At 49.3% G+C, this 60,948-nt stretch overlaps 4 protein-coding genes across 5 annotated transcripts in view; 1 reads left to right on the top strand and 3 right to left on the bottom strand.

The window, feature by feature from the left end:
* The first annotated feature begins 1,652 nt into the window (after window positions 1–1,652).
* On the top strand, window positions 1,653–2,855 carry Ptgdr2 (prostaglandin D2 receptor 2). Its single transcript, XM_041662179.1, has one exon. The coding sequence runs from the start codon at window positions 1,653–1,655 to the stop codon at window positions 2,853–2,855; it is 1,203 nt and encodes a 400-aa protein (XP_041518113.1).
* Window positions 2,856–3,869: 1,014 nt separating this feature from the next.
* Ccdc86 (coiled-coil domain containing 86) lies at window positions 3,870–10,416 on the bottom strand. The gene is made up of 4 exons (XM_041661532.1): window positions 9,660–10,416; window positions 6,685–6,814; window positions 4,940–5,014; window positions 3,870–4,770 (listed from the first exon to the last, which is right to left on the bottom strand). The coding sequence occupies exons 1-4, from the start codon at window positions 10,373–10,375 to the stop codon at window positions 4,651–4,653; spliced, it is 1,041 nt and encodes a 346-aa protein (XP_041517466.1). The 5' UTR covers window positions 10,376–10,416; the 3' UTR covers window positions 3,870–4,650.
* Window positions 10,417–26,853: 16,437 nt separating this feature from the next.
* Ms4a15 (membrane spanning 4-domains A15) lies at window positions 26,854–36,254 on the bottom strand. Of its 2 annotated transcripts, XM_041662118.1 has the most exons (6): window positions 36,015–36,254; window positions 31,361–31,483; window positions 29,260–29,316; window positions 28,546–28,638; window positions 28,094–28,207; window positions 26,854–27,258 (listed from the first exon to the last, which is right to left on the bottom strand). In XM_041662118.1, exons 1-6 carry the CDS (start codon window positions 36,237–36,239, stop codon window positions 27,142–27,144), a joined length of 729 nt encoding a protein of 242 aa, XP_041518052.1. In that variant the 5' UTR covers window positions 36,240–36,254; the 3' UTR covers window positions 26,854–27,141. The 2 variants fall into 2 exon arrangements, with proteins under 2 accessions (XP_041518052.1, XP_041518051.1); XM_041662117.1 differs by lacking the exon at window positions 31,361–31,483 and having other exon boundaries at window positions 36,015–36,239.
* Window positions 36,255–46,000: 9,746 nt separating this feature from the next.
* Ms4a18 (membrane spanning 4-domains A18) overlaps window positions 46,001–60,948 on the bottom strand; it is a 17,013-nt gene continuing 2,065 nt past the window's right edge. Inside the window, exons 2-7 of the mRNA XM_041662101.1 lie at window positions 59,261–59,731; window positions 57,422–57,535; window positions 54,434–54,490; window positions 51,017–51,127; window positions 49,708–49,821; window positions 46,001–46,514 (exon numbers count right to left, since the gene is read on the bottom strand). Coding sequence (XP_041518035.1) covers window positions 46,182–46,514; window positions 49,708–49,821; window positions 51,017–51,127; window positions 54,434–54,490; window positions 57,422–57,535; window positions 59,261–59,719 — 1,188 coding nt within the window. The 5' untranslated portion in view covers window positions 59,720–59,731 and the 3' untranslated portion in view covers window positions 46,001–46,181. The remainder of the gene's footprint in view (window positions 46,515–49,707; window positions 49,822–51,016; window positions 51,128–54,433; window positions 54,491–57,421; window positions 57,536–59,260; window positions 59,732–60,948) is intronic.

Here is a 60,948-nt window from a genome sequence, read left to right as displayed (position 1 = left end):
TGGCTCAACCAATGCTTTAAACACTCGTGTCTCAGTTTTCTCATCTGAGGGATGGAGAGAGACCTGGCACATTTCTTCCAGAGCTACAAGAAAAAGCCTTGGTTGGAAGATCTACCACATTCCACGGAGGGTCATGGGTGCTTGGAATCACCCTGAGTTCCCACACCCTGCTTTCATTTCCTCCATTCTGCAGGGAGTATAAACCTGATTCCCTCAGCCCTCCCTGACCCAGACTTTGTCACAGGGCCCTGGGGTTCTCCATGAGGCTGTGAGCATGCATAGAACCTGGCTTTTCCAGAGCACCTGAGTTATTGCTCAATGTGACTATTGTTCCAGTGTGGGAATGAATGAATGGGGATGAGTTTTCTGGAATAGACAGGACTGTCGCTGCCCTCCCTGGGTCCCCAGAAACCCCATGTGATAGTTCCTCCTGCCAGGTCTCACGCTTGTCTCTCTTATCTTATTTCCTCTCCTTCTATCAGAGGAGGGGCCAGTTCCCCTGATCTCATTCAATCAGCACATCCAAGCAGTCACCTCTGAGATGACAGCAGCTCTCTAGGAGGAACTGCAGGGAGGTAAGGCCTGGAGTGCTGGACGGCACAGACCCCCATCCCATAGGAGGGGCCACACCCATCCCTCTGTGTTCTGGGGACCAGGAGAACGAGTCCTGTCTGGTCTGACCTTTGTGATCTTGGACAAGTTCTTAATATTAGTCACAATGGTATTGATACAGCGCCCGCTTTCCACCAGTTCCCTGTGTGTTTGTGTGTGAGTGTGTGTGTCTGTGTGAGCCAGAGGTCAACCTTCCATGCTCCTTAGCAGCGATCACCTTAAAAGATTTATTTTTAGTATTTTAAAGTACGTGTATGTGCATATGAATGTAGGTATACGTATGTGTGTGCGTCAGTCAGATGTCAACCTTGAGAGATGTCGCTTAAGGAGCAGTTCACCTTAAAACAGTTTTTATTATTTTAAAGTGTGTGTGTGTGTGTGTGTGTGTGTGTGTGTTTGTGGGTGTGTGAATGCAGGTGCCTGTAGAGGCCAGAGGAATTGGGACCCCTGGAATTAAGTTATAAAGGCAGTGTGAGCTGCCCAACATGGGCAGTGGGAATCAAACACTGGTCCCCTGGAGATGCAGTATGTGTTTTCTGTGGAGCCATCTCTCCAGTCCCCTATCTTGTCTTTTTGAGTTAAGGTCTCCGGGACCTGGGTTTCACTGATGAGTTTACTCTGGCTGGTCAGTGAGCCCCTAGGATCTACCTGTCTTTACCTCTCCAGCCCTGAGATTACACTCATATGCCACCATGCCCTTCTTTATACCTGGGTGCTGGGATCAAACTCAGGTCCTCTTCTATTTTTCCCACCCACCCCACACCCTTTTGAATAGTTCACATTTTCTTGTTCCAGTAGTCCTACAAGCTAGGGACTGTTGGGAGAGACACCATGTTAGGGGGACACAGGTTCAGGAAGGCTACACTTGGCTTGCCCAAAACTGCATTGGGGGAGAAGGGCAGCTGGAATGTTAGTTCCTTGCCTAGTTCAGCTTCACTGATTCCTAGTGTCCATCCTATTGCTAGGTATACCGGCAACTCTGAAATAGGTTCGTCTCTTGCCCAGGCTGCAGGCTCAACCCTCCTTTCTTCCACCTCGCCATGGCCAACATCACATTGAAGTCATTCTGTCCGCTCTTAGAGGAGATGATCCAGCTTCCAAGTCACAGCAACTCTAGCATCCGCTATATTGACCATGTGTCAGTGCTGCTGCATGGGCTGGCTGCGCTCCTGGGTCTGGTGGAGAACGGACTCATCCTGTTTGTGGTGGGCTGTCGCATGCGTCAGACGGTGGTCACCACCTGGGTGCTGCACCTGGCGCTGTCTGACTTGCTAGCCTCCGCCTCCCTGCCCTTCTTCACCTACTTCCTGGCGGTGGGCCACTCGTGGGAGCTGGGTACCACCTTCTGCAAGTTTCACTCCTCGATCTTCTTTCTCAACATGTTTGCCAGCGGCTTCCTGCTCAGCGCCATCAGCCTGGACCGCTGCCTGCAGGTGGTGCGGCCGGTGTGGGCACAGAATCACCGCACGGTGGCGGTTGCGCACAGAGTCTGCCTGATGCTCTGGGCTCTGGCGGTGCTCAACACAGTACCCTATTTCGTGTTCCGGGACACCATCCCGAGGCTGGACGGCCGCATCATGTGCTATTACAACATGCTGCTCTTGAACCCAGGGCCCGATCGCGACGCCACGTGTGACTACCGCCAGAAGGCCCTGGCGGTGAGCAAGTTCTTGCTGGCCTTCGTGGTGCCTCTGGCCATTATCGCCATGAGCCACGTGGCCGTGAGCCTACAACTGCGCCACCGCGGCCGCCAGAGGACAGGCCGCTTCGTGCGCCTGGTGGCAGCCATCGTGGTGGCCTTCGTGCTCTGCTGGGGGCCCTACCATGTCTTCAGTTTGTTGGAGGCGCGTGCCCATGCTGTCCCCACGTTAAGGCAGCTCGTCTCACGCGGGCTGCCCTTCGTCACCAGCCTGGCTTTCTTCAACAGCGTTGTCAATCCGCTGCTTTACGTGCTCACCTGTCCGGACATGCTGCACAAACTGAAGCGTTCGCTGCGTTCAGTGTTTGAAAGCGTGCTGGTGGAGGACAGCGACTTGAGCGGTGGGCCTGGCAGCCGCCGCCGCCGCGCCTCTTCCACTACCACAGCCTCCACGGTCCTGCTGGCTGGCCGCCTTCCCCGACTGCATCCTGCCCGGCTGATTAGCTGGATGCGGGGTAATGGTGCAGAGCCCCAGCAGAACGTTCCAGCGCAGGCCCAGAAACAAGGCTCACTGAACCTCGCCCTGAGCTCCACCTCCGATTAGACCAGCACAGCCCGGGGGGCACGCCAACACACCCCTGGCATCTCACCATACACCTTTGAAAATGTACATAGCCAATGCTAGGCCCAGCTCATCTCTCTCCCGGGCAGGGCCCAGGGAACCAGTTTGTGAACTAAAAGCGGTCTTTCTTAAACACTTTAATCTTGCAGCGTGGAGCTGGGAGAGGATCAGCAGGGTGCAGAAGTGGCCTTTGGAGGCAAGCGCTACCTGGTTCCTGACCTCCACGTTTTTACATTTTTAAGAACGGAAGTACTTGAACTGCCTAGGGATCTCGCTAGGCTAACAGGATGAGATTTTGTACTTCTAGTGCCTCCCAGGCAGCTTGCCCATGGACAACTGGAGTCACACAGGTTAAACCCACAGCCCACATCTCAGAAGGCGCTGCTTTGTGGACAAGGAGGAAACTGCCGCGAACAATGGTGTATATGGGGTTACAGTGGCGGGAGGGTTAAGCAGTTTCCGGCTTACCACCTTCACTTTCAACGACCTCCCCACTGTGGTCTGATGCTTTTATTACACTTTGTTGGTTGTGTGATAGGTGTGTCAACTCCAGCTCAGGGATCTAACTGCTTAGTTTTAGAGCTGCCGCCCCGCCAGAGGCTACATTCCATCCTTCAGCATCTCAGGTTCAACTCTACCCAGAGAGAACATCCTCCAGCTACCCTGGGTATCACAGCTGCCTCAGGACAGGGCCCAGCAGCTAAAACTTCCAATCCACAGGTGTGTGTGGGGGGGGCACTCTGCACCAGCCACGGACTTTCCACAGCACTTCTTCTAATGTCTACCATGGAGGGACAGCTCGACTCATCTCTACATTCCAGGGAAAGGGGAGTGGCTGTCAGTAGCTGGAGGATGCGAAGAGCAGACGAGACATTCTCAGGATCTCCTGAACCACCAAGGCCAGGCTGGTTGTCAGTTCTCAGTGCCAAGCAGGCCTCAAGCCCGCGGCAGGTGCACAAACTGGATGGTAAAATGTCACCCTCCACTCCCCCAGAGCACATCTGTCAGACCATGCATTTCCATTGTTTATTAGGAGAATGAAAACCCAATGGGGCAGGGACTTGTCTTTCTGGAAGCCCAGATTGTACTTGTGCAGACCATTAATAAACACTTCCGTGGAAGCCCAGGTGGGCACGGCTCAAGTCCTAAGGTTTCTACAGTCCAATGTAGGAAAGGGGTACTAGAGAGGAACCCAGTTCCCTGCAACCTCCCCATTTACAGGAAGGGGCAGGCTTCAGTCATCAGAGGGGACAGACGAGCAAAAGTCACAAGTGATCAAGGTTGTTGGCCTTTGAGAAAATGGAGGAGCTGACATCTGACATTAGGCCTCCAGGTGAGGGCTAGACTCAGGACCCCGAGGCGGAAGTTAGTTACCAGCTCACTGGGGAATAAGTCACAGTTCAAGATCTTTTGTTGTTATTGTTTGAGACAGGGCTTCTCTAGCCCTGGCTGTCCTGGAACTCATTCTGTAGACCAGGTTGGCCTCAAACTCTGAGATCTGACTGTCTCTGCTTCCCGAGTGCCGGGATTTAAGACATGTGCCACCACCCTAGCAACAGTTCAAGATCTTAAGGCACTTTGGAAAAGACCTAAAAGGAGATGGAGAGAGTTAAATCTCTCCTGAGACCCTGTGAGGTCCTGGGTTCCCTCTGGGCTTCACTCCCTGTCTTAATGCGACAGAGTTGGTGTGCTGGCCCCAGGAGAGATGTCTGACAGTGGCCTGAGAGGTGGCTTGTTGTGGCTCTTGGCTTGTGGAGGCCTCCGTGCCGTCCTGAGCTCAGACCTTGGCCACAGGCCGCTGGGGTGGCTCCTTCTGGAGCAAGGCCAGGGTGTCTCTCTTTTCAATGGAGCGCAGCTGCTTCTTCTTCGCCTTCTTGATTTTGGCAGGGTTTCGGATCTGGGGAAATAGGAGGAATCAGTATAGCTGAGGACTCTTCTCTGGGGAAAAGGAAGGCAGGGGCCCAGGACTGCAGCAGGACAGTGGATCATGTAAGGCAGGGAGCCCAAGCACCTTACTGGCCTCTTTCACCTGGCCACACCCACATCTCTTGGATGGGTGTACTCACCACTTGGACAATCTCAGCCTTTCGCTCATTCTCGAGGCGGCGTTTCAGGTTCTCTGCCCGGCGTGCCTTCTTCTCCTGTAACACACAAAAGGAATCTCAGGCCCTGGTGAGTGAGAACTGGTACAACCAGGAGACCCCTGCTTAGTCTCCAGGCTATTCTACGGGGTGAGTGGAGGCCTACGCATTTCTGGGGAAGAACAATGGTACATTACTTATCTTGTGGGCCTGGAGCTGAGCCTACTGTGGCAAGAGTGCCTGGCTCCAAATTAAAAAGGTGTGGGCAGAGATGTGGGTGCCTTCCCACCCAGAGGTCCCATGTACTAGCTGCCAGGGAGAAGGCTATATATAAGGTTCCCTCTTTCATGCAACTTTCCCAGAGTTCCTTCTGCCCAGGCTCAGGTGTACCAGAATGAGGATGCAAGGTCAGAATATAGCTGGGCTCTGCACCTGGTCCCAGGGAGGGCTGGGCAGACTGAGCTGTCAAAAGGCTCTGGAGGAACCTGGTCCAGCTTGAATTTTCATTTGGATACTCCCTAATTAGGTTATTGTGGCTGAGTCTATGTCTCCACTTCCTCACCTCACAGTAAAGTTGACCACAGGCCCCACCTCACCAGACTGACTTGAGAAGTAAGTGTGCAATCAAGGCTTGGAATAGTACCAGCTCTGGGGACATTCAGAGCCTTTTCTGGGGGTGTGAAGTCTGGGGTTTCTTAGCTATGCTGCTATTGTATCCCAGCAGGGCTAGGACAGGGATGGTGGCTCCAACATTAAATGGTATATGGTCAGGGCCTTTTGTGACCTTAACAACTTTGAGTCATCAGGGTACCCTGGGCCCTTGGAGAGGAAGTAACCTTTCCTTCTATGTATCAGGAGGCTGGGAGGATGCACATCTCCAGTTGTTCGTGAGATGGCAACTGTTTTGCCCAAGAGGAAGCCAAGGCTGCACAGGAAGGGATGACGCCTCAGTAACAGATGGGTCTGGAGAAACTCAAAGTAAGGTGGAGGGCCTAGTGGCTGGCCCATCCCTCTTCTCAGTGGCCAAGCTGGGTCTACAGATCTGAGACAAGCTGCTTGACTCTGGATCAGTGCTCCTTCTATACCTTGGGCTCACCAGACTATAAGTGACACCTGAACTTAATCCCGGGGACAGTGCTGCTGACCTTGCTTACTGAGTACTGCCTGTTGAAGTGACACTGGGACTCTCCCTAAGGCTTCCTGGAGGCGGAAGGTGTTAGAAACGAGCCTCTGTGGTGCTGGGCCCAAGACCTTGTGCGTGCCAGTCAAGTGCTCTACCACTGAGCTACGTCACAGGCACAAACCTTAACGAGGACATTTTTGGTTATGAGATGGGGGCTAGGGAAGTGAATTGAAAGGGAAGTATAGGGACCACCCATGGGCCAGTGTGTAGAAGTCTCTTCTAGAAAGAGCAGATTTGAGATAAGCTTTTCCCTCATAAGCAGGTCTCAGAGAGGGGTTGAGTTCACCAAATTGAAAACTCCTGCCACTAAGATGGTTTGCTGGCCTCCATCTTGGGCACCTCATTCTACTTCCATGTCTCCTGCATGCCCCTGAGCCAGAGATTTTAACTGGACGGCAGAGTGGGAATCTCACCACGGCCCCAGACTACACTTTGTCCCCCTGGGGCCCTCATCCCGGAGCTCTAAGTCATACTCCCACAGCCCTTGTCTGCTGAGCATACATGTATTTGGCCTCTGCAATCCCTACTTGGCCGGATGTCCTGTTACCTGCCGGCGCCTCTGTTTCTCCTCCTCTAGGTGCCGGGCGAAGTCCTTGGTCAGCTTCCTCTCCTGTCGTTCCTTCATTTTCCGCTGCCAGGAGGTACGCAGGGGCTTGTCCTGAACCATCTGGGAGAACCTTAGCAGGAGAAGAGGCACTTAGGGGACCACTGTGATGCTGCCTTCACACCCTGCTCTCACTGGGCTCTGGGTCTGCTTCCCGTCCTCTCCTGCCTGCCTGGCATTCAGCCTTCTATAGAAACTTAGGGTGGACGGGCCGTTAGGCATGTGGCTCTGAGGTCAGCCTGTGCTGTCTATTCTAGAGGAACACCAAGACCTTGAGAGTCTTCTTCCTGAGTATAGGTTGGGACTTGAACCTTTCTGTACCCATAAAGCCTCAACTGTGAAGTTTTATTGCCACCAAACATGGTAACCTGTGAAGATGAGATGCTTGCTCCCTAGAGGGGTGTGGTTTTAATTCCAAACATCAAGAACAAGGGGGCTTTTTTGTAACAATTCTGATTCTTTCTTAGATTGTGGGGTGTCAAGGTGGTGGAGTGGGATTAGGGGATTTCTGACAAGTCTGCCTTCTCTGAGAGTAAAATGTTCTAGAGCCATAGAATAGGCTGACTTCTGTAAGGACATATTTAGGGTGTGCTTAAACACTCTAGGAGGTAAAGTGCAGGGAAACGAAGCTGGGCCAGGAAATGTGAGAACTGGGAAGCTGGTGTTGAGACTCATAAAACTCAGCTCTTCCCTTTCTGTACAGTTCAAGAGTTCTGGGACAAAATTAAAATAAAATGAAAACAAGTCATGCTCAGTTTCCCCTCAGTCACTTGCCAAGCCTGCTGAGTGTCCCTTGGGCCTTCTTTTCCCCAGAACTCTAAGACTCCTCAGCAGACTGTTCCAGTGTCCTTCTGCTTCCTACACTTCAGCCTTGACTCCTGCAGGAGTTCCTATTTACCTGTCTATTACAGGGTCTCTTGAGGAAACCCTGGCTGTATGCTGGGCAGTCAGTTCCTGACCACATGAAGGTCAACACTGCTTTTCTGAGCTGTCTGCTCCCTTCCTAGGAGTCTGACACACAAAGTCTGGAACTTGGCCCCAGGCTCATTTATAAGCAGTCTGGTTCTGCCCCGCCCCACTGCACTGTTAACTTCTGATATCCTCCCCTGCCAGGTCCCTAAAAACAGAGCAGTAGGTGGCACTGTGGACTTCCTTCCTACCCTAAAAAAACGGGATTTGAGAATCCTGAAAGGACAAGATGATGGAAGCATGGAGAAGTCAGAGCCACAGACGTGGTGCTATGTCTTCTCAGAGCAGCAGTGTCAAGAGCATGCTGCATCACGGAACCGGCCCACATCTCGTCTGTCCTCAAAGGGAGTCACTATGCACAGGCTGCTGTAGCCCTTGAATTGTGGTTCATGTTAAGAAAACTCATAGGATCTTGACTTCATTTCATAAACTTAATGTAAACAGTCACACAAGGCTGGTGTACTCACTAAAGTATTGAGGCAGTGCTGATGTACAGCACCAGTTACTAGAGATGGAAGACAGGCCTGGACGTCTGGTCCTGAGCCCGTCACTCACTGCCTGTGTGACCCTCTCAGCTATAGCATCTTCCTGTGTGCAGATAATAGAGTGCAGAGGGATAACAGCTTGGGAGAGCTGGGACCACGTACCCTCCTATCCCTTACTGGTGGAATGTTCCAGGCCCGCTTCCCAGTTCTGCTGATTCCTCTCTTCTTCCCACTCACCGTATCAGAGCCACTTCATACTCACTAAACCCATCCTCCCCATCCGAGTGTGAGTGCAGGCCCCAAGGCTCTACACTGAACTCAGCTAGCTCCATCACCCGCTTCCCAGCCTGAATCTCTCTGCCTGGTTATGTGTGGCCATCAGTGGCCTAGATACTGTGACTTGCTGACACAGGGAAAAGGGTCACTTCAAAGTTTCTGATTGGTGCCTTTCTCTATAAGCTTCACTGTCTTCCGTTTAATAGGGTGTAAGATGATGTCTGTGAGGAGCCTGCACAAAGCCTAGCAGTCAACCCTCAGTCAAGGCCATTTTTCTTAATGCCCTGTTCCGAACTATGAAGGACTCTTGTCTCTGGCTGAAATTTCAACTGAACCCCATCTCTCTTTTCCTGCTGCTTTTCCACATGAGCCTCTTCATTCCTTCACCCAAAGATATGAACTGAGCATTTACGAAGCCCCAGCACTGAAAGCACAGTGAAGACTTCATGTCTTAAGAAGGCTTCAACCCGAATCAAGTCAGACCAACAGAAGCCGGTTAATGGGTTCTGATCACACCTGATTCATGCTCACATCCTGTGTCTTGTTTAGCTTCCCTGAGTCCTGGCTTCCTTGGATGTACAACATCAATAGTAGCTACACTTGCGCCAAAGGTCAGGATAAAGATTAGATGTGATTCCGTGCGCTGCTGGGAGTGGAGGACTCCCCCTTTGGTCAGTCCCTATTGAAATGGTACAAAACCAGTGTCTGGCGACACATTTTATCAAAGACAATAATATCTAGGAGACAACAGAGGAAAGGACTTCACTGTGTTCAAGTAATGGCGCCTTTCTTGCTCTGCCTCCCTCACCAGATGTGGTAAACAAAGTAAATATTCTTGGAACAAACTCTCAACTCCGGACAAGGAGGACAGAAGGGCCGGGTGTGGGGGCGCAGGCCTTTAATACCAGCGTTATGGAGGCAGACGCAGGCAGATCTCCTTGGATTCCAGGACTGCCGGTGTTGCACACTGAGATCCTGTCTCAAAATAAAAAAGGATGGGAGGGAAGCTCACAAGAACCCCGCCGAGGGCAGACAACACTAGAGAAATGGCCACTGAGGGTCTCCCTCCCCAACCTCAGGGCGTTTGACATTCTGATTATCACCATGTCTGCTAACTTCATTCGGGCGAAGGCAGGGTCCAAACACACGGAGAGCCCTACCCATGGCCCATGCTACCCCCTACTTTACCTCTTCTTGGAGCGGTCTTTCCACACGCGCCCGGATTTGGGCTTCCCCTTCGGGATTACAGGAAGCTCCTCTTTCTCCTTCAATTTCTTGGGCGCCGGGGCCTGGGGAGAAGATAGAAGTCGCTTCTTTATATCGTGGCCTCCTGCCACCGTCTTGCCAGCCGGAGGTAGCCTGCTTGGTTCCTGCTGTTGCTCTGAGGAGCTGGGTGCCTGGGATGTCAGCTCTTGTCCTGGCTGCGAGGGCTCGGGACCCGGTGCTTGCTGGCCCGGGCAAGGCTCTGGGGATCCTGGTACCAACTCCTCCTTAGCGTGGACCACCTCTGAGTCCAGTTCTCCCACTGTGGTAGAGAATTTGGATGGCTCCTCCCGTTGGGGGGTTTCCGGACTCGATTCTCTCTGTCCTGCAGGTGACTCCAGGCCCACATCTTGCTGAGATTGGAGGGATCCGGAGTCAGGCTCTGACTGCCTTTGGGGCGACCCGAAGCCTGTATCCTGTTTCGGACAGGGTGATCCGGGGCTTGTCTCTGGCTGAGGTTGGGGAGACGCAAGGCCCAGTGGCTGCACTCTCTCAGACTTCGGCTCGCTAGTTTCTTCTGGGTTCGACTGGAACTCTACAAGGGCCCGTCTCGCCCGGGAAACTGCGGGATCAGGAAGGGTCTTTCCGGACACAGGTTTCAAGCCTTCAAGCCGCCGGCTGCGCCTCAGCGGCGTATCCATGGCTCACGTGTAGCCTCTGTCGCATTCGGTACAACCGGCGCCTTCATGTGACGTCAGACGCAGTCACTTCCGTACGGGGCAGGAAGCGCACATCTCAAGACGCTGTGCTGGTGGAGGCCCGTGCTAAAACAGGGCCGCCCGCCCCTAGACTCGTACACGCGTGCGTAGCGAGCGTGAAATCGTTGTTTAGCGTTTAATGAGTCTGGTTGCTGTGTTTCCGGTGTGTATGCGTGCTTTTTTTTAAAAAAAAAATTTTTTTTAATGCTGTTTCTAGGTGCTGGAGAAGTAGGGACCTTTTTATTTTTATTTTTCTGAGAGAAGAGGTTGGCAAGAAGACCGAGGGAGTCCGTAGGCAGGGGCGAAAGATCCTATTAACTCTGTAACATTAGGGACTTGAAACGTCGCGTGTTCTTCAGACCTCAGTTTTCTCTTTTGTAACATAGAGGTTTTTGCTCTGTGTTACAAAGGAGGATGTGCTGGGTCCTCTATTGAGCGGGAACTCTAAGTCTTGAGTTGTGTTATATGTTCCCGTCTTTGCCACCTCCCTGGTCAGTCCCCTGCCTCCCTGGTCCCGCTCCGGGGGTGCTGAGAGCCCTCCTGTTCCTGATCCTAGGACAGCTCCAGGGAGTTAGTTGTTCGGCACTATTTCTCCCAGCTCTTCCAGCCTCCCAATTCTCAAAGGAATAGGTTCTGTTTGGTTACTTAAATCCCTGCCCCTGCTTGAATGGCTCAGTACTCAGAATTACACCATGGGCTGCCCGAGGGCTCCGGAGGAGCTGTGCCTCTGCGCCTGCTGCAGGCTGCCTCAGTTCACCTGGCTTCCTGTCTGGGGGGATCACTTGCAAATGATCAGATTGCATCCCAGTTCCACAGCTCAGGGCCTAATTTTATGTATTTTATGTAATTTTATGTCCAGGGTGTGTGAGAGAGGTGGCTTTTGAATAGAGGACTTTGGATATATATATATATATATATATATATATATATATATATATATATATGATTCCTCTTGAGCCCAGCCTGCCATTCTCATAGTGCAGGAGTCAGGGGAGGCTCCTGAAATTTGCCAGTACTTAACTTCCTCCCTTACTTTCATGAATCAAGCCCGAGGATAGGAAGGGGCTTCTGTGTTCCCTAGAGACCTCCGCAGGGTTCATCCCCAGGCTTTTGTGACAACAATCTGATGTTCATGAGCCCCCAAGGGCTTCTCTCCCTGGCTCACTTTCCCACCCATTTATGGTCGCTGGGGAGGGGCGCTTTGAAACAGATTCTTTTCATATAGATCCTCAACTCAAGAGTTGGCACCTGCTACTGTATCAAAGATCTCCTGCACCTTGAATCTCCTGGCAGAACAGTGAGATGCAGGGGCCTACTGAAGGTCTGTCTGCTTCTTTGTGTATGTCTGTCTGGGCTTGTCTTTCATTCAAACTTTCTTGGTTCAAGCCGGGCGGTGGTGGTGCACGCCTTTAATCCCAGCACTCGGGAGGCAGAGGCAGGTGGATCTCTGTGAGTTCGAGGCCAGCCTGGTCTACAAGAGCTAGTTCTAGAACAGGAACCAAAAGCTACGGAGAAACCCTGTCTCGAAAAAATTCAAAAAAAATTCTGTCGGGCTGGAGAGATGGCTCAGAGGGTAAGAGCATTGCCTGCTCTTCCAAAGGCCCTGAGTTCAATTCCCGGCAACCACATGGTGGCTCACAACCATCTGTAATGAGGTCTGGTGCTCTCTTCTGGCCTGCAGGCATACACACAGAAAGAATATTGTATACATAATAAATAAATAAAAAATATTTAAAAAAAATTCTGTCAACAAACCTTCTTGGTTCAAGCATGCACATTGCTGAGTGCTCCTGCCTGGAGAAATCACACGTGTCCCCGTGTGTATACACCTTTATGTGTGCATCTATCAATGCAGCAAGTGTTTAGTTAGTGCCAGGGATTTAAACTCTCACTGTGCTGCCCTGATTGGGGGGAAGATTGAAGCCTAGGAGAGTATCTGATCCATATCATGGGTCTGTCTGTGGGCACTGGTTTCCTTCAGTCAGCGGATCTCAGGTTACATAAATAAGCCATACCTTGTCCAGTCAGCGCTTCAGGGCATGTGTGACATGCCCTTCCAGTGCATAGGCCAGGGAGCAATCGGGAACAGGAATGTCTGCAGGAGGGGCAGTTGCCAGGCAGCTAAACCTTCCAGCTCAGTAACTAATCCTGGCTCACGCTGCCTGACTTTGGCCAAGTGCCTATCCTTTCTGTGCCCTGGTCACCTGGAGAACAGGGAGATTTACTATGAAGAGTTGAGACTTCGGAGTCAAACAGGCCAGGTGTGACTCCTCCCTTTATTTGTTACCTGACCTTTACCAGTGCCCAAGGATCTCTGTGCCTCAGTTTCCTTATTATTAAAATGAGAGTCTCAGGAGGCACCTGCCCCTGGGGTGGTTGTGAGGAGTAAATCAGGTTGCACACTTAATTACTTGGCAGCAGGCTCTTCTGTCTGCTACTCGGGTTGCTTACACATTCAAGGACGCATTCCCTATAGCTTTTCTAGAACCGTCTTCTAGTCAGACTGAAATCTGTCTCTCCAACGGTTCCCCAGTTCCCTTCCTTCCTACCTCCCCCAGAGCTGACTGTAGGTAGTGTTCAGGTGGAAGCTCTACTCCAAACTCCCCCTGCAACCCTGCTGCGTCTCAGAAAGCTCGCCAAATAATGACCCCTCCCCAAGAGATGCTTCCAGAGGGTATTTAAACTGCACCCCAGGGAACAGACGTGTGGTTTTTCAGGTCTTCTTTCCTGTCTCCTCTGGGGGGGGGGGGCTAGAAAATCATCCGAGAGTGTTTTATCCATTAAACCTGGGGTTTTTCTTATTTGGTTTGATTTGGTCTGACTTGGATTGCTGCACTGGGCGAGAGGCTTATCGTATGCAGCAACTTTTCACTTCGCAGTGTGGATTCATCATCTCTCTACTCCATGGTTCCTAGCAGTATGACCTTCGCCCTGCCCTCATGCTCCTTCTGGCAGTTACTGCAGTGTGGCCCTCCAGTGGAAACCCTCCATGTGGCTCCAGCTGTCTCCTGTGTTATTTTAGATACTGTAAGAGTTCCTCCGCACTCTTCCTCTCCTTCTCCTCTGTTCCCCTTTTTCCCCTTTCACCTCCCCACCCCCACTCACCCCAACCCCTTGAAGCCGTCTTGGTTGGCCTGGAACTCATACCAATCCACCTATCTCATCCTTCTCCAGAGTGCCTGATACAGACGTGAGCCACCATGCCTGGCTAGTGCATGACTTCTGTTGAGTTGTTTTGACCTCTTTGGGGTCTAGCTCCTCTCAGTAACCCTTGATCCCCCTCTGTACCGCCTGCCTGTACTACATGACAGTACGGTACTGCTCCTGTATTGTGGCGCCTGCACTACAGGACTATTCGTGAGCTGGGCAAGGGCCTGGAAATTTAAATACACGAAGACTCACAGACAGAGACACAGGTCATCCTTGAAACAGGAATGCCTCCTTTATTGTTTCCAGGGGCAGCTTATATAGGGATCCTTAACTGATAGCCATGCCCCAGCCAAATCCACCAGAAACCACTCCCCTGCCATCAGGAACTCCTGAGGGTCTCGTGCTCAGAGCAGCTGAAAGCATGATACACTATTTACAAGACATTCAGGATCTGGGGGTTCACAGCTCCCAACACTCCTCCTTTTTGGCAGGTATGAATAGGTGCTTTAGGTGTGTACCCTGAATTGGTTCCACAGAGTACATGGAGCAGGACAGGGGCCAGCTCTTACTGAAAGTGAAAGTGCTCTTCTTAGTCCCCATCCCCTTTGACTCTTGAGATGGGGGAGGAGGGCAGGAGTGGGAGGAGAGGAGGACCACTCAGCTGTACCTGCAGGGCACTCACAGAGTTCTGGGAAGCTGCTGGGATAGGGAAAGGCCACTCCAAAGATCTGGTACCTGCTGCCCAGGGTGGAGGAGAGCAAGTAGAGCTTATCTCTAGATCCTCTAGAAGCATCTGCAGGTTTTGCTGAAACAGGAAGGAGCATTGCAGCCATCCCTGGTTGGCAAAGGCTGGGGATGCTTGTTTGTGTGTATAAGTGGGCGGGTGGAGTTAGTTTCTCTCTCCTCAGTACCCTGCTAACCTTCATAGCATGCTTCCTGCCCTGAACAGGTCGAAGAAGGGGCCAGACACCTGAGCAGGTGGAAGAAGGGACCCTAAGAAGGTAGCATCTCTTACCATCCTATCCACTTCTTAGTGTATCTAAAGCACGCTTCTCCAGCTTCAGGGAGAGTCGGCCAAATGCAAGGTGTGCCTACGTCCAGATGTTAGGGCTCAGTACGTTTGGGGTGGGACTGCGGGTTTGGATTTCTAGTGAACTCTCAGGTGCTGGTGCTGGTGCTGGTGGTCATGGTGCAGCTGGTGTGGTGGTGCTGGTGGCCATTGTGCAGCTGGTGTGGTGGTGCTGGTGGCCATTGTGCAGCTGGTGTGGTGGTGCTGGTGGCCATTGTGCAGCTGGTGTGGTGGTGCTGGTGGCAGTGGTCCACACCCTGAGGAGCAATGGCCCAGGGGAAGGAATGAACGAAACCTGAAGAGCCTGCCTTTTTTGCCTTCCACACTGTGCGGAGGCTGAGTTCACCATCGTTCCATTATTCACCAAGAGCTGATTATTTCTCCTGTGCCTGATACTAGAAAAACATCGGGGGAATGGGCAGTCACGGCCCCTGCCTTGGCGGGATTAATATCACTTTAGGGGCTCCCTTGGAGAACATAATTTTGAAAGCCCTGAGGTCGTCTGAGCAGGAATGAATTTCTCTAATGAGCAGGCAAGGTAATGACATCTCAGAGAGGCCACGAGGCTCCCTGAAAGTCACTCAGTAACTCAGACTCCTCAGCCTGAGATCTGGCTCCATCACTTAAGTAGGGGCCACCACCAGAACTACTTGGGGCTGGGCTTGAATGGGACAATGACAGACCCTGTACACATTACCAGAGGGTGTCAGCTGGGCCTTGAGCATAAAAAGAGAGCTCATCAGAAAGACAGGTAAACATGTGACAGCGTTACACACGCTCAGACTCTCAGTTCCCAAGATCTGGTCAATGACAGAGTTTCAGAATAAATCACTTCCTTCCTCTCCCGCTGTGTTTATTGGCTAGCCTTCTCATTTCCTCCACATCTGGCTTCTTGCTTGAGAGCTCCATTTTCTCTTCAGTGTGATACCCTCTTCAGTTGTCCCTTTCGGTACAGTGGCCTCATCTCCATGGCAGCCTCTGCAGATGCTGTCTTTTTGTGATATTGGGGATGGAACCCAAGGTTTCACACAGGCTAAGCAAAGATTGTAACACTGAGCCATATACCCCCAGCCCTTGGAGATATTGACTTGGTGACCAAGAAAAAGCATCCCAAAGCAAAGTATGAAGTCCCCTTCCCTGAACTACAGGTTAAACTGGTCCCTAATTTAGTGGTGGAATCTCTGTTCTCCTTGCTCACACTGCAGTAGCTCACATCAGTCCCAGACCTCACTCATTTGGTGCAATTGGCCTCAGGTGGCTGAACTGTGTCCCTGAGCCAGAAAATCATTCCTGTTTTCATGGAGCCTCCAAATGTCTTATCCTATTCTAGGTACAGGGCTGCCCATGGAACTCAGGATCACAGGGCAGGGTCAGAGTTCACTATCATCCGATCTTTCACTTACCCATTGAGAACCAATTGACTGTGTACCCTGTGATCATAATTCTGCATCTCAGATTCTCTGACTCGCTCTACCAAAGGAGTGTCTTAGAAACGGATAGGTTGTTTCCTCTGCAGACACCGTTTGTCTGCAGATTGAAAGGCATGCCACTGACACGATATCAACAATACTGATAAAAATGCATCTTACTGTGGTAGATTAGAAAGTCATAACAGTGTCCCGGCTTCACCGGTAGTTTAAGACATCAAGATTCTATCTGGAGTAGCTGGCACATAAGGGTGGTGCTTGTAGGTCTTGTCTGATTCTTGAGGTAATCTTGTTTTTCAGAGGTGCAGGATAGAAGCTGGTGAGGGTTTGAATCCAGAGCTCTGCTTCTAAAACGCGTGTGATTTTACATACACCTCTTTGCCTTTGTGTCTCAGGCACTTGATCTAAAGCTAGAGCAAGTTCCTTCTGTAGCCTAGGCTGAGTCTGTTCTTTGTAAATAAGCCAGAAGTTGCAGGTCTTTGAAAGTGCTTCTCAGCTGGAAGATGGAGGTGCAAGCCTTTAATCCCAACACTCGGGAAGTGGGGGTGGGGCTGGTGGGGAAGGACTGGAGGATCAGGAGGTGGAGGCCAGCTTGGCTATTTAAATAAGTTAATTAAATTAATTGAGATAAAGTAAAAACATGCTTCTTATAGAGATAAAAACAGATTAACCAGAGTGATATTTTATTCTATTCTGTGCTTCTCAACATAACATAACACCCAGATGTTATCACTTTCTGCTGTGTGGTTTTACCTCTTTTACTTTTAAAATGATTCTGCATAGATCTAGACGGACTTTCTTGGAAAGATGGTGAGGACTGGCTTTTCCACAGCTGGCCTGGGTGGTGTCTTCCCATCCATGTGATATTTTTACTGTGCGGCCTGGACACCTCTCAGGTGCTGGAATCTGTGTCTCTCCATTCTTCAAACTCCAGGTTAGCCCCAGCTAATGGAACATAATGGGGTTGTTGTTGTGTGTTTTTGAGGTTGGAACATTGACTTCTAGGTACTTCTGCTTGGCTCCCATGGGTACTGGCTTTTGGACTCAGTCGACATGTTGTGAGGAAGTACCAGTCACCCTGTGTGGAGAGCCTAGAGCTGGCTTTGGAGCCCAGCCAGGCTGCCAACACCCTTCATGGAGTGGAGATGGCGCTGTGTGATTTCATGCCCCATTCATCAGGTTATCCCTAAATTTGAGCCTGGGACCAACAGAGGTTCCAGAAGTTATGAAACCGAGATACTTTCTCCCTTCCTATATCTGTCCAGCCAAACTCAACACAGTTATTCATCACTAGGTCTTGGGATGGGTTGTTAAGCAACAGTTGTGACTGGTGTGGAGAGTTCCTCTGTGAAATGACACTGTGGGATGAGAGCACATCCTAGTGAAAAGGTGACGGGCAGGGTGGTACCTATGCATCCCTGTGTTACTTCATCAGAGGCTGGCTGGATGGCAAGCTTTCTTGATCCTTGGCCATAATATATTAAGATATTCTACTGGCTTTCTTGGTGTGAGTGTGTGCTTGCGTGTGTATGTGTGTGTGTGTGTATGTGTGTGTGTGTGTGTGTGTGTGTGTGTGTGTGTGTGTGTGTTATAGCCCCAGCTCCTTCTCAGTGCCTGTTTTTCCCTGTTTAGAATGTCACTTCTGGGCAGTGGTGGCACATGCCTTTAATTCCAGCACTCAAGAGGCAGAGGCAGGTGGATCTAGTTCAAGACCAGCCTGGTCTACAGAGTGAGTTTCAGGGCAGTCAGGGTTACACAGAGAAACCCTGTCTTGAAAAACAAAACACAAACAAAAAGTACAGAATGTCACTTCACTGGGCATAGTTTCTCATTTCTTATTTTCTTTGTTGCTATATCCTTCAAACACAAATCAGTATTTGCTACTTAGAAAATAATCATAAATAATTGTTAATGAGTGAGCAAAGATGAACTACTACATTAGCTAGGGTGGGAATGTCTGGAGAGATGGCTCAGTAGTTAAAAGTACTTGTTGCTCTTGCAGAGGACTCGGGTTCCTAGCACCCACATTGGTGGTTCACAACTCTGCAACTCCACTCAGGGGTCTGGTGCCCTTTTCTCACCTCCGTGGACATCAGGTACACATGTGGTACACAGACATGCATGCAGGGAAACCATAAAAACAAATACATCTTAAAAAAAAATATCCTTGGGGCTGAAGACTTGGTTCAGTGGTTAAGAGCACTGGCTGCTCTTGCAGAAGACCCAGTTTCAGTTCCCAGTGCCCATGCTGGTTGACTCATAGCCATCTGTAACTAAGTTCCAGGGCATCTGGTATTCTTTTTGGGCCTCCATGGGTATTGTATGCACATATGTTCATCCAGGAACACACAAGTACACATTAAATAAACAAAAATAAACATAAAAATCTTAAAAGAGTCCTTTAAGAGAATCTTGCTAGCATCATCATGTTCTAGCTGCTGTGATTATGTAAAATCATATCCTGGGCAAAGACAAGTTCATATTGTGGTGGAATGATAACTCCATAATTAGTTCCAGGTCTCCACTTTTTTTTTTTTTGAGACTGTCTTTCTATGTAGACCAGACTGGTCGCAAACTCACGGGAATCTGCCTGCTTCTGCCTTCCAAGTGCTGAGATAAAAGGCATGGGCCACCGCACCCTGGCCCACCTTTCTTTCTTTTTTCCTTCTCTCCCCTTCTCTCTCCTTCCCTTCTATTCCCTTCCCTCTCTATTTTAAAAAAGATAGTCTGTGATGCCCAGGCTAGCTATGGAGCCCAAGGTAGATTCAAGCTCACATTAATCATCTGCCCCTCCTGGCTGCTGTGGTTATAGGCATGTGCTACCATACCTGGATTTAAATAATGAAAAAAACAAACAAGAATTGCTTTGTTAGAGATTTTTTGTATTGTTGATCTTTTGCTTATTTCTTTTGATTTCTGTTTTTGTAGGGCTCTTTTTGTGGTTTTTTTTTTTTGTGTGTGTGTGTGTTTAGAGAGAGAGAAACAAAGTTGGGTGGGTAGGTGTGGAGGATCTGGGAACAATTGGGAGTGGAGAAAAACATGATCAAAATATCCTGAATGAGCCGGGCAGTGGTGGCGCACACCTTTAATCCCAGCACTCGGGAGGCAGAGGCAGGGGATCTTGGTGAGTTCGAGACCAGCCTGGTCTACAAGATCTAGCTCCAGGACAGGCTCCAAAGCTGCAAAGAAACCTGTCTCGAAAACCCCCCCAAAAAAATGCTGAATGAAAAAATTTTAATTAAAAAGAATTGATTGTCTGGGAAAGACAGAAGATCAAGCACCTAAGAAAGGGCAGTAATGACTTTATCCCTTTGGGACGGGAGAGGTGTAAGACTAGGAGCATGTTAATGGGATGCTGGCTTGGGTCTGTCTAGGGCCCTTGGTCCTTCCCTTTCTCCTATTGGCCCTGTCTTTGCCCTCCCTGCCTACCTGAGTCCTCTAACTCCTCTTCAAATCAAGGGCATTTACAATTTCGATCTCTTCCCAGAGTTCTGAAAGGCTTGCAAGGTGGTCACTAGAGATTCTGATATACTTAGATGTTTCTCAAACCTGACCAAGCAGCCTGGAGCTCTTGTCAAATTGCAAACAGACCCAGTACTTGGGGAAGAGGCTGAGACTAAATTTCTTTCATGCTCTCGGGGATACCAAAGCCTCTGTTTCCTTGACAGGGCTTTGAGGAGGGCAAGCGCTGGACCACTGGGCAGCACTCTACCACTGGGCAGCACTCTGACCTTCTTAATGTATGAATTTTGTGCACCTGTCATGTGAATTTCGGGGGTGGATGTTTCTAATTGTAGACAATATCAAAAACACAAGAATGTCTCCGACAAGTCCAGATTGATGACTAAGGAGTTTATTAGCTGTAAGTTAACAGGGACATTGCATTCACTACAAAAAGCCAATGCTCTGCCTGTTAGCCACTATTTCACATAGCTCCAAGGCTGCTGAATAATCAATGAAACCTGGACATAGAGTGCCACCTAGTGTCAGAACATTAGAAATACGTACAAGGCTGAGAAGCTGCCCAAATCAAACTTAGAAATCCGTTCTCAAGTGCACTGGGTCCCTTCCTGGCTGAGAAAATGTTACTAATCAGTAGCCGTGCCTCCCTTGGCAAGTCATTCAAGCTGCTCTGGGTGTTCTGGAACTCACTCTGTAGACCAGGCTGGCCCTGAACTCACAAAAACCGTCCTGCCTCTGCCTCCCGTGTGCTGGGATTAAAGGTGGGCACAACTATGCCCAGCTTATTTTGCGTGTGTGTGTGTGTGTGTGTGTGTGTGTGTGGTGTGTGTGTTCAAACATTGCTAATAACTTGTCAGAGTACTCTGCCCAGACGCGGATAGGACCTTGACTGATGGCTTAGATGTACACATTCCTATCGGGCTGGAGGCGGGGGAGTCACTGGCTCTCTCTGTCCCCGTCCCCATTGTGGCCACATTGAATAAATCTCCTTTTTCTGCTGTTATTACTAATCTGGCTGTTTTAGTGGGCTTCTCAAGTGGCTGGGGAATTGGCTCAATAGTTGAGAACACTTGCTTCTCTTGTAGAGGATCCAGATTCAGTTTCCAGCACCCACGATGGGTGGGTGGATCACAACCACCTGGAACTCCAGACTTTCTGACCGCCATGAGACTGTAAGCCTGCTGATCATAAGACGGCAGAATGATTTTTGGTAACTTGCAGAAGTACTTACAATGGTGTCTGGCACAGAATAAGAGTCAGCAAATGATCGCCAGTAGCCTGAAATAAAAAACTGAATGTGAGAATGCTTGAAGACCAGTTCCCTCCAGCTTGCAAAGATAATTCTCTAGGTTCTAGTCTCATCACCCCATCTTTTGCTGATTGTCTCCGTGTGATGATGATAGGCTTTTTAAAGGTTGGCAAGATTCCTTTGTCATTTCTTCCTAAATATTCCTACCTGGAGGAGGACGGGAATCTCATGAAAGGGGGAGAAGGGGAGAGGGGGAGAGAGAGAGGGAGAGGGAGAGAGAGAGAGAGAGAGAGAGAGAGAGAGGCTTGGCATGGGATTTTGAAACCTCAAAGCCCATCCCTCAGTGACATACTTCCTCCAACAAGGCCACACCTCCTAATCCTTTCAATCCTTTCAAATAGTGCCATTCCCTGGTAACTAAGCATTCCAGTAGATGAGCCCATCAGGGCCATTCTAAGTCAAACCACCACACCAGGCTGCTTGCCTCCTAAATAGTGCCTTTATTTCCCCCCACCCCAATCCTCCTCTTACAGGTTTCTCTAGGAGTCCATCTTTTAAAGCTGTTGCAGCCTACAAGTCCCTAGAATGCCTGCACCCTGTCCACCTTGCCTAGGACTGGGGCAGAGCTGCCTTCGGGTGAAGATGGATGGCATGGCAGGAGAGGGAGAATCGCTTTACTTGTCCTCTTTCTCAGCCTCCTCAGCCAGCTGTCTGGTATCTCAGGGACCCCTAAGGTCTTGGTGATTTACCCTCAGCCTTGGATTTTCTGAACCCTGAAAATATCCCCCTTTTCCTTAGGCTCTGGGGTCCAGAGGCAGAGCTGAGAGGACCCTTCAGTCCCTCAGTGGGCCAGAACATGAATCTTCCAAGTCCACAAGCCAGGCCCAACCCTGTCTCTACTCCTGCATCTTAGTATCTAAGTCTGTTTCCATGGGCACACAAGGCCCCTGCCTGCCTCAAGGGTGGGTTGTGATGGTTAAGTGGTAAGAGGACCAGAGGCTGGAATTTAGCAATGAGAGCGGGCGATACCACCAACCTGCCTTACACCCAGACTCTCGCCTGACCTTTGTTGGTTCCCTGTTGAGATGGATCCTGTTCTAATCACCAGGAGTAGGAAGTTCATTGCCTCCATCTGACTCCTGCTGAGAGCAGGGAGAGGAGTCAGCTAAAGGGCTCCTACGGGCTGGGAAGGTTGTGGAGGGGGGTACCTGGTTTATGGAGAAAGTGAACTGGGGGCTCACACCACCCTACAGGACTCTGTCTGCAGAGCAAGGAGTTGGACACCCGGGAACATGTGTTGGAATGGGTAAGATCTGTTTATGGGGGTCTTGGCTGGGAGGTCGAGAAAACCTTGCTGTGAATGTGACCCTAATTAAATGGTGCAGAAGAAGCCAAGAACAGGGAGGTCAGTGAGTGTTTACACATACATGTGTATGCATATATGCGCATGCATACACACATGTTGCATGTATGTGCATGTGTGTATAGGCATGCCAGGCAGAGAAAGGCAGGGAATGAGAGGTATGGACGCACTGTGTGACAGAGTGGTTGCTGGCAGCTACCCTAAGAAGATGCGAGTTTCAGTTACGTTGGTTCAGGAGACCATGCACATTCAAAGAAACCTTTCTCGGGGCCTCGGGGCCAGGCACTTGGTGTAAAGGGCGGTTCTGGGAAAGCGGACTTCCACAAGTCCCTTCTTCTCTCGAATCTGTCTCTCTGTGTGCTCGGTCACTAGAGTTAGAGGGGAAGGGGTAACAGTCCTCTTGGTTCTCAGATCACCAATTGGTAGTTGGCTGGGCAGGTAGTAGGTTCCTCCTGGAGAGAGGCTGATGGTAACGTGGTAACCCTGCTTCCTAGGGCTCAATGGCATGGAGCCTCTGTTCTCCAGCTGCTGCCACTGTTGCTTGATAAACCGTCACCCCTGCTCCCTTCTGGGGGGGCCAAGTTTCGGCCGTGCACCTCCAGCCTGCAGCAGTTGACAAACACAGGAGGCAGGTCTCCTGTCAAGGATGAACCCCATGGGAGGCCCTGAGGACCTCCTCTTGTTTGTTTCTGCTGCAAAGAGGGGTTACTCACCTGGCCCAGGGACCGCTGCTGTAGGCTTCAGCCATGCTTTACATCCAGAGTCACAAGAGGAACTCAGAGCATTTTTACGACTTTAGACTTTGGATCCTTTCCTTCCAGGACCCACCCTTGCTTACACTCCCAGCTGTACGGAGTTGCTTGTGGGACTACATTCTTTACAATCCTCTTCCAAACTCGAGCACGTGAAAGTCCTCATCCTCGTCCTTACGTCTCCTTTTGACAGCGGAGACAGCTAATGTTGCAGTGTTGACAGTTCAGACCATTTCGGAACAGAACAGATTGACTGATGGGAAGCGTTTGTCATGTTGATGGAGTCAGCGGTCGAGTGATTTGATTATTAAAATTTTCAAAAGTTTTTATTTGTGTGCTTTGATGTGTGTGTGGGAATACCTTGCCATGGTGTGTGTGCGTGTGTGTGTAGGTCAGAGGACCGCTTTGTAAAATTGTTGTCTTTCTGCCTTTACGTGGGTGCTTAGGGCTGAACTGATGTGACCGGGTTGTGCAGCAACTTTAGCTGCTGAGCTCTCTTGCTGACCCTGAAAGAATATTTCCAATGTTTTGAAAGTCCAAGTGTCTGCACAGTAGAGAAATTAGTATTGTGACTGTTCTTGTGTCCCTCCCAAAGGTAGCTAGGGTCATCCTTAGTTCTTGCTTGACCTTGACCTCTGGTGATAAGCAAGACTCAGCCACACCGTCCTCGACTCTGTGAGCACGTTAGTGTTTATCTTAAAAAGATCTGGGTTTAAAAACTACGGTCGTGGGGCTGGAGAGATGGCTCAGTGGTTAAGAGCATTGCCTGCTCTTCCAAAGGTCCTGAGTTCAATTCCCAGCAACCACATGGTGGCTCACAACCATCTGGAATGAGGTCTGGTGCCCTCTTCTGGCCTGCAGACATACACACAGACAGAATATTGTATACATAATAAAAATAAATAAATATAAAACAAATCCTTGATTACATTAAAAAAATAAAAATAAAAACTACGGTCATGTGACCGCAAGTGACAGGAAGCCCTGAGAGTGAAGTCCAGCTGCCACCAAGCTTGCAGCTTTGTGTGACATCAAAGTCCTGTCTGGATCTTGACCGGGGACGTGGTTAGACAGTGAATGTCCAGGCTGTAGCCGCAGAACTACATAACTCCTCTGCTTTTCCTGTTTGGCTTTGGCCCCGTTTTTAACAATGGAGGTAGCAACACATATTAGAGTGCATGAAGCAATCCAGTTTGGTTGATTCCTGTGCATATGTGTGGTTTATTTGTGTGTTCATCTCTCTGTGCATGTGAGTTTATGGGTGTGTGCAGTGGATGTTCGTGTGTGTGTGTGCAAGCATGCACACATGTATACGTTGAAGCCAGAGGTCAATGTTGGGTTCTTACTTTTCTTTTTGTGTGTGTGTGTGTGTTCAAGAAAGTTTGAGTTTTATTGATGATGCCTCAAAGTGGAATTAACCTAGTTATCCATCAACAGGTAAATCAATTAAAATGATAGAATAAAACAAAATGTTTACAAAAGTATTAAAAGCACTAAATGAAAATGCAAGATGTTACAGATAAATCTATAACATATTTTATTCAGTAAAAGGAGTCAAACACAAAGAAATACGCATACTATATAATTCCATTTGTGCGCAGGTTAAGATCAGGCAAGGCTAGTAGTGTTTAAAGAAATAAATAAGATCCAGCTTTTAAAACATTTCCTCCCTGCCTGGGAGGAGCTGCCTTCATCACAGGAATAAAGCCAGGAGTGAGTTCCCATGCCTCACTCCCTCCGGTTTTTATTTTTTTTTTTAATTTTTTAATTTTTAATTTTTTTTTAACAATGAAACACTTTGTCTTTATTTCCTTTTGTTCTAATAAAAGACACTGACAAAACCTCCTTAAGTAGAGAAAGGGGTTATTTCAGCTCACAGTTCCTAATTACAAACCATCATTTTGGGGGAAGCCAAGGCAGTAGGGAGTTGAAACAGAGATGAAGTAATGTATTCATGTGTACGCCCCACTGGCTTTCTAGTACAGCCTCAACAATTGGAGCTAAGTAAGAGCCCACGTGCAGCAGCGAGCGCCCCCTCAAGGTCCCCGGGATGAAGTACCACCCTTTCGTCATTGATCAGAAACTTGAGCTGATGTTGGTGCTGAGGGGCAGTGAAGCCTTGGACATGATGGGGGTTAGAAGGGCATCAGAGCGAGGCCCCGTAAATGAATTCTAGTGACTTTATCAGCAAAAGAGCAAATCAGGCATACATGCATGACCTTTTTCTTTTGCCGTGTAATGCTTTGTGCCACCTTTAGACTCTGCTGGAAGGCCACCGCCACATGTGACCTTTCTATCTAATCTCCAGAACTATGGAGTAAATAGATCTCTCTCTTTTATTTTTAAGGTTTTACAGCCTTGGGTATTTGATAATAGGTTGCTGCAGCATCTCTCTGCTTCTATGACTCCCCAGTAGAAACTACTGAAGAGATACTGACCTGCTCTGCCATTGTTTGGGATGAGTTTTCTCTCATCTTTTTATCCAGAATCGTTGCTCATTGTCCTGAAACAGAAACACCCATTCTCTGGTGGTATTTTGAGATCTCTTATTCATATCTGTCTCAGCATAAACTTCATTGAGGTTGGTGTAAATTCTGAATCCTCAATCTAGATAGGAGGAAGTTAGAAGGGAATCATGGGATATGACTCCATGGGATCCTGGGAAAGGCCCAAAGCTATTGATGCAATGTAGATCTATGCAGATCAGAAAATGGGCATCAAACCAGACGGGCAGGAGCCTGGACAAAGCTGGTAAGGCTTTCGTGTGCTTGGATAGGGCCAGCATGGTTTGAAGCCATCAATTGTTAAAGGCTACTTCCGATTAATGCAAGCGTTAGTTATGCGTGCTATGGAACTTGTTAGAGTTAACCTTTATGTGCACGCTCATTGCACTTGAGAAAAAGTACTACGCACCAAGTTCAAGCTTCCTAGGCTTCCATTGCCCTTCCCTTTGCCATCTTACTTTTCAAGCCAGGGTCTCTCCCTGAACCCGGACCTCACAGACTCAGCTGCGTTAGCTGACCAAGCAGGCCCCGGGGTCTTCCTGTCTTTGCCTCTCCAGTGCTGGGATTACAGACACACGCCACTGTGCCCAGCTTCTGACATGCGTGCTGAGCATCCAGACTCAGGTCCTTACCCACTGAACCCTCTCCCCTGCCTCCACTTTAATATTCATGAATACAGTTACCCATGTGATCATCATTAGCCTGGAACTGTCCCTGGCTGTAAGAAGTTACCTCCTGCCTGCTCTTTGTACAATCCTTACCCAAACCTGATTAATCACAGGCAGCCCTCAGAAGACCCCAAACTTAAAAAGCAAAAGCCCCCACATTGAGACCAACTCAAAATCTAAACCACACCGTTTATTTTTCTCCAGAGTATGGACAAACAAGCCATATGCCAGGGCCTATGAACACTGGGCTGAAGATGTTTTATTCCTGTGGGGACCCAGCCCTGTCCCCGTGGTAACTCTCAGGGATACCCTTGCTTTTCAGGCAGGGGTGGGGTATGGATACAGGAGGGCTAGTGAGGGGACTTTCCCGTACACCTGTTGATGGTGACCTCGGTGCAAGAGTCAGTCAATCTCCTCTGCAACCTCCTGCCCTAGTATGCAGGAAGGGCCAGAGTCCTATTAAAAATAAGAAAAAGGGGGTTCTGTGAGGGAGGGGGCAATACCTGGCTTAGACCCAAGGACCCCGGGGAGCCCAGGGGTGTTGGGTTGGCCTTGTGATTATGTAGTTTAGTACTTAAATTTCCAGATGGGAAAAGGATATAACAAAAGATGACAAAAGACAGAGCTGGTCTTGGGAGCCTGGAGCCTGGAGGTCACGTTCACTGCCTTGCTCTGTGGTCAGACCAGAGCCTCGGAAATGCCAGTCTCTTCTGGAACATTCTGAGTTCTTGGTGCTTAATGACCTTCTTGAAGGCAAACCTGTGAAACCTCCGTGATGTCAAGATTTCCCACGATGAGTCGAGGACAGCGCAGAGGAACCCAGGGGACATCTATATCAGGCGACAGGGCTGGGTACCCTGGACATCAGTCTTTTGTCTCTTTTAGAAAGAAACTACAGGAGGACATGAAAAACTGATGGAACACATCACTCGGTGCCGCAGTGTAGATGACTTGGAGAGCCTGGTTGTGGAAGGGCTGCCTCAGAACGAATAAAGTGAGGGTGGAGGAACGCTGGGTAGCATGGGAAGCCTGGACTCCATCCTGTAGACGCGGAGCTGCGATCTACTAGTCAGATGACTCCTTGGGCATATATGCCACATTGTCATAGGCAGGAGGTGGAGAGACGGCTGGGCTGGGGATGGTGAAGTCCGTGCCGAAGGCGTTGGGTAGGAAAATCACAGACTGCAAAGAAGCAGAAAACCCCAATTCTGGGTGGCTCTGCGGTCTTCGATAAGCGTTGCAACAGTGCCACCCGCTGGGCACTCTGAGAACAGCGCCTTAGTACTGAATGCTCACACACAAAAAGCATCGTTTAATTAACATTTCAGAAAACATTTTATAGAGTCAGTTATGATCCAGGGCTTGGACACACCGCAGTAAGAAAAGTAGATAAACTTCATTCCTCTAGGGGCTAGTGAGCTGATGATTCCTCTCTGGACAGCCCCTCTGAGTTCGGGCCTCTATAGCTCTTGCCTGAACCACAGCGCTGGTCCCTGGCTGCTTCCACACCGATAGCCCTTCACGGTGCCCCTTGAATCCAGCTCATTCCCCCTGCTCCAACCTTAAAAGGCGTCCACTAGAACCTGGCTGCATTTTTCCGCCCAAAGAAGCCTTTGTGTTATCAGTACCCCCTTTCCCACTTTCTTTTTATCTCCCTCCGCCCCTCCCTCCTTTTCTTTTCCTCCGGAAAAAATGAGTTTAACTTCCACCGAGTCATGCTGTCTTTTCTGCTGTGCCCACCTGTTCACACTCTGTGGACCGTCTGTGCAAGGTGCGACCCTCACCCGCCCTAACCCTGTTCTCCAATTCCGAAGGATCTCAGTTCTGCCGCTAGTGCTGGCGCCCTCCTGTGGCCACGGGGTGAATAGTCCCATTTCACGACCTGGGGCCCTAGCGTCTTACGGGAAGCTCATCACAGCTTAGCCCCAAAGGGGAAGTGGGAGGGGGCTGGAGGTGCAGCCTCTTCCTAGACTAGAGGCATTCCTCAGGGCCCTGGACATGGTGTGAGAGTACTCACTGCGTTAGTTTGGGCACGGGTGGCTTGGCACCCAAAGTGGGTGGCGATGACTGCGATGAAGAACTCCAGGATGGTGAAGATGGTCAACACAGCAAGGTAGCCCCTGCCCACATCCTGGGGACCCAAACCCACAGTCAAGTCAAACCGGGAGTTTAAAAGTAAAGGTACCCCCCTGGACCAAAAATAACGCCCAGGCAAGAGGCAGAGGTAGCCCTGGGTCCAGGTTTCCTGACTCCAGCCCTGCCCGCTCCTTCCTTTCTCCCAGGACTCATCTCCCTTCTCCCCACACCCGATCTTGGGGTAGGGCTATGGTGTCAGTACACTCAAGAGGTCTATCGGAGCAGCAGGCTCTGCAAAATGCCCAGGGTTGCGGACAACTGGGTCTTCCCTAGTTATGGCTGCAGCCCTTATCTTTCCGGGTTTAGTACCCTCAGGGACATCTGCCAACACACCCAGTTAGTGACCCCGAAGTCCATGAGAAGAATGGCTGTCCCAGCGAAGGCCGCCATGGCGCTGAGGATGTTGGTTCCCAGACTGCTCCTCACCTGTGGGAGGAAGAGGGGCACCAAGAAGAGACAAAGAGGAGAAAAGACAGGAGCTCCAGCTCACTGCCCAGCCTCCTGCACCCTCCCTTTCATGGCCCGGGGTTGGGGTCATGAGCCCTGCACGGCTGGATTTTTCTCTCTCACTCTTCTTTTTCTTCTCCATCCCTGGGACTCCAGGAAGAGGCCCTCATGCCTCCCTTTGCTTCTTCCATGCTCTTGGGAGCTGCTGGGGAGGAGGCCTGGCCCTCTTCAAGGCTTTCCTGGGCCAGGCTAGCAGCAGATGCCTGTCCCATGCCCCTCCCCCCCCCCCAAAGCTGTACTTCACTTCCTCCAGGGCCAGGCCCACACTCTGAGACATCTTGGAGGCTGTTCTGGGGACCCTTCCTGCATCGGCTCCCTCTGAATGTCTGTGAGGATTTCATCTGTAGACCTTGGGTGGCGTTCTGCAAGTGTCCCATCTCTTCCTTCTGTATTTGGATGTCTGAATTCCTTCCATGGACACTTAGAAAACCCCCAAGAAAGGCTTGTTGAATGGATCAAATGAGTGGGCAGACGGAGGTGAGGGTCCTGAGGTGAGTGGCCCCATCCCCACCCTGATTCTCTGTCTCCAGTCAGACTTACCAGGCAACTGGTGTGGTTTTTCTCAGCTGCTACCGAGAGGGACCCAGAGATGATGAACTGTGTGGGGGAAGAGAGAGGGCCCAGTGAGGTTTTGGCTGGGACACTGACCAGGGCAAATCATGCCCAAGTTCTGTCAAGAAGATTCAGGTGTAGGCAGAGAACCATAGGCTTTCTTGTCTGCATCCTGACCAGGCATCTTGGGCATATTTTCTAAGGATGTCTTAGTGGTTCTGTAAGAGGCCTTTGTCCTCTGGCATGGTGGCATATGCCTTTAATCCCAGCACATGGGAAGCACAGGCAAGCAAATCTCTGTGAGTTTGAGGCCTGCCTGGTCTACATAATGAGTTCTAGGACAGCTACAAATAGAGATTCTGTCTCAAACAAACAAACAACAAAAGAGGCCTCTGTTTTGAGACATAAAGTCATACTTCACAAGGTATGTTGACGTGGGATTCCCCTCTGTATGCTGTGAATATGTTTTACTACCATTGGTTAATAAAGAAACTGCTTTGGCCTATGGCAGGGCAGAATATAGCTAGGCAGGAAATCCAAACAGATATAGAGAGAAAGAAGGTGGAGTCAGAGAGATGCCTACAGCTGTTGGGGAAGCAAGATGTGAGGTAACAAGCCACTAGCCTCGTGGTAAAATACAGACCAATAGAAATGGGTTAAGTCGTAAGAGCTAGTTAATAATAAGCCTGAGCTAATAGGCCAAACAGTTTGTAATTAAAATTAACCCTCAGAGTGGTTGTTAGGGAACTGGTGGGTGGGAGAGAAACTCTATTACAATATGTATTTTCATTGACATCATATTACTGACACCTCATAGGGTATGCACCTTCAAATAGTCAGTTAGTCAAATATTTATCAGGTAGCAGTTGGGTGTCAAAAACATAACAGAGGAGCTGGATAAAATGGAAAAGATCTTCCTCTCATGGAGCTAATATTCATTTAGGCAGTAGTCCCACACATGAGGCCATGTGTGTACATGCATGCATTCGTACGTGTGTGCATTCATGCATGTGCATGTGTGTGTGTGCTCACTTCTGTCATCCAAGGTCAGGGTGTCATTCCTCCTCAGGAGCTGCCTGCTTTGTCTCTTGAGAGAGGCTCTCTTACCTGGACTTGGTGGAGCTGACCAGGGAGGCCCAGGGAGGGCTGCCTGCTTGCATCTCTCCAGCACTGGGATTGGAAGGCCAGGCAGGCTTTTGACAAGGGTGGTGGAGACAGGAGTCAAGCCCTCATTCTCGTCAGGCAAATGCTTTACACACAGAACGACCACTCTCCCCAGCCCTGCGAAGCTCTAAGATAAAGACTGGATACTGAGCTGCGCATGCCCTGCCCAGCCTGGTGATCCTGTTGTCTCCAGAGCCGGACAAGCAGGTCCTTGCTTACTTCTCCCCTCCTACCGTATGCATGTGACACTTTTTGTGACAGTTTGGAGCAGGATCGGGAGCTCAGAAAAGAATGCAGAAAGCTACTTTTGTTTCTTCCTGAGGCAGGGCCTCCTTAGACGCCTGCTTGCCAGCATTTTTCTTCAACTTGAGCCCACAACTTGAGCGGGGACTTAAGGTTTGTTCCCAGCCATTTAGCTCTAGCTGTGGAGTTTCAACAATGCTGGCCTCTCTGAGTTTTGCTTTTAGGGGCTTCTGAGCTCTTGCCGAGATAGCTTGGGATACTCAGAAGGGACTGCACTATCATACACAGTGGGGCTTCAGTGTAGACCCCATTAAATGGACCCCAAAGCCTGTGCTTCCTGGACACAGCAGGAGGCTCCCTGGCACCAGAGCACTGGCGCTTTCGGTAGAGCCATGCACAACAATGCCACCTTGCAAACTTCTCTTCAGCACTTAGGAGCAGACAAGGAAGCCTGGTTTGGTTCTCCACTGGGGTATGGCCAGTGGAATGGACGCAGCACAGAAAGACTCCCTGGAGATCAGCCCAGGCAAGGCTGGAACCCACAGAGGGAACTGAGGGGCTGCTGCAAGCATGGTGGAGTTGCGGGGTTAGGATGCAGGAAGCCCAGGTGTAGATTGGGGCAGGAAGAGGTAGAGCTGGGCCGGAACACGCCCCAGCACAGAATGGCATCTCGGGCACTCACGCAAGCTCCTCCCCAGAAGGGGACGCCACCTTCGATGAAAAGCATCCCCAGGTGCCCTCGGCGGACCATGAGCAGGACGCTGCCAAAGCCAAGGTGGATGAGGCCAATCAGGATCTGCACCGTCTGTGGAAGGCATCGAGGGCTCAGACCACTGACCTCCGGCCATGAGCTCCACAGCGCCCCCTGCCGAGGAGAGCGACCGATTCCCGCAGATCTGGTTTCCCACAGCTGCAGGGGAGTCATTTCCATTCCCACAGGCTGAGGTCAGAGCATTAAATCAAGATAGAACCAGCTTTCCTCAGCCCACTAGGAGCTCCAGACTCGTGTGTAATTTGTGAGTGGGGCTGTGGTTGTCAAGGACAGCTCTGAGTTGCTTGTCTGATTCTCTTAGCCCTGGTTCCTTGACTCTTGGCACTCGGGTAACCAGATTGCATTCTCCCTGTGTGTAGTTTTTTCCTAGTCCATCCTGGCGGTGGGAGTTACAGCTATTTCACTGGCGGCAATCTCCACTTCATTTTCTCTGTCTCCCTCCCTGCCCCCCCACCTTCCTCACCCCCTCTCTTTCTTCTATTAACCAGTGACCCATGGAAACATTCCCAGTGGTGGGATGGTTTTCCTAAGGGTGGGGACTCTCTGGGGAGTGTGGCCTTATGGAAAATTTTGCTGTATTGCTTTTCAAACATTTTTGGAGATTAGACCTGAGCAGAGAGAGATAGGGAAGAGTCCAGCCTATGCCCAGGCCTGGCACCGCTTCCAGCTCGGGGTGTCCCACAGGGCCTCCAGTGGTAAGCAAGGGTTCGATGTCACCCAAGGCAGTAAGTAGTCTATAATGGCATCTCTTTGAGCAGCGACAGTCACAGTCTTGGAGTCTTGGGGACTGCATTTGCTTTCAAACGTGAGTGCCAAGAATTGGGATACTTATGGACACAAACTTCTGTATTCTGTTGCTTTCTCTCCTCCATTGCCTACCCTTCATCTCTCCAGCTTCCCTGGGCAGAGTGGTGTGTGTGTGTGTGTGTGTGTGTATGTGTGTGTGTCCCACTGCCAACAACAGCATCTTTCTCTGCCACTGGAATAACTCCAGTGAAATGCCAGCTGCCACTCTCTGCAAGCCTGTCACACAGCACAGCACTGCACAGCACAGCACTGCACAGCACAGCAATGCACAGCACTGCACAGCACAGCACTGCACAGCACTGCACAGCACTGCACTGCACAGCAATGCACAGCACAGCACAGCACTGCACAGCACAGCACAGCATAGCACAGCACAGCACTGCACAGCACAGCACAGCAGCACAGCACAGCACTGCACAGCAATGCACAGCACAGCACAGCACTGCACAGCCCAGCACAGCACTGCACAGCACTGCACAGCAATGCACAGCACAGCACAGCACTGCACAGCATAGCACAGCACAGTACTGCACAGCCCAGCCCAGCACTGCACAGCCCAGCCCAGCACAGCAGCATAGCACAGCAATGCACAGCACAGCACAGCACAGCAGCACAGCACAGCAATGCACAGCACAGCACAGCACTGCACAGCAATGCACAGCACAGCACTGCACAGCACTGCACAGCACTGCACAGCATAGCACAGCACTGCACAGCACTGCACAGCACAGCAGCACAGCACAGCACTGCACAGCGCTGCACAGCACAGCACAGCAATGCACAGCAAGCACTGCACATCACTGCACAGCACAGCACTGCACAGCACAGCACTGCACAGCACAGCACTTCACAGCACTGCACAGCACTGCACAGCACAGCACTGCACAGCACAGCACAGCACTACACAGCCCAGCACTACACAGCATAGCACAGCACAGCACAGCACTGCACAGCCCAGCACAGCACAGCACAGCACTGCACAGCACAGCACTGCACTGCACAGCAATGCACAGCATAGCACAGCACAGCACTGCACAGCAATGCACAGCACAGCACAGCACTGCACAGCCCAGCACAGCACTGCACAGCACTGCACAGCAATGCACAGCAATGCACAGCACAGCACAGCACTGCACAGCATAGCACAGCACAGTACTGCACAGCCCAGCACAGCACTGCACAGCCCAGCACAGCACAGCAGCACAGCACAGCAATGCACAGCACAGCACAGCACAGCAATGCACAGCACAGCACAGCAATGCACAGCACAGCACTGCACAGAAATGCACAGCAATGCACAGCACTTCACAGCACAGCACTGCACAGCGCTGCACAGCACAGCACAGCAATGCACAGCACAGCACTGAACAGCACAGCAATGCACAGCACAGCACTGAACAGCACAGCACTGCACAGCACTGCACAGCACAGCACAGCACTGAACAGCACAGCACAGCACTGCACAGCACAGCACAGCAATGCACAGCACAGCACAGCACTGCACAGCGCTGCACAGCACAGCAATGCACAGCACAGCACTGCACAGCGCTGCACAGTACAGCACAGCAATGCACAGCACTTCACAGCACTGCACAGCACAGCACTGCACAGCAGCACAGCACTGCACAGCGCAGCACTGCACAGCACAGCAATGCACAACACTGCACAGCACAGCACAGCACTGTGTTGGCTATTTTCAGATCTGTCCTCTTTTAACCCTGACACAGTGATGTGAGCACCATCTTAATTTTGGAGCCCAGGAGACTGAACTCATAGACAGTCACTAACCCACAGATGTGGAGGAGTGGACCGGCTAACTCCAAAGTGTGCTGCCTAGTTTTATGTCACCTTGACACAAACTAGAGTAATGAAGGGGTCTTCAATTGAGAAAATGCCTCTTTGAGATCAGGCTGCAGGCAGCAAGACATTTTTTAAATTAGTGATCCATGGGGGAAGGCTCAGCCCATGGTGGGTAGTGCCATCCTTGGCCTGGTGGTCCTGGGTTCTTTAAGAAAGCAGGCTGAGCAAGTTATGAGGGCCAAGCCAGTAAGCAGCTCCCTCCATGGCCTCTGCATCAGCTCCTGCTTCCAGATTCCTGCCCTGTTTGAGTTCCTGTCGTGACTTCCTCCAATAATAGACTACGATGTGGAAGGGTAAGTCAGGTAAACCCTTTTCTCCCCAGCTTGTTTTTGGTCATGATGTTTCATCATAGCAATAGAAACCCTGACTCCCCCCCCCCCCTCTCTCTCTCTCTGTGTGTGTGTGTGTGAAAGAGAGAGAGAGAGAGAGAGAGAGAGAGAGAGAGAGAGAGAGAGAGAGTTCAGTTCCCAGTCAGTTTCCATGGCCTGCTCTGTGGTTTTGTGTTCTAGAAACAATATCTTTTCTTTTTCTTTCTTTCTTTTTTTTTTTTTAATTTTTGAGACAGGGTTTCTTTGTGTAGTCTTGACTGTCTTGGAACTAGCTCTGTAGACCAGGCTGGCCTTGAACTCACAGAGATCCGCCTGCCTCTTCCTCCGGAGTGTTGGTATTAAAGGTGTGTGCCACCACTGCTGGCCAATATCTTATTTTAATTTGCCATCCTGGTCACCGTAGGTACCACCAAGCCTGATACAGCTTTTAGGATTTGAGTTCTGCATTCCAGCAGGTTTGAGTTAGAGGTCCTGGCCTGACCAGACAGTGGGACTGAAAGTAGAACTCTATGGTCAGGCTGTCCCAGGTCACGTGATGCCACCTGCTGGCTGTCTGGCCTTGGGCAAAAGACTTGTATTGAGAAGCCTTAGGCTCCTAGTCTTTCCAGTAAGAACTGGAGTCCCCGGCTCGCAAGGTGTTGCTGAGAATTGAGAATCTGGAGAGATGACGTGAGTACAGTGTGCCTCCCAGAGCTGTCATTGGCCCCATTGCTTACACTATTTCTGTTGTTCACACGGAGAATCCTATGCAGAAAGTTGCAGCCTAACTTAGTACGGAAACAAACAGAACAACTTAGGGCATATATTTTGAATAAATAAATAACGGGGTTCAGACCAACACAGACAGCTGAACACAGGCAGTTGCAGGCATCCTAAGGATCAGATCACACCCAAATGAAGCAAAAGCCCACTGTCACCACTGCTCAAGCAGGAGACCTCCCTGTCAGTTCTTCCTTTGTTCATTATGTTCCAGCTAATGTTAGTATTCTGCATCTCCCTTCAACAAGCCACACCCGTCTCCACCTCAGGGCCTTTGCATTTTTGCTCTTCTGCACAAGCAATCCTACCCTTCACCTATCCTTCCATCCATCCAGCTCTTGCTGGGCTGGCTTTAACACCTAGAATTTAGCTTCAGTGTCATCTCCCTGGAGAGCTCTTTCTGTCTTTGCTAGTGTTCAGTACCCCATTTATCATCCCCCCCAACCCCCCCCCCCCCTCCGGTTCAAAAACAGGGTTTCTCTGTGTAACTTTGGAGCCTGTCCCGGAACTCACTCTGTAGACCAGTCTGGCATCTAACTCAGAGATCTGCCTGCCTCTACCTCCCTAGTGTTGGGATTAAAAGTGTGCGCCGCCACCGCCCGGACTCCATACATCATTTTTAGCTCTCTTTGGAGCTCTGGTCATTTGTTTACTGGTTTATTTGGTGAGCTCCGAGGAGGGAAGGGAAGCCTTGTTTGTCTGGCGCATTTCTTATAATTATCCCTTGCCTTTGCCCCTCTATGTTGAGCATAAGGCTCACTGCCTGCCTAGCGGGTCTGTCTCAGGTCACATGGGGGAATTTCTCTTACCCCTAAAGCTTTGGGCTCTCCGGTCAAGAAGGTCTCTATTGGTCTTAGGTCAGGTGGCTGGGTGGCCCTGGGCGCCTGCGCCCCCAGCGGTGACTCTTCGAACTGCATGATCCCCGGAGGCTGGCACATGGAGGTGGGCAGGATGGCTGGAGGCGGGCGGAGGCCACTGGCGTTGCTGGGCGGGATGACGACGAATACACCATTGCTGGCAGGAGGTGTGGACATCGTGTTCAGAGAGCCTGGAGGATGAAGGCTCAGGAGATAAAAAGGCAGTAATGGTCATTGCACAATTGCTTACGGCACACCCTCCTGCTCTTGCTTACTGAGGCCCGGAGATAATAGAGTCCAAATCTCCGACTAGAGCTGGGAAGAAGAGACTCACCGAAGGGAGTAGGCGCTTGGGGAAAGCTAAGAATTTTTTTTTTCTTTAATCTTAGGCTTTTTTTGACTCTTGACTCTGATCTTGATTTCTCCCATATTACATGGAAAGAACTTTTTATTTTTAATGCTGGGCATGGAACCCAGCCTACAGGAGATGCAAGCCCACTATTACTGAGCCATATCCCCAGCCAAGTGGAGCCTTTGAGAGGAGCACGCATGTGCACATCCTGCTTTCCCCGGAGAGGGCGAGTGACTGCTCAAGAATTCACAGCCCTGGGAAGGTGGAGCCTAGTTGAAGTTCCATTTTACTCTTGGAAAGAGAAGGACGAGACAGGACGTTAGCCCACTCTTCCCTTCCCTTCCCGTCCCTTCCCTCCCCTCCCCTCCCCTTCCTTCCTTCCTTCCTTCCTTCCTTCCTTCCTTCCTTCCTTCCTCTAGACCTCCATCTGTTGGCTGTGGGTACATAATTACCCCTGGGACAACACATCCTGCTCCCCTTGACTGCCCAAGGAATAACCACTATTGTAGCCAAGATAAACCTGGGTTGTGGAAAGCTTAGGTGTGACTGGCCCGGGAAAGCGTACTAGGGAATGCGGACCCGTTAGCTAGATGCCAGGCAGCAGCTTTCCAGGGTGCTGCAGTTACTAATCTAGTAGATTAGATGACATTAAAACAGTCAACCTCCTTGCCATTTTATACACGGTGAAGAACCCATCAGCTCTGTGACAGAAGGCAGGATTTGAACCTTGACCTATGTAGTTACATCACTATGAAGCAATGAGTAATATGGTCATCTCTTCCTGTCTCAGTTTCCTGACCAAAAGAGTAGGGGTAAGGGCACTAGACCTTGTCTCGTTATAGGTCTGGTAAAGGCCATAATTTACACAGTGAATTGTTCCAGCACTTTCACCTGGAGTATGTTTTTAAACCTTATAACTTCAGTGCACAAATGTGTATTTACCTCTTGCTTTTAGGGCTTCAGTTTGTGTTCATGAGGCCTTGCAGCCTGTAGACCGTACGGCTTGTGGGGGATCAGGCTGCGCTGTGCTCTGAGTTACTCCATAGTGTGTAAAAGAATGGCTTTGGGCTGTGCCCTGCCCTGTGTGACTTGGTTTGAGAGGCAGCATTCGGCTGCTCGGTGAGTTCAAACGAGGCAAGATGACTCCGTGTCTCACTGTGCTTGTTGGTAACCACCTGCTGCCAGTGCCACCCGCGAGGCACAAACAATTTTCTCCCAAGGATGAAAAGTGCCACATGGGTCCTGTAAAGAGAGCACTGACACCGCAGTGGTGATGGCCCCACTGGCCTGGCGTGTGTCCACCAATGTGTGTGTCGTGGGACCAACAGGTGGATTGTCTGGGGCTTCCACTCAGCCTGATCCCCACTGCTTGGTGCAGCCTCCTGAAACTGCTGCTAGTCTGTCTCTTTGCCAGAGACGGTCCTGCACTTCTCTGTGGTCCCGTGTCTCTGTAGCTCCCCTCAACCCTGCAGCCCTGTGCCTTCAGCTCTCCACAATATTAACCCGGTGTCGTTAATAATGTATCCAACCAAATACAGAGATGTTTTGTTTCTCTGTTATCTCACTGCCTCTGGTAAGGCCTCTTTGTACTTTTTATAGTCATTCTGTAACCTGTAACACACACACACTTTCTGAGCTATTCACAAGGCACCAGCTGGGCCCTGCTTCAGGCTATGGGATTAGCAGCTGGCTAAGGTATTAGCAGCTTGTGCTAACCGTTTCTTGAGGGTGCACTTGTCTCTGGAGGCATTTGATAATTGCTTCTCACCTCCACAGTGACCTGATAGTTTCCACAGTTTATCACCTTGGTGTGATGACCGAAGCTTGCAGCAGAGAAGGGATATGCTTAAGGTGACTCTACTAGTGAGTCTGAGGGCAAGGATTCAAGTCCATGTCTGTGTCCCAGCCTGCACCTGTCCCTCACTGCTGCCTCCAGCGGCCGTCTCTGTCCTTTGCCCAGTTGTTCTAAGTTACTATATTCTGGGTGCCTTGAAGTTTGGTGTGATCATGTGACTTGTTTTGGTTGAAGCCACATGAATGACAATAAAGTCACAACTTCTGAGCTAAGAAAATAGTGACTCGCCCAGGGCACTGTGGAGGGTTTTCCTCGTTGTTATAGTAACTAGTCATTGCAGACAGAGGCCATTTTATCTGCTTGGGTTCCCCAGTGAGTAACGTCTCCAGGGCTGTGAAACAGAAGGAAGGACCACTCTCTGCTGTCTTATGACACAAGATGGGGGATGGGGGTAGTAAGCCGTGAGGACCCAAGTTCCATGTCCACACATAAAAATGCTGGGCATGGTGGAGTTCTTAGACTCCCAGTGCTGGGGAGACAGAGCCATGCTGTTCCCTAGTATTTGATGGCGGGCCTGTCTGGCCAAATTGGCCAGCTGCAGGCCAGCGAGAGACCCTGTCTGAAAAAACTAGGTGGATGGTACCTGAGGAATGACATTCGAGGTTGTCCTCTGGCCTTATGTATGTGTGCACACTTGTATATGTGCTTACACAGTGTGCATTGCATATATATATACATACACATGCCACACACATGGGCACTAAGCTATGTGTCCCTGAAGCATAATATATATATATATATATATATATATATATATATATATATACACATGCCACACACATGGGCACTAAGCTATGTGTCCCTGAAGCATAATATATATATATATATATATATATATATATATATATATATATACACACATGCCACACACATGGGCACTAAGCTATGTGTCCCTGAAGCATTATATATATATATATATATATATATATATATATATATATACACATGCCACACACATGGGCACTAAGCTGTGTGTCCCTGAAGAATAATATATATATATATATATATATATATATATATATATATATATATATACACATGCCACACACATGGCACTAAGCTATGTGTTCCTGAAGCATAATCTAGCTTCTGACCATCGATTCTCCAGAAACGGGTATTGAGAATACATATTATATATATATCCATTTTTATATGAGAGCCATTATCACTAAAGAGAGAGCCATCCAACGCCCTTCAGTATTCACAGGTGGTCAAATTAAAAAACCAAAGGGGGCTGAGTGAACCTGCCACAGCCACACTTTTAAAAATTATTTAGGACAGTTTAACACCTGAGTCAGAAAAGGCAGAATTTTGGCTAAAAGGACATAGTTGCTTTCATAGCTGTCGCTTCACCAGGGACAGGTGATGATCTGTCTGAGGGCCATGTGAGTCAGTCATTTGTGCATTGGGGCCGTTTTCTGGGATCAGAAGAACTCTGGGCTCCCGTGGGGCTCAAGCCACTCAGCAGGGAGTACTTGCGTCATTAACAACATCTCTCTCAGGTGGGTGGTGAGAGCCCCGTGATCCCAGGAGAAGAGAAACACCTACAGAAATAGGCTTTGCACCCTCAGCAGGAATGCATGACCCAGGTCGAGATTCACACACTCCCTCCACCCCCACCAGCTCCTCCGAAGCCAGTGACTAGTCTACCTGTGGTATTCCAGCTGACTCCACCTCAGTGCTCCCTCTTAGGAACCATCAGCCAGCACAGCCCGCCACTCAGGTAAGCAGAGGAAGGAAAGCCACCACACCCTGCCTTAAGGGAACAGCTACCTGGAAACTCAGGATGTCCAGGACAACTGTGTGATGGTCAGCTGCTGGACGAGCTGTGGTAATAACATCCCTTCGGGTAAAGCACTTAACAGGTTATAAAGAGCTCCCCTGTCTCCCTGGGACAGTCCTGGGATGGAGACATTCTGCAGTCCATTCTGCAGAATCAAGTGGGATAGGCCTTGAAGTCAGTCCATCGGATACCAGACTCTGAAGGGAGTGACGTCACCAAGGGTGTCAGGGGACTTGCAAAAGGCAGGTGACTGAGAAACTGTGGGCTGGTTTTTATACCCTCCTCCCAGGGTTGCAAGCGGGGCTGAGAGGAGATTTGACATTGCTCAGGGAGGAGGGAACATGTCTTTGGTTGTCTTTTGCCATGGGAGAGAGGCTTCCTTATAGGCTCTTTCCTCAGGGAGGGTGACAGCAACTCACAAAGCACCCAGCAGGCACATGGCCCCTGTCCTCTTTCTTTGTTTACCACTGCCCAGCCTTGGAGATGTCACTGTTAGTCAGCTACTGTGTGTACGGGGGCAGGGGCAAGAAAAGGTGCGGGAAAAGATGTACGCCACCCAACATCCTTCTCACCTGCTGCCCCGGGTCAGGATATGACCGAACACAAGACCAGGCAGGCTAATTGCAAGTTACTAAATTGCTATTGTTTAGCCCAAGGGTGACTGGAAAAGCAGCAGGACTGCCTAAGCATCACTCTGCTGGAAACGCTGTGAATCTCTAAAAATTAAAGTAAACAGTTTACTTAGAAACAGATACCTATGTACATCATAGAAATACACATTTGATTCACATCCTGCAAAGAAGTACCAATATCTAAATTCAAAAGAACTAACCCTCACAGAGCTCCTTAGGCTTGACTGAAACCACAAAACCAAACCAAACCATTGACTCTCTGGAAGAGAATATGGCCACCTAGCAATGTCTGGCCCCATGCTGGGCATGGAGGAGGTCTTCACTCCTCCAGGGCTTTGGGTGTTAACAGCCTCAGTGGCAGGGGACCTGTAGTGGTGGGCTGCTCGGGTGTGCTAGCTGGTGCACCCTTGGGGCAGTCGGCACTTGTCTCCGGAGTGTCTCTAGACAGCCTCTACTTCCACCCGGGTCCCAAAGCAGCTTTGCTTATTTCTGTGTTGAAGCTGCCTTTTGAGGAGGTGTTGGCCGCTGGAAGGGAGTGCCTGTAGGGGGTGGGGATTCTGGGATGAGATGTATGGGTCACACATCTGGGACTTGGCAGCCTACCTTAGTAGTTAAGTCACAGATCCTGCTCCCAGCCTGGTAAGAATGTATGTTACTGTCTGGGGAGATGAAGTTGAGAGAATTTGGGCAAATGGTCTGATTTCCCTGGGTCTCAGTTTCCTCACGTCACAGAAGTGAATCTGTAGTAGTGGGGGTGAGGTGTTTAAGGCTTCTAAGACTTCCTATATATACATCGGGGGTTTGCAGCCATTTCTCAGACCAGGCAAGAACTCACATCTATGTAAGTCTGGTCCTGTGGCACCAGGCATCTTGTCTCTAATCTCAGCTTTTCCAGGACAGCCCAGGGCTGCCCCATCATCCCAGAAGCGATGCCACCAGATGCCAACATGCCATGGGGAAACAGATCGCTCAGTCATTTTCTCCTACCTTCGGGTTAGACTTCACATACCCCACAGCTCTACCCCGGCACCCACCACTGAAACTGGCAGCAGGGGCAGCCTCTTCTTTCCCATCTGCAAATGACACAGTATTTGCCCAGAAGAGTTTTCTAGCAGAGACCCTTGCCATGTCCCTCTCCCCTCAGAGAAGGGGCAGGCAGGGCACCTGTGTGTGATTTGGAATCATCTGCCTAGGTTGGACATCTAACACGAGTTGGCTTCTGGAAGAAGGAACTCTCTACTTCTTGGGAGGGCTACTGTCTCCCCAGGATCCCTGGCAGGTACCTGAGTAATCTGTGGCCCTGGCTTTGAGGAGAGAAGAGAGATACCCTTCCTTTGTCCCCCTTTCCTGTCTAGTGGGTCTCTCATTGCCCTTAGCTGGAGTGGGTGGCCCTAAGATCTCTGATCTCTTCCTTCCTTCCTTCCTTCCTTCCTTCCTTCCTTCCTTCCTTCCCTTAGTACCTGGTGGGTTCCTATCAATGATCTCTTTCTCTTTCCCTCCCTGGGGGCCCCCACAAACCCCCACCTTTTCTCCTGTTGGTTCCCCGGTGGTCTTTCTAAAAGGACAATGGGGGTACTCACCGGCTTGCCACGGCTGCTGTGCGGGCTGCTGGCTCCCCTCTGCCTCTGCGCTCCCACAGTCACACATTATCCTGTGAAAACCTTGCTATTCGTGTGTGTGTGGGGCTTGGAAATCAGTGCTTGGGAGCTGCGCATCTGGTAGGTTCCTAGTCCTTCCCTGCTCAGAGGCTTCCGCCTGTCTCTCAGAGGTGGGGCCAGAGGCAACCACTTATGTGGTCACTGGCCTCCAAAGGACCCAAGAGTATCCCATTCCTTGCTTCAGTCTCTGGAAGGAACCATCAAGGCTCAGAGAGGAAAGTGAGTTGCTTGGCATACTAGAGCTGGGGTGGGGACCCATCGGCTTCCACCTTCCTCTTTACTGAGATGCCCTGAGAGGACTGTGTTCTGCCTTCCCAGGTTTGACCACAGCTAAACAAGGGGCCCAGGAGGCTCACAGCTTTTTGATGGCAGGTGGCAGAGGGTCTAAGCATAAACATTCATGTGAATATGTGTCTGTGTTTGTATACACAGTGCCCTTCAAGTGCTTAGCAAATCAGCCTGTGAGTTTCTGGGTTCAGGATCTCACAAAATATCTTATGGGACAACTGGGAAAGCCACATGATTGGGTAGAACCTATAGGCTTAAGACATCCTGGAGGCAGGTCTGGACCAGCTCTCAGCTAACCCTGGGAGAGATCAGTGTGGCAGACCGAATGTAAAAATGGCCGTAGTCCTTGGGTCAGTGAGTACCTACACCTGAAGAGAGGGTCAGAGTTATTTTCTCAGGTCCTCAGAACTGGGTTGCCTGGTAACTTCCTATGCCAACAGGAAGTGGGAGTGATCAGTTCCAACCTGAGACACAGGAGACTGTGAGCTCTGTACCTAACACTGAGCATGCCTGACTTCCCCGCTGGAGGACCCCTGTTGGAGGATGAGGCACGTGACATAACCCAATTGTCCTTGTGCAGCCAGGGTCAGCAAGGCCATGGAGTTGGTCTTCCACTGAGTATAAATGCAGGAGATAGTTTTGCCAAGTCCAGGTCAAACCAGACCTGCCCAGGTGACAGGAGACTGGAAGCAAAGTGAATTCTCTTTTGTGATATAGCAGAGGGTCTGCCTCTTTGTTATAGGCACAGATTTGAGCCTAGAGGGCACATGATAAGACTTCTATCCTTATGTCCCTGAATGAGGAGTTAGACCAGGGATACATGGGTAGTGACTGACAGGGGCAGTTATTAAGTAAGAGAAAGGTTCTCTTGAGAACGGAAGTAGGATAGACACCTGGGACTGCTCAGAGGCTCAGAAGTGTTGGGCATTCCAACACCAGGGCCCTTTATAGGTCGTTTGCATAGAACCTGCCTTTCCCATTTGTCTTCTGTATGCAGTCTTGGTAGGGAGGTTTCCAGTCTCTGCCAACTGGCTTCTCATGTTATTTTTGATGCCTCTTTCCCCATGTTCAAATCTCTTGCAATAACCTTTGGGGTAGCCTGATCATCTCTTAGTACGAGCAGCCGTAGGCATTGTCTGGGCTTAGGAAACAGACCCTCCAGAGCACAGCTTGTTGGCATCTGATCTCTGAGATATGGAAGACTCAAGGTCTCTGACCTTCAGCCCTCCTGTGTCTCTCACCCTCTTCCTCCTTACGACTTGCTTCTCAGAGTACTCTTGAAATTTCATTATCTGAAGATAGACTCTCTGGGGGACTGGAGAGATGGCTCATCAGTTAAGAGCACTGACTGCTCTTCCAGATGAGTCGGGTTAAGTTTCCAGCACCCACATGGCAGCTCACTGCTGTCTGTAACTCCAGTTCCAGTTCCACAGACACACATTCAGGCAAAACACCAATATACATAAAAATAAAAAGACAGATTCTCCACCAGGCCTTATCGTTGCCATGAGGTGTGCCCTCATCTCATCAAGCAGGGGAGATTAATGTCACAGGACACTCACTGAAGGCCAACACCTCAGGCTGTCACAATCATTGCCTACAACTTTTATTACCCAAGAAAAAGTTTATCTGTGTTCCTGCCTTGAGACCACCGTCCAGCCTGCACCCTCCCTCCACCCTCCTCCCCTACATTGCTATCCCCTCCCTCCAAGCCTCAGCTGCTTATTTCTTGCCTATCTAGCTCTATTGCAGGCACCTAATACATTTAAATATCTTTTCACCTGTTAATCAGTCTACTGTCTGCTGACATGAAAGATTCTGGAAACTTTTGAGGCTAGAGAAGTGAGATAATTCCCTTTCCCCAGCGGAACACTGAAATTTCAGAATGGGAAGGGAATTTAGGAGGATGAGGGAGGAAGATCAGGAGTTCAAGGTCATCCTCAGCTAAGAGGGAGTCTGAGGCCAGCCTGGGAGACAGGTCTTGGTTTATCTCTCTCTGAAACTACCTCTCCCTCTACAAGACAAACAATGGGGGTGGGAGAAGCCTGGTAACAGTGAGGTAGAGGCTTTGTTCACATGTTGCCTGCCCACTACCTTTACTTCTTAGTACTGTGATTTCTGCACTAGAATGCATTTGAGTGGACTTAAGGACCCCATTCTTATCGTAGGGCCCCCTGGTGACTGCTAATGTGTGTCACCAGAGTTGTGACCGTGTGGAGCTTTAGGCTAGTAGATGCTGCAATATGGAAGTTTCACCTTTTACATTTTTTTTTTTTTTGGCCCAACACCCTTCCTTATTGCAGGCAGAAAAGAGATGCTTGAGGGGCGGAAGGGACAGTTGGTAAAGTGCTTGCTTTGAAAACATAAAGACCCTAGTTTGATCCTCAGAGTCTGTGTTAAAAAGAAAAAGCCAGGCATGACAGCACATGATGGCTATCTTAGCTCTGAGGAGGTGTGACAGGCAGATTCCTAGGCCTCACTGGCTTGCTGGCCTAGTCTACTTGGAGAATTCCAGGCCAGCAAAAAAGAATCTGTCTCAAGGAGGAGGAAGATGAAGAGGAGGAGAGTGCCTGAGAAACGACATCTGATACTGTCCTCCACATGCTTGCACATACATGTACAAGCACACTCATACGTACCCTTGCACTAGTATGTACCTGTGTACATATCAAACACATGTCCACACACACACATGAAATAAAAAGAAATGCTTGAACATAGGCACTCAGTGAAGCAGTGCCGGGAGCCAGGGTCACTCTAGTGAAAGAGGCTCTTTGGTCTTTGTAGATTCTTCAGCTGGAAACAGCCTTGGGCATGGGAAAGGAGCAGTGGTTATGCGGTGAAACAGCACCAGGAACATAGATCCTATCACTTGTGCATGTTGCCCATTGTAAGGACTCTGGGAAAAGACAGAAGGACAGAAGAGGGGGCTGGAGAGCAACGAGGGACTATGGTCTGAAAGGTCCTCTTATAGAGCCCCTTTGTACAGGTAACAGAGGGTTTGGAGTTTGCATCTCTACCACTACTCAATCTAGACAGCTTTTTCTTGGGCTTGGGTGGCTTGCTCGTTACAGTTCCAGCAGGCACCGTGGTGTCCATTTGCTGTTTCTCACACCCAGGAGTGCTGGGGACACACACCAGGGTCGGGCAGTTAATGTTCTTGGTGCTGCTCCCATGTTCCTCAGGTGGAGAGAGTTACCCTTCAGGATTAGAGTTGGGGGAGGGTAATTAGACAGTTGGCCTGTCTACTAGTCTAGTTTAGAATTGATTTCTCAACAGTAAGCATACAAGTGGAGCAACAGAAGAAAAAAAATGCAACTTTGTATGCACTTTGTTAAAGTTAAAAGACATTTAGAGTCAAGGGGAAACATTTATTTATTAAAAATTGCGTTAATAACATACAAAAGGAAAGCTTAAGAGTGAAGAGGGGGAAGTATGGGTGTTTATCTTGGCCTAGTGGTTATGCCATGGTCAAGGTCTCAGGTGTTTCATGTGGAAGCAAAGCTACTTGCATTGGTACTTCTGTGTCAGTGAAGCGGGCATTCCATCAGCTAGTTCTGGGCAAGATCAGCTCCATTTTTGTATGAGTGTTCAGGGAAAGCATTATTGGGGATGGTGGGCTGGACATTGAGCTGGACTGGGATGTTGGTGGCACTGTGTGGGCTGGTGGTATTGACAGGTCCATTGGTAGTGTTGACTGGTCCATTGGTAGTGTTGACTGGTCCATTGGTAGTGTTGACTGGTCCATTGGTAGTGTTGACTGGTCCATTGGTAGTGTTGAGTGGTCCATTGGTAGTGTTGACTGGTCCATTGGTCGAGTTGAATGGTCCGTTGGTTGTGTTGACAGTGTTGCTACTGAATATAGGTGAGATCACAGATATGTTCTGAAAGACCAAGGAAATCATCAGTGTCCTCTGAACTTCAAGAAAGGCAATAATTTCTTTCCTGTCCTCTTTCCATGGGGTAGGCTGGGCTTGGCCACACATGACTTTCTTTGGCTAAGCAGACAGTAGTAATAGGGATATAAGTCAGGGCCTGTGAAGTGTTTGCCTACTGGGGCTTGATCTTTTTTTGCTGCTCATTGGAACAGAAAGCAGTCAGGACTGACCTGATGAATAATGAGATAAGTAGCCCAGGTTTTTTTCCCCCCTGTTCACAACCAGTTTGCCAACTACCAGACACATGTGTGTCTATCCAAGACCACTCAACCACTGGGTATCTCAGCAACTGACTGTTGATTCAGTGATCCCAGCAGATCAGAACTGTCTGTAAGGCCCAGAGGATCATGAGCTAAATGCCTGTTTTGTGAGCTATTACATCTTAGGGCTGTATTTCTGGAGTTACCAATGGGTAAATTTTAGGCTTAAGAACAAATGTCAGATTAGGGTTAGACCCACACAGAAAGGATTGTGCCTATACAACCCTGTGCTAGGTAAGACTGTGCATGTGTTTATGTGTGTGTGCACAAGAGCATGGGCTTATGTGTGACTGTGTGTACCCATGTGTATAGTGACCAGAGATTGACACTGTGTGTCTTCCTCCATTGCTCTCCTTTCTTTCTTTCTTTCTTTCTTTCTTTCTTTCTTTCTTTCTTTCGGGTTTCTGTGTAGCTTTGGAGCCTGTCCTGGAACTCTTGTAGACCAGGCTGGCCTCAAACTCACAGAGATCCGCCTGCCTCTGCCTACCAAGTGCTGGGATTAAAGGCGTGTGCCACCACTGCCTGGCTCTCCACTTTATTTTTGAGACAAGGTCTCTCATTGGATCACTGGAGCCCAGTGACTGACTAGATTGGTGGGCCTGTGAGCTCCATCTATCTGTGTTTGTGCTGCCTTTCCTGACCCCCAGTGCTGGGGTTACAGATGTATGCTGCAGAAACTGCCCTTTGATGTGAGTGCTGGGGGATCCGAACTCAGGTCCTCAAGCTTATACAGCCAGCACTTTACTGACTGAATCATGTCTCCAGCCTTTAGTGAGGTTACACTGAAAAGCTTCTAAAAATCTTATGGGCTTAGTCCTGGAGAAGCCTGATCTCCAAATAGGTGTTTAAATAGGTAGATTTATAGAGAGGTCTGGTAAAACACAACTAAAGACAAGGCTTTTGTTTAGTTGCAAAAGCCATAATCTGGCACATTTGGCATCCCCAGGGATTTTGAGGGACTTGTATTAACAAAAAGACCATTAAATATGAACTGATGTTATTCCAAGTACAAATATGATTGATAATTGCCCATCTTTCTAAAGATGAAAAGGTGAACTATATGAGAAAGGGAAGATGCTGCTGGCAGTAGAGCCAAGAGACTAGAGGTGGAGATCCCAGGGAATGGTGGGTTAGGGAGACACACCAGGAGGCAGTACAAAATAATGGCGGGTCCTTCCTCAAGCTGAACATTCCTAACCAGGGAAGATTCTCTGTCCCCATGTGGGCCATATTGCTTCTCAGGATTAAATTTTAAAAATTATTTTGTGTGTATGGGTGTTTTGCCTGTACATATGAGTATGCACTGTGTGTGTCTGGTGCCTGCAGAGTGCAGAAGAAGCCATGAGATCCCCTGGGATTAGAGTTACAGACAGTTGTGAGCTGCCCTGTGGGTGCTGGGAAATGAATCTGGGTCCCCCAGAAGACCAGTCGGTGCTTTCAACCACCGATTCATCTCTCTAGACTTCTCCATAGGATCTTAGAATTTGACGGTGCAGTGACTGTTCTGAGCCTCCTATAAGGTCCTTCTCTATTGAATGGGAAAGTATACTTGAGTTATCTGGTTCTTGTCTCACTAGACTCTGTTGGGTATGTTAATAGAAATTGTTTTTTATTATTATTGCCATTTGTTAAAGACAGAGTCTCATATAGTTCAGGTTGCCCTCAAACTTGCTAAGTAGCCAAGGATGGCATTGAACTTCTGATTCTCCTGCCTCTACCTCCCACCTTCTGGGGTTATAGGCCTTGCACTACCATGCCTGGTTCATGCAGTGCTGGAGAACAAATCCAGGGCTTCTGGCGTGCCAACCAAACTCTCAGCCTGCATTCTCAGTCTCAAGGTTACTTTTAGTTTCTAGCTTACTGTGCCAAGAAGAATCATATTCCAAAACTGGACCCTGGACTTCAAGCATGGCAATGGAATTGGATGCTTGGGACTCCTGGGCTGGGGATAAACATGGTTTGCTTTTTTTTTTTTTAAAAAAAAAAAAAAAGATTTATTTATTATGTATACAATGTTCTGCCTGTACACCAGAAGAGGGCGCCATGTGGTTGCTGGAAATTGAACTCAGGACCTCTGGAAGAACAGTCAGTGCTCTCCAGACCTGCCTTTTTTTTTTTTTTTTTTTTTTTTTTTTAGAAGTGTTAGTTCTCCTATTCATGCCTCTTGGATGACTTTGTAGTTTTTTCTCCCCAGAGCCAGAGCTTTTCCTCTGCTCCCAGGCTCTGAGTTTGGCCACCTGAGTGGCTTTGGCCATAGGACATCAGCAAGCAGGGCACAAGCCAGGACTAGAGTGCTTGCCTGTGAGGAATTACATGTCTTGCTGTGCTGGGAATCCAGCCACCTTGGGAAGAAACTCAAGCTGACATACTGGAGGATGAGAAAAGTCAGCAGAGATTGACTAACCCACTAAGAGCCCTGGACACCAGCCTTCCTGAAGCCTGTTAGCAGCTGGGTGCAGATTAAAGAGTGAGGCTATGTGAGATGAACCGAGGAGCAAATCATGTATTACCTACACATGGATGACACGCAGAATCCAGAACCAAGTCAATCAGTGGTTCTCAACCTAGTGCTTGACCCTTTAATACAGTTCCTCGTGTTGTGGGGACCCCCAACCATGAAATTATTTTGTTGCTACTTTATAACTGTAATTTTGCTACCATTATTAATTGTAATGTAAATATCTAATATGTGACCCCCACAGGTTGAGAGCTGCCGAAGTAAATGCTTGCTATTTTAAGGTACTTGGTTTCGGTGTAGTTTGTTACGCAGCAGAACTTGCCTGATACACCCTTTCAGTCCTTCTTTTCTCAAACTTAACCTCCTCTTGCTAAACCTCCCCAGAGTGACTCTGATTCATGGAATAAAGCCCAACACTTACCTCAAAATGGGCCCAGCAGACAGCCTGGCACCCAAAATGTGAGACCACACAGGTGATGATGAATTCCAGGAGGACGAAGGGGAAGAGAGCTCCAGAGATCGCGTTCAAACAACTCTAGGGGCAGAGAGGAAATGGGGACTTTTCAGTCATCAGGGTTGACTGGATGATAGTCTGTATTTGTAGCTCTCCTAAAGCAAATGTCCCTTGCCTCGTCTGGAAAACTGGAGACCCCTCTGTGTGTGGTTTCCTGGACATAGACGTGACCTTTATGTGCCTTCACCATATCCATCCCGTACACCTCAGCTTCCTCCTGTCAGCCACTGCATTTTTTTTATTGTGGACTTTTGTGGCCTTAGGAGCCCACTCTGTTTATACCTCAAGCCTGAAGCTCAAACAACCCCCTGGAGAGCAGTCTTCCATTGGTGGCTGATAGGGTTGGTATGTAAGCACCCCAGATTCCTTGCCCTGAGGTCATGTTTACTTCCTCTCTCTACACAAACTACTTGCTTTAAAGTTTGTTTCTGAGATGATGAACCCTAACAAATGCCCTGACTGTGAACCGGTATGAGGGGCTGGGGTCCTTACTGTGAATTGGTGATGTACCAGTGAGGTCGGGACCTTTTGGCTTCTGGCTGTCTTAGCTCCATCTCCGTGGTCTGAATCAGAGCTTTGAGAGCAGGACTGAGCTCAGGGTGCTTCCTGTCATTTCCCTACCCATAGTGCATTGTGGAGGCAGGGTTCTAGGAGTACTTCTCCTCCTTAGTCTTCCCCTTCAGCAGAAGATGGGATCCCAGGGTTTGGTTTCAGGCCTCTTGGAATCCTAAATTTCTGTTCTACATGACCCCAGTCTACCTCTTTGTCAGTCCATCCTGTGGACTAGGGCTGAACTCCAGATGCTAACAACCTTGCATGGTTTCCTGCCATGTCCTGTCATTGGACTAGGCTTCTTCTGGAGCCTACAGGGAAGCTCTCCTTTTGAGGACTGCCCTCACACCTGTAGATGGGTCTCTTGCTCGGCCACGTTTCTGTGGTCAGCTTGATTAGTCCTGAAGGAGGACCAGGTTTCAGCTTGAGACAAGCAACCACATCTCCACTCCCAAGACATTTTGTCTCTTAATCTCAGAGTCCTCACTGTGGTGTGAAGAACATTATGATTGCCATAGCAGTTGCAGGATTTTGGAGGAAGTTCTGCAACTTATGGATCATATTAGGATGGAATTCTGTTGCATTTCCTTCCTGTTCAAGGAGCAACCACGTAAGCCCTCCTGATCCCGAAGAAACATTGGGTTCAGTCAGCTGTAATGCTCACCATCAGTGAACCATTTTGCGAGCTGGAAAAACGCAGATCCAAAATGATAATGATGATACCAAGAAGGGAAAAGATGGAGCTGACGACATTCATGCCGATGCTGGCGTTCACCTGAAGGACATTAAGGGAGGGGAATGGTGAGCAAAGGTTTTCAAGGCTCAGCATTTGGGAAGACTTAGGATGCAGGACAAAATGGGAGCAGGGCAGAAAGGAGAGGACCAGGCTGGTTGGGACAGAAGTCTGTTCATTTACCCCAGAATAGTGAGATAATGATTGTTTATGCCGTGACTCTTTAGGGCAGGAACTACCCACTGGGGGCATCTCACCACCTGGCTAAGCAACTGAGGCAGGCAATGAGATTGGAAAGCTGTTTGGAGGCAAGGGGAGGTTGCTGGCCTGCTCTGCAGAAGAAAGAAGCAAGGACACCAAACCTGCCTTGAGAAGAGACAGTAGGAAGCTAAGGAGGCTGAGGGTGAGCCTGGGGCTGGAGCCAGGCTTGGCATGCTTGGCTGGGAAAGATTTTCTGATGTGAGGGCTCTAGCCACTGTGTTGAGATGTTAACTGTTTGCTGTCTGTCTCTACTCAGGCGGCTTCCTTGAGTGGGGTTCTCAACATGTCACATCTGGGCTGAGTCTGGGGCAGCTGCCAGTTGTAGAAAGTGAAGCAGAGATTTCAGTTAGGAGTTAGTCATTTGATGGAGCCCGGAGAGGCCCCGGGAATGCCACGCCCCTTGCTTGGCAAGGGCATTGTTTCCCAGAGGATGTGGGCGGTGTTTGGTCAGCCCTGTTGGGACACTGAAGGACAATGTGAGATTACTTGATGTTGGGGAGTTGAGGGGTTGCTTCTTTTGAAGGCAAACCCAGGTAGTAGAAATTCGCATTGTAGATCAGGGATTAGGAATCGGGAAATGCTTTAGGGAATAACCCTGCCCTTCATTTCCCGTGTTCCTTAACAGACAGAAGCCATGTAGAGGAAGAAAGGGGAAGGAGGTCCTGGAACCAGCTCTACATTTATGCTGAGGCCTCTAACGGTTGCAGCATAGGTCAACAGACGACCGGGCTCTTCTCTGGCAGTTGAGATGAAGAACAGCACTTCAAAGGTTCAAGGGGACTGAGGGATCTATGCTTTATGGTTGGGGCTACAACTGTTGCAGACATACTGTTTAGGTCCAGTTAATGAAAAAGGTACCTTAGGGAGATGACTGCAATACATACCCGTCTCCAGCTGGCCCAGGTCTGGCTTTCTGTTTAATGCAGAACACCCCCAGGGCATTGTACAGAAAATTCTCATGACTTTTCTAAATTGCTAAATGCTTTTTGTTTGTTGTTTTGTTTTGGGATATGATGCATTATGTAGCAGTAGCAAATGCAATAGGTTTCAGCACAGCTTTAGAACTAGAGAATTCTGATCTCAAATCCCGGTTCTGTCACATATTCATTGTGTGATTTTAGGCAAAACCTGACCTTTCTCTTGATGGGGCAAAGGTTCCTCCATCTTGTCTCATGGAGCCATCTTTAATTTAACTTGAAACTACCCTCCTTCCTACCCCTACCTGATGGAGGAAGGTCATTGGCTAATAAAGGCACTGCCCTGGCCCATTTTATTGGTTAGAGGATAGGTGGGAGGAGTAAACAGAACAAAATGCTGGGAGGAAGAGGAAGTGAGGTCAGAGACTCCACAGCTCTGCAGATGATATGATAGTGTATATAAGTGACCCCAAAAACTCTACCAAAAAACTCCTACAGCTGATAAACACCTTTAGTAATGTGGCAGGATAGAAGATCAACTCCAAATAATCAGTTGCTTTCCTATACACAGCTCTACATTTATGCTGAGGCCTCTAACGGCTCCTGGCTCCTGGGCAGACGCACGCTATGAAGCTCCGACCCAGGATGGACATAGGCTAGAATCTTCCTGGTAAGCGCACCTTGGGGTGCCATACACAGATGATTAGAGATGGGCTAAATTAATATGTGAGAATTAGCCTAGAAGAGAATGCGCCAAGCAGTGCTTAAAAGAATACAGTGTCTGTGTAATTATTTTGGGGCATAAGCTAGCCGGGCAGGCGGCTGGGGTGTTGGGGACGCAGCCCCGCCACCGCCCTTATTACTTCACCTACCATGAAAAGTCCTGTGGAAAGCTCCAAGTCTTGTTCTAGAAACCCAGGGTTTTGGTGCTTGTAGAAGTCCAAGCTCCTCTGACACCCCCTCAAAAAGAGTTATATGATCTGTTGCCTCTGAAGGTAACCCTGGTTAAGGGACTTTCTATTTATGGCACAAAAGAAATGTTGGCCATGACTGCTGAGCCAGTGTCTGGGATCCACGTGAGACATCACCAGACTCCCTTTGTTTGTTCAGGGGTATGCATGCGTGGTGGCCATCTTGGCTGTCTTTGCTATGTGGCTCTTTGTGTGTCTATGTGTTTCTGTCAGTTCTGTTTCCCTGTTTTGGCCAGTGGCTTTCTCTGGCCCCTCCCTACACACTTAAGACCTGTACCCTTTTGTTGGGGATCTGAATCCTTTTGGCTCTGCCAGTTGCCCAGTGAAACCTCAAAGCTCCTTCCTGTTCCACTCCTAGAGCCTTCTCTTGCTTTGTTGTTTGACTCCTAGGACATGTGTGGTGGTGGGGTGGAGGTCTCTCATCTAGGGACCCCTGCCATCTAAGCAGAATGCACACATGGAGGGAGAAATAGTTCCCCAAGCTGTGAACGCCCTCCCCTCCCTCCCCTACCTGCTCTAAGCAGCCTTGGGGATGGGGGAAAATTCCCCAGGATTGTGCCTGGTAGGATAAGAAGTATTTCCTGAGTCTTGGTATGAGTACAGGGTCATGGACCAAATCCCATAACCCTCAGGCCCTGACCTGGGAGCATGGAGGAAGACGCGTGCAGGTGATAGCTAGAGTGACTACGGACCTGCACCCCATGTTCCATTTTGTCCATTGCTCACTGATGCCTGCTTCAGAGGTCTGACTGTGTTGGAGAAATGAGACAGGAGTACAGAGTTTACAGTTCTATGCATGCTCCGAAGCCAGGCTCCCTAGCTGCCGAGAACAAGGGAATTTCCATTGTAAAAACTGAGCTTGGAAAACAGACTAGATTAACAGTTGGGCCCTGCACTTTAAATTTCATGGCCAGTTATGTAAAATAAGGGATTAATTCAGTCAAGTAAATGGTCCTTAGGGCCTCTTTAAGACTCATGGGTCATGGCCGGGCGGTGGTGGCGCACGCCTTTAATCCCAGCACTCGGGAGGCAGAGGCAGGCGGATCTCTGTGAGTTCGAGACCAGCCTGGTCTACAAGAGCTAGTTCCAGGACAGGCTCCAAAACCACAGAGAAACCCTGTCTCGAAAAACTTAAAAAAAAAAAAATTAAAAAAAAAAAAAGACTCATGGGTCATTAAAGAAATGGCATTATGACTTACCATGCAACTGTTGGCACACTTTTCAGCGCAGACTGAGAGGGATCCAGAGATGATAAACTACATAAACATAAAAAAAATGTGTTTTTAAATTCCAAACATTGTGTTTCCCACGCATGTAAATCTGTGAGCTTCCTCTTGACAATATCACTGTCTCCAACCTACCAAATATTGTGGCGCTCGGATCCCTGCAGGTCATGTAGGATGCCCTAAGTCATTCCTTATCGCCACCGTCTGACTAGGTCTCCTCAAGAGCACAGTGGGCCATACCATGTCCAAACTCACTCACTGCTCACACTGTCCTGTCTTTGAATACGATCGCATCCTGGGAAATTAGGGGCAGGGTAGCATGGTGGTCATTGTACTGAGGCTGGGAGAGAGGATACTGGGGGTCCTGCTTTGTATCTGCTACTAATTCATCTTGCTGTGCCCCTGGACCAGCCTGAGAGTCCTAACAAGGCCCCCGTTTTCACACAGTTGATCTCTCTGAGTTATTGTTGAAGTCTTTTCCTTCTCACCTGTGAAAGTGGCCATTGCAGGAACCATAGCTCCTACTCACACCGCTTCATTCTGTACTACCAAGGACAGAACCCGGGGTCTTGGATGTGCTGGGCAAATATTTTACCACTAAGCCACCTCCCCCGCACTAGGTATCTTTCTTTAGGGATCACTGAGTGAAACATTTCTAAACGGTCAAGTGTGCTACCCTTGTGCAGTCAGAAGGGAGAGCTGAAATGCATGGTCGGAAATCTTTAAAGAAAGTAGGCTCCCCCTAGATCATTGAGTTTGGAGGACTGGGACCTAAAACTAAACTGAAACCCAAGAACTTGGCGGGGGGGAGCACAAAACCAGTGTGCTGTGACGAGGGAATGAACTAGAACCGCGTGTGCTTTCATGGTGTCTTCAATAGTGGATGATACGAGAGCCTCTATAGAAATTCCAGCACACCTGAAAGTCACTAGAATTAATAAGGAAGTACAGTTATTTCACCAGATAGAAGATCAATGTGCAGATGTCAACTGTTTAGAGGGGGTGGTGGTACTGAAGCAGGCCAATCTCTGTTAGTTCATGGGCCGCCTGGTTTATAGTGAATTCTGTGCTAGCCAGGGGCTGCTACCTGGTGAGACCCTATCGCTAAGAAAAAAGAAAAGTCAACTGTATAGTCATAAACCATCAGTGAGCCATTTGAGAATGTGCTTCAAAACATACTCATGCAAGCATTAGGGAATAATTTAAAATAGACAAAATTGACATACAAATAAAAATATCACATTTATTTGTGTGTGTGTGTGTGTCACGGCTCAGGAAGCTCAGAAAAATACAAGGTCTGAAAAGCTGAGCAAACTCTTTTTTTGGAGGGTGGGGTAGGAGTCTTTTTGTTTCCTTTTGGAAATTGTTTGTCTTACTGACTTTTTTGCTTGTTTGTCTTGATTTTCATTTTTAAAAATTTTTTGAGAGAGAGAGAGAGGGAAAGAGGGGGGACTAGAAAGAGAGGGAAAGAGAGGGAGAATGTGTGAGAGTACTGAGCGTTATAAAGTTGAGTTGGTAGGGAGGTGGGAAGGTCCTCGGAGGAGTTGGGGGAGGAGAAAACCATGATCAAATACATCATATAAAAAAATTTAAAAGTCACTTGCTGGGGAGGAAGAAACTCTTTAGTGGAGTGTCTACAAGTTTTGGAAGCAGATCAGGGAATGTAGTTTTTGGGAGTCATCACTCATGTGGGCATGAGCTTTTCAGTGGCACAGCTGCCTGGATAAGTCAGAAAAATATCCCAAGATCCCCATTAGCCTGCCCTTTGATAAGCCCAGAAGCTTAACCCATCTCAGCAGGCACGATCTCAGTCTTCACCCAGTTTCTGCCTCTTGAGAGCCCCTAGACCAGCAGCTCCCCGGGCTTTTCCTGGTGTTGGAAATACCTCTCACTTTTCCTGGCAACCCAGGCTTGAAGGCTCTGCCTCTTTCTGTTTTTTAAAATCTTTCTATACTAAAACTCCTCTTAAACTCAGCCTTTATTGCCTGTAAGGTTTATATAAGTTTTCTAGGTAAGGAGTCACTGACCCAGTGGAAGTTTTGTGTGACCCTGACTGACCTGCACCCTAAATCCCAAGTTGACCTGTCCTTCTGAAGGGTTCTCCTCTTCCCCTGACTTTCACTTACACAGGGCTGTGCTTGCAAATGCCTGCCCCCTGCCCGTGAGATCTTTCCACAGCAGGGGAAGGCCTTGACCCTGGCTGCTTATCTGCAATAGTCAGTTTCCTATCACTGAATGGTTGGACAACTTGCTTAATTAATTCTTGAAAAATTTGCAGTTGCTCTTATGAATGGGAGGCAGATGCTGTGTGAAGCACGAACCTCTCTGGACTCCGACTTACATATATTAGGGATTAAGACGAGGATACGAGGGGTTAAAATTGCTCTAAGTGTTCAGTGCTGGAGGAAGAGAAGGCTGAAGCTTGGTGGCAGCCAGAGGAAGAGCTTGCCTCTGCCAACTTGTCAGGTGACTTTTCAGGGCAGTCTGGAGCTGAGGCAATGATGGGTCAGTGATGAATAGGACCACACCTTGGCCATAACTGCTTAGTCATGTGTACCCCTTATCCTCTACAGAAACCTTAAGAGTGAAACTGGGGGAGGTGTCACTGGGCCTCTTTCTTTCTCTTCTCACTGTGGTTACAGCGAATAAACCACCTTTCTTTTCTTTTTTGCTTTGACCTGTCTCTTCAGTTGGCCTGTTACAGGTGGTGAGTGGAGCCTGGCTTGTTAGTGCTGCATAGCTCAGGCTCTAATCCTAAAAACTCTGATAATAATATGGTACTAAATGTTTGCAGCCCAAACCTCCTTAGAGGCGGGAGGTGGTATTGCCAGGGTGTAGGCGGGCTCTTCAGCCTCAGCAGCGCCTGCAGACTTCGAAGCTGTAAGGGTTATATGACTGGGTGTAGGGTCCAAGGGTCCCCTCTGATGACCTAGAAAGGAGACCACATGGCCTTGTACTCACAGACAGTCCTCCCCAGACCAGGTACCCTGAGAGCCCCAGCACAGTACGGGTCCCGTATAGTTGAGGGTTGGCTGCAGAGGCAATATGAAACAGGCCAATGAGGATCTGGATGGCCTGTGGGGAGAACAGAGAGCAGACCGGTGAGAGTGGAACCCGACTGTGGGCTGCTGGCCTGGGCTTTAGCACCTTGCCTGTACCCCAGAGCCACTCGAGGTATTGGGGTTCATCTAGACCAACATCTAGACTAGACCACTGTCTCTGGTTTGGGGGGCCTGTTCCAGGTATGTTTTAAAGCTCCCCAGGTGGTACCAGTGGGTACCCTGGGCAATAAAAAGGGTAAGATGGTTCAGAGCAGTTTTCTTTGGAACTTGGATTTCCAAATATCTTCAGATAGTCGGTCACCAGAGCTAACACACATTTCACCAGTATTAATTGGGTAAAAATCACAAAATAATTATAATGCCCACGTAACATCGCCACATCACCTTCCTACATGCAATCCAAGTCTCCGCAGGCCCTTGGGATCAGCATTTGGATTCCTGAGACAGTTTTGCAGACTTTGGTCTAAAAGGTGTCTCTGATAAATTGGGGATACAAACAATGCTCTCTGTTCTTGACCCAACCTACTTATTTATTTCTACAGAGAGACAAGAAAGGAGGGTTTAGGTATGTATTAGCCCATTTACTGTTGGTGAAATAAAATACCAAATGCTGGGTAATTTGGGGAAAAAAGTCTATTTAGCTCACGGTTTTGGGACTGTCAGTTTAAGTTGCATAAGGCAGGCTCTGGTGAGGGCTTCCCTGGCTGTGTCACTGCGTGGTAAATAGTACCATGGTGAGAGTATTTGCAAGAGGGAGAGATTAAATAGTGAGACTGAAAGCCAGTCTTGCTCCCATGAGAACTATTAAGATTCTACAAAGACTAGCCCAGTGACCTATACCTCTCACTAGGCCCTACCCCCCAGGGTCTCTCTGGCTCTCAGCATCACCATACAAAGCTTCTGACATATTTGAAGCCTTGTAGGGCATAGACTAGCCAGATCCCCATTAGAGCAGGGTTTTGTTTGAGTCTGTCTCCTCCTGAACCTGCTCTTGTCCTCTTGCCTCTAGGAGGGTTGTGACTTCTCAAAGGAATCTGGGCCATCTGTACTCTTTGAGCCCCAAAACTGTGTATGTGTCTTCATGGAGATTGCTGGAAGGTACAGTTACAATAACTACCATGAAATAAATCCCCCCTTGGTGTTTGAGGTCCATGCCTTGGTCATCTCTGCATCTGTCTCCATGCTGAGTGAGCAAGTGCATTGAGAGAGAGGACTTGCTAGAAGCCAGCTGTCCTGTGAATCAGTCATCTTACTAGGAGTTGGCTGGCTTCTAGTGGCATAGGACTGATCTTGTTTCTGCCTCAAAAAGTAGAACGAAGCTGAACTTTTCAAAGTGTCAAATGAAACTAGAGGATGCAGGAAGGAGGCAGGATACCCTTAGTGGAGGGGGAAATCGGCCACCTCAGAGCTTGTAAGATATAGAGGAGCTTACTAGATCTTCTGATAGAAAAACAGCAGCCGAGGCTCTCAGAGGCCTGTGCCACTTGCCTGGGTCAATGGTCTTTTTAGTGAAACTGCTATTGAGCCTGGCCCCTGATCACTAGGAAACGGACCGCTCCCTTTATAGCCTCTCTAAGAGCCTATGGAGTGAAATGGGAGCAGAGGGATACAGGGTGGGACTGCCATTTGTGGGGTTGTCCCAGACCTAGCCTTTAGAACCTGCTACCCTCCTTTGCCCTCTGAACCCAGAGGCACCAGAAATAGGCTTACAAAGCTGGAGGGATGACGTCATACTCACCCCTAATGTTCTGACTTCTTCGTTAATGAATTTCTTGGGATTAAATTCAGGAAAGGACATAAAGGACGTGTTCCACTGGGGATAGCTTGAGGTCTGTGTTGGCCCCGGGACAGTGTTCAGGGGATTCTGAGGGTCTTCAGGCAGGACCTGGGCACTTGTTATTTCTGGTGAGTACTGGATCACTCCTGGTGGAGCCTGCACACCAGCCATTCCCATTGGATACTGGGGCACAGCGGGCTGGGCCTGCAGGCCTGTCATTCCTGCTGGGCTCTGGATCACAATGAGTGGGTTCTGTAAGTTTGCACTCCCTGTATTGTGCTGGAGCATGGTTGCTGGTGCCGGATAAGCGGTCATTTCCAAAGGCTTCTCCTGGCTTCCAGAGGCCACAGCATAGGTAGGCTGGACGGCATGGGCATTACTTGGGACAGTGACAGCAGACACACTCTGCTGTTTGTTCATGATGTAGAGATGCTACAAAACACACAAGATGCAATTTTCACTGACAAATCAACAATCCATCTTATCCCTCCCTGTGGCTATCATTGTCTTCACTAAAATGCAAGCCTACTGCACAAGACACATGTCTTTGGTTTCTGGAAGTTCATATTCTGGGGATACAATATTCACGTGATCTAGCCCTACTTGAAAATCTAGGTCTCTTAAAAATTATTTAGTTTATTTTTTTATGTATATGGGTTTTGCCTTCATGTATGTCTGTGCACCATGCGTGTCCCTGGAGCCTAAAGAAGCTGGAAGAGGGAACCAGAGTTCCTGCAACAGGGGTTACAGATGGTTGTGGGCTGCCATGCAGGTGCTGAGAACAGAACGACGTGGGCACTTTGTTACCCTCCTTTCATCTGTATCCCAGCTGCTGTTTCTGGCTACTGGTTGGGGCGGCCTGCCCCTTATAGCTCATGGTTTCCATCTCCAGCATTTGAGGCTGCTGGAGGAGAACAATGTGACCGTGGTCCTGACTTGACCTCTGATAAGGTAGACCTGGTGGATGTCTTGATTTTTCTGCGCTGGTGAGAAAGGATGTGTGGCAGGAAGCAGGCAGCCTCATTAGCACAACGAAGAGGTAGAAATAGTTCCCATTCAGATGAGGAACAACTCACCCGTCAACATTCACTTCTGTTTAATCTTATTGCACATAAACTGTACACTCCTTGCTGGCAGGATGCCACATGCTGCGGCACAAAATCCTGTTCTAGCCATATGCAAGCGGGAAGCTTCCTGGCCTCTCTAGATGACAAACTCAAGGTGCTCCACAGTGCTAGCAGGACCAGAGCGAGGAAAATGCCCCTAAGCGGCTCTACTCTAGTGCTGGCTGATGGACCTGCCCTCTCTACTACAGATGGTAAACCCCCAGACAAGGCAGCATCAGGGTCCAGAGGTTAGACAGCTCTGAGTCTGTTTCTCAGTTTCTGCTTTTATGACCTGGAGGTGCAAGAACGTTAGCTCCGTGGCCTGTCTGAGAAAGGTGGATATGGACAGCACTTTCCTTGGCGATTTCACTTCCAGCACAGGCGAGCACTCTCAGCTCGCCCATTGTTGAAGGGCGGCAGCCATCCATAACAGAAAGGCTCTCCTCTGAACCCTGCAGCCCCTAGACTCCAAGCTATTTCATCTCCAATACTAAGCCAAATGGATCTTCAAGTGTGGTCTTTAGGTCAGCAGTGCGAGTATCA

The sequence above is a fragment of the Microtus oregoni genome, unplaced genomic scaffold (assembly GCF_018167655.1).
Source record: "Microtus oregoni isolate MIOR12 unplaced genomic scaffold, Mior012 000012F_ref0000307, whole genome shotgun sequence".
Taxonomy (NCBI): domain Eukaryota; kingdom Metazoa; phylum Chordata; class Mammalia; order Rodentia; family Cricetidae; genus Microtus; species Microtus oregoni.
The sequence above is the reverse complement of the archived record's forward strand: the minus strand, read 5'-3'. Positions and strand labels throughout refer to the sequence as shown.

Excerpts from the sequence above, each read along its gene's own strand:
- Ccdc86 (XM_041661532.1), bottom strand. The coding sequence starts at position 10,375 with ATGGATACGCCGCTGAGGCGCAGCCGGCGGCTTGAAGGCTTGAAACCT. Across the intron at positions 5,015-6,684 it reads AGAAACAGAGGCGCCGGCAG|GAGAAGAAGGCACGCCGGGC; the intron begins GTAACAGGACAT and ends TGTGTGTTACAG. Across the intron at positions 4,771-4,939 it reads AGGCTGAGATTGTCCAAGTG|ATCCGAAACCCTGCCAAAAT; the intron begins GTGAGTACACCC and ends CTATTTCCCCAG.
- Ptgdr2 (XM_041662179.1), top strand. The coding sequence starts at position 1,653 with ATGGCCAACATCACATTGAAGTCATTCTGTCCGCTCTTAGAGGAGATG.
- Ms4a15 (XM_041662118.1), bottom strand. The coding sequence starts at position 36,239 with ATGTCCACACCTCCTGCCAGCAATGGTGTATTCGTCGTCATCCCGCCC. Across the intron at positions 31,484-36,014 it reads GAGAGCCCAAAGCTTTAGGG|ACGGTGCAGATCCTGATTGG; the intron begins GTAAGAGAAATT and ends TGCCTTCCACAG. Across the intron at positions 28,208-28,545 it reads ACTTCGGGGTCACTAACTGG|GATGTGGGCAGGGGCTACCT; the intron begins GTGTGTTGGCAG and ends TTGGGTCCCCAG.